The sequence below is a fragment of the Falco biarmicus genome, chromosome 6, assembly GCF_023638135.1.
Source record: "Falco biarmicus isolate bFalBia1 chromosome 6, bFalBia1.pri, whole genome shotgun sequence".
Taxonomy (NCBI): Eukaryota; Metazoa; Chordata; class Aves; order Falconiformes; family Falconidae; genus Falco; species Falco biarmicus.
In genome coordinates, this window is record NC_079293.1 from 26,112,378 (window position 1) to 26,184,466 (window position 72,089).

The following is a 72,089-nucleotide window of genomic DNA, read 5'->3' on the forward strand; positions in this document are numbered from 1 at the left end:
GAGCTGAAAGTATCTTCAGTATCATGATGTCCTGCCTACATATTCCCCCACATGTATGGTGTCCTGGGCTGATCCCATTTCCCCTTCTACTCTTCTTCTTCTTAAGTAGTATTGGGGCAGCTAAAGCAATTACACAAGCACAATAATTTATACTGTGTCCTAAACCAAGAGCATTCACAACATAATAGTTCTGGGCTTTCCCTGACTAGTGCTTGATGTTGGCTCATAGGCCAAAGAAAGCTTTCCAACACCTCACTGTATGTATCTGCATGCAGGGGTGGACAACAAAGGTTAAAGGTTATGAGAAGGGTAGAAGAAAAGCAGATGTTTCAAGGAGAAGTGAAATTAGGAGAGAGTGAAAATAACGAATACATCTAAGCTGAGGCAAGGTGTACACAGTAAATATTTGAGGCAGAGTGGGGAAATATAAATATAGGTGGATGATGTACTGCTGCTCTCCCTGGATCCTGACAGCAGCACAGGATGGTTTCACCCATCCACACAAACCTCCCTTCCAGTCACTCCATTAATTGCTGCTGCTGCTGCTGTGTGTGAAGTGCAGAGAGCAGTGCTCTTGTTAGCATGTAACCGTCCTTCATTTCAGTTCCCAGCACCACATGCAACAGTCTGAACAAGAAGCGATCTAAACTTCAAGGAAAAAAACCAGACAAAAAGAAAGAAAAAGATTTCTGAGGATAATGGAGGAAGATAATAGAAGAGATATTGCTTGCAGAAAGGACCTAAAGCAAGGAGGAACACCAAATTTCTCTGCAAAATGGAGCAATTGATTCAGACCTTTTCTGACAGAGTCACAGTTAAAATGTATCAATCTGGGAGTCTGCATTTTACCAAATTTGGACTTTTCTTAAATACTCGATAAAGGCTAAGAGTACTTTATGTGCAGGACACTGTCTTTTCGTATATGTGACTGAGTCTTGCAGGTGCCTTCAACTGAAATGTGCGTTTCCTGTGTTAGTGGGAGAAGTCCAATTACTTCACATCATTAAGAGCTGCAAAGAGAAAAACTAGTTATGGCAGCCTATGAGTTACACCGGTCTTGCACTGTTTCACAAATCAATTCTCATTGTCTTAATATCGTCTGCATTAAAATTTGTAAAACTGCTGTGTTGTGTATGGCATGGACGACTGTGCCCTGTTATAGCTGTGTCCACGTAAACAAAGTAATACAGTTGATCTCTCCGTTATGAAGAAAAGATTGCATCCAAGAAACTGGAGCAATAGATTTCCATTTGGAAAAAAATATTATGGTTTAAAAAATAGATTAATTTTATGACCATTTTATTCTCCCAGTAAGAATTCTGAAATACATGAAATCTGAATTACTTTTTCTGCACATTCATTTCTTGGTGTTCATGTCACCAGTCCCATATTATTTATCCTGCACTTGGCTCTTAACTAAGTGTCTGATAGAGCTGACTGACTGAGCCAAATCAGGTACCTCATATCACCCAGAAAAATCTGTGCTTTTCCCCTTGATTAGTGTGACTTGTACTCTACTAACATATGAGCCTGTGAGTTGAAACATGCCAGAGGAGTTTGAGTGACTACAGGTAGTTAATATTTTTTCAGTTAAAATAAAATAAAAAAAAAAATTAAAAATTGCTTTTTCTAAGAGCCTGAATTTTCTTTTCACTGAGGCCATTTTATATCATTTTGGCAGTCTAAAGTGGTTTTATGTTGAATTCAATTCAATTTACATCTACTTGAAAGACAAGCACCACTCTGCTTGAATGCGAATGAGAATCATATCCAATACATGTGTATATCTTGAATTTTGAACTTACAAATGAATGCGGTGAGAAGAATGAAGTCTTAGGTGATCATGATTCAATGACTTCTTAGTTTGTCTTAACATTTTATTATAACTGTCTCTGAACTACAGGTACCAGTCATCTGTCAATACCTCACCAAGCAAAGTGATGTTAAAACAGAACAAAAAATACTGAAAATGTCACAAAGGCCTTCCACAATGGTTGGACACAAAGTCCTGAAAAGAAAACTCATAATTTCCTTGTAATTTTAACAAAATATTGTAACATACCCAAAGATCCCTTTGAGTCCGCGGTAGTTTCAGCTTTTGTTGCAAGTATTTCATGCATTCCGTAAGGACTGTCACATTTTGCTTATGTTTTTTTGGCCCCTGAGTTTATAGTTTCATGATCTTCATCCACTGATATGGTAGCAGAAGTTAAAATTTTTCATTCTTTCTATCACCTTGTTAATAAAAGATTAAGCAGTTTACAAACAGATAAATATTCTAATTGACTTCAGAGTGATTTATGGCTTTGTAAAGAGGTAGTGAAGTTCACTTTCTAAATTCTAACAAGCTCCAAAACTGACCAAAATTAGGGTGGGTTTTTTTTCAGCACAGTTAATGATAGAGCCATGGTGTGGGATATAAAAATAGCAGTGAAGTGGGGTTTGTGTTTACATGACTCAGTGTGACTGTATTCATGTTTACAATTCAGCAAACTTGAGAAAATACCTCTTTTCTGACCCTGACACAACACATTAGCAGCTTTAGTATGAAACGTGTGTTCCTGAGCCTGCAGGTGATTCTCGCTCCAGATCACATATTCACAACTAACCAGTAAAACCCGAGAACTGGTAAAATGGAGGATAAAATATAACTTCAGAAGAATATTCAAAGGAAGCCACTCTAAAGTCAAAATCCTGAAACTAAATTTCAGGTTTGAAGTGAGTCAATTCACCTCAAATAGGAGCAAATAAAAGATACTTTAAAAGCATAGGATTAAAAACTAGACATAAAAGAACAGTGATACCCTCTTTTCAAGTAATAGAACAAACTATATTACGAGCAGAATTTTGAAGTGTACATCAAACTGATTTTCTCCTCTTTATCCTTTTTAATCTCCACCAGATGCACTTTCTTTAAATTCAAGTTTTACATTCCTAGCCATAACTTGTCTGAACACACGAAAAACGCATTGAGAGACATTAGTGGCATTCTTTTTCTTTCTTTCTCTTTCTCTGTCACTCTACTTTTCACAGCTGTTGAAGGCTTATCTTCTTAAGTCTTTCAGTTTATAGACTTGGTTTGCTTTAATTTCACCCATGTTTTAGGCTCCAAGCAATTCCATGCCATTCTTCTGTGGAATGTTTGCAGTGAAAATGATGTGCATTTGTGCACACACACATATATATGTATGTATAAAAATGTATGTGTGTGTGTGTGTGTGTATAGGCATGTATATAAATGACCCCAAGTAGATTCTACATGATTGTTACCAGCATGGCAGAAAAAAAGCTTTACAATGATATTTTAAAGCTTAAATGACAGAACATATCATGATTGAAATCTCAGAAAGAAAACGCTGCAGGAGGAAAGAAGGGTTTTCATTAAGACACACCAATACTCGGTAGCATTTTTTCTCAGTTGATCCCTTGGGGTCATAATTTTCTCAGGAATGATGAAATACAGTTTCCTTTCCCATAAACATTTTAGGCTTTTTTGCTTTCTTAAGAGATTGTCACTAATGAGTTTCTCCTTTATTCTTTCTCTCTCCTCCCTTCCACCTCATTTAATTGTGGATCAGGGTGGATTTGCTATTTTCACTGTTTCTTTTAATTAGAATGTATGTGAAGGAAACTGATGTGTTACTAGGTGGTGGGTTTTTTTCATTTAGAGGGAATACCCATGACTAACATCCTGCAGCAGTGGAGTCTCTAGAATAGCTTTTATTCATTAAGGCAGCATGATGTGTTTTAATGATGTTTAACAGAACCTGCACAATTTCAGCAAGTCTGTTTGCTGACCTTGCGCTGTAAATGTGGGGCATATTCAAGGATTACAAAAGGCAGCAAAAAAATTGTCTTTATTTTATTTTTTTTCATGCAAGTAACAAACTTGGCTGCTTGTTATTTATTGTGGACCTGTTCAGCTGGGTGGGCAAGAATAATTGCATTTTTAAACATCGCCAAATCCACAAACATAAAAGGTACAATGCATATAATGCTGGAAATAACTCTCAGTGAGGAAACTCCAGGATAAATGGTACAAAATAAACCTCTCATACATTTGATTAATCAACTCTATTCCCCTTTCCCCCTCATCTTTCAAATTCATGGGCAAATGACATTTGCCTTTCCCCAGCATGCACCTCTCCATTAAACCAGGGAGTTTGCCTGGGGCCATACCTATATATCTGATCCATGCATAATGAAGCATGAAGCTGCCAATTGTAGGGAGCGTCTGCTGTGTCAGAGACTGATAGGCATTTCATTTGCTGAACTCCCAAGGGCCCTCACACATCTCAGGTTTCATGTAGTATTTATTTTAGGCACTCACATTTCTCATCTGTGAACTTCACACCATATGTAGAATGAGTAACACAAGCTCTGCGTGAAAAAGCTCTCCAGGTAGTTCTAAATGTAACTCAGTGGAGTGGGGACATTGTGGGCTTGAAAAATAGGCTTGCATGGAAAATGAAGGAATATTAAGCTCTGTCCATACAACAGCTGTCTGAGTCTTTCACTGAGTAAGAATGGCCTTATTCTAAAAAGATCACTGCGCTACACTTCGACCGCATACATTGTTTTGTAGTGTGCACTGTGCAGATCTACACTTTTCACAAATTATTGCTACTCTGCCGTACTCTTTGCAAGGAAATGCTCATGTGCTGTTTCTAAAGTGCAGTCTTGTTAGGTTTGAGGCTCACAGTCAGGCTGAGCTGGTGGAGAGCAAGCCCATATGCCATACATCTTTGAAATCCGAAGGCTGAATAACAATCCTGAAAGGATAGTTTTAGTTCCCAAATCTGACCATACAGAATTAGTGAGGCAAATGTATGTCTCCAGTTTATTTCTGCTGGGAGGAATCTAGAAATTATTCCATGCACAATGTTCTCTTGTAGCATTACCATGAAGGAGAATAATAGAGAGAGTGGTAAAAGAAATGTCTATTCACCATCGGTATCTTTTCCAAATGGGTGTTTTTAAGCATAATGAAACCTTTGACATTTGCTTCTCTGAGGTGATTATGACAACCCTGTGAAAAATCCTCACATGTAAGCATTCATAGGGGACAGATTTCTAGGACCTGCAGCCATATGTTGTAGACTAAACAGTAAAACTGACATTCAGAAAACAGATCTGTTTGAATGCTTGGGAATTAAGCTTGTGTCTGGGAGGAGATAAATACTGTGCTCCTCATCAGAAGTATTTAAATATGTGCGCAATACGAAGCTTTTCAGTATTTCACTGGTTCCATACCAGATTACTCTTGTAGAATTAAATGCCTTCATAGGTACAGGCTGTGATGAGGGACAGGACCCTCTGCTAGTTTGAAGTGCTTTTAATGGAGCAATGTCCACTTAAAACAGAAGCATTGCTGCCCTGCACTTCCATCTTCATCTATTTGTAACAGTCTGCTTTCATTGGTGCTCAGTGTCCACGCTTCTTTTGGGGACCACCTTTCTCTATTTTGGCCCTTATTCAAGGGGATTCTGGGGTTTTTACTATTAAAAAAAAATCTTCAAAGACCTTTTCTGTGGGTTTTATGTCGTGTACAATTCATAATAGGCAATGCTGTGAATGAGACAGTTCACTACTATTAAGCTAATGAAATACAAAGTGTAAGTGGTTTCATTATGCCAGCAGCAATTCTTTCCTACATTTCATTGCCATACTTATTCCATAGTATGTTGTACAGTAGGAAATTCTATTGAAAATTTTTTCTTATTATTAACTTTGAGCTCCAAAAACACATTGCAGAATCCTACTCCATGTACATATAATCTTGAAAACATGCTGAATTAATAGATTTGCCTGCACGGAATTAGGGTATTACAATAATGAATGCAATCAGAGTCACACGAGAGTGCAGAAAGATTTGTTTGGCAAGTAGCATTTTGGCATTCTCTGGCTTTCAAATTCCTAATTACAACTTTATCTTAACGTAAAGGTTTTATTTCTAATACATTATTTGTGTGCACATATATACAGATGCCAAAGGTTTTTCAGAATGTGTACCGTTCATTAGCGTGGCTGAAATCAAGTAGATGTTACTGACAAAAGAACAATTGTACAATGGTGAATTCACTTCCCTTCGCTACAGCTGCTATGGCAAAGCCGTAAGCTGTTTTTAAGCTGCTTTATTGGTACAAATACATGCATGTGCAGGTGCCCTCATTTGTGTGCATACATAATATATACATGAAGACAGGTACTGCATATATGTTTGTGCGTATTCAGCCTGTGGCCATATACACTTATTTTCTTTAATTGCTGCATTTAGAGGGGAGCGTAAGGCGTGAGAAGGAAGGACGCAGCCATCTCCTGATTCATATGTCATCTACGACGCAGCTGACTGCATTGCAGGTCTTCTCCTGCTGCCAGTGCAATTGAACCATGATGAGGAGGGACCACCCTCTAATGGAGAAAAATAGTATTTCGGTTTCGGGCCTCATTTGAATATTGGCTTTCAGCATTGCCTTTGTAGCATGGCTGCAGCATGACGCAGTGAAGCAGAGACCACACAGAACCTTAGCACAGAAGGGGCAATTTACAGACAGCTGTCCCCAAAATGTGTCAGATGCTTTCCATTCTGATTGCTCCCATTACTTTAATCCTGTGGCATAGAACATCATCTCTGAGTTTAGTTTTTAGACTGTATTTTGTACACGTCAACAAGCATTTTAGACATATAAATCCTAGTGGCATAAATGGACAGTTCCACCCTGAATGTCACTAAGAAAAGCAGTGTTCTTAGTAGAGAGAATTCATAGTCAGGCAGTGGTAGCGCTCTCTGTGAGCGGTCTATTTATTTTTGAAGCCTACATGCATTTCTGATTAGTTTTGCAGATGAAAAGAAAGACAATTCATCCTTCTTGAAAGCTGACTTAAGCGTCATGCATGTAAAAGCTCTCACTCCACAAAGACATCCTCAAATGCACATATATTTCCCTCAACAGTTCCAAAAGTTCATTTCCACAAGGGATCCATTGGTTGTTTTTTGGTGAGTTGATATACTAATTTAGAAATATCTGTTCATGCTGTTCAAAGGGGTATACAACAGGAAATACCCAAATTCTCTGTCAGAGAAACCACGTGAATAGCACACTGTATGCACATACAGCCTCCTGAGTTTTCATTGCTATTAGGTGTCCCTTTAATGAACACTGGAAATACTTCTTAGCCAATAGAACTAATTCACTTATTCAAAACTGAAAGACTCAAACCCTTCCAAGTCTATAAATGTAAGCTTATAAGTATTGATCTTTATAGTTTAGATTAACCTTAAAAGGTTATAAATTATGTTTTCCAGGCAGTGGGTAATTCAAAATCTACACCTGCAGAAGTCTGCAGAGCTGTTGTAATGAAAGATAATATTCAAATGAAACTAATGAAAACATCGTTATCCATTTTGTAAGAGGTAATTACATTTCACCTCTCTAAAATCCCCCAATTGCTTCAACAGCAAATGAAGACTCTCTTGCTAAACTGCTCTGTGTTACACCTAGACATTATTGATAGCGGACTTTAATAGAAAATTCTCTGGTTTGTTTTTGGGTTTTGGTTTGGTTTTTTGGTCTGGTTGTTTGGGGTTTTTTTAATTTTAAATTATGCTTAGAGGAAAGTACACACATCTACACGTACATATACACATACACACACATATATATAAACAGACATATATGTGACTTGTTTGGGTTGTGAGCTGATTACAAGGGAAATAATACTATTCTACAACAACAAAAAAAATTGTTTATACACTCCTCTGTGCAGGAAGGACTCACTTGATATCAAATAAAGCAGCATACAATGACATTTCCTCTTTCTGGACACTTCTTTGTCCAGGTGGTATTTGTGTACAATACTCTTTGCAGTCAAAAGATTGCATGGTTTGCAGCTGGGAGGAGAGATGCTCAGGGGGAAAGTCTGGCCCTGCATGTGTAAGAAAAGCCAGCTGCAATCTGGCTCAGAATTTGTTCTTAAATTTGTGAAGTACTCTGGAATGATGAAGCATACTATGTAAATGAAAGATACTGAAATTCATATCTAAATGTCTAAAATATTTTGAAGAAATTGAGAAGAGAATACAAGGAATAGAGAAGAAGGAACCACAGTCTGAGCAATACATATTCACAAATCAAGAGCTGCAATAAATAATGTATGCTCTTTGATTCATTCAGCTGAGTGAACCTCTAAAATGCCATTGACATTTATTTTTTTCTCCATTGCCTTATAAACTTGGTAAAAATGGTCACCTTACAGAAGTGAGATTGCAGGATTTGCCAACTCAGTCTCATGCAACTTTGCATTTCAGCTGCTACTTTTTTGTTTAATGATTTGCATGGCTTTTATCCAGAACTAGTTTTGTGTGGATGGAGGTGCCAGTACCTGTGCTAAACCACTAATACATATTCAGCTTGTAGCACACTGCTCTGTAGCGTTCTGCAGTCAGTCTTACCACTGTAACCATTTGATCTTAAAACCACTCTGCTATTTATAAAACAGAACTCCTAGTGCTCCTGAGGTATTGGACTTTGAGATTATTTTTTCCCATTTTGCCAGGGAAGCAGAGCTGTGCGATTCGATCACAGGATGCTGGAAATCAATGACTAAAATGCAATATGAAGTTGAAGGTTTACATTATGAGATTCATTCCCAGATTTAGGAAAGGGGCATCATGAGTTTTAGGATGATGTTTGCCTCAGTCATATTTATGTGTACTGCAAATCTAAACAGGCTTTCTAAGACTCCATCTGTAGTCAAAGGATAAAATTTTAATCTCCTAGGGGCAATTCACTCTACAACTCTTAGATACCTGATACATATCTAAGATTGGGGGAATCGTTCCTTTGAAAGTGTGCCTCTCTTCCTTGACCACAAGGGGAGCATGAATAATAAATTTGTCTTAAATGCCTAATTTTCAGGTGTCTAAAGCATGATGAAGCCAAGATTACACAACTAGATTAGCATTTATGTCCAGATTAGCCCCAGAGAAAACTAGGTAAAAGCAGAGCCATTGAGAAACACCATTCTGATATTTTAATGTATAGGCTACAGCCCAAACTTTATGTGTCTTTATGGGGCTTTAAAACATTGTTAATAAAATGGCTAATTTTGAAAGCTATTGTGTCTCTTCACAGACCTGTCATAGAAAGTGGCTTTGAGATGTTATGGGTAAAAACTTTCCAGAAATGCAAATGAAGGTTTCATTGGGTGGCAGCTTGCTGCTCTGTACAGTCCATGTCCCGGTTTCTTGGTCAATTTCTTTCTTCTTTAAAACAGTTTTGAGTTGCTATAATGGGAAAAGGCTGCAGAAAGAAAGAGAGAGAAAGAAAGAAAGAAAGAAAGAAAGAAAGAAAGAAAGAAAGAAAGAGTGAAAGAAAAGAAGGAAGGGAGGAAGAAAGAAGAAAGAAAGAGAGAAAGAAAGAGAGAAAGAGAAAGAAAGAGAGAAAGAGAGAAAGAAAGAGAGAAAGAAAGAAAGAGAGAGAGAAAGAGAGAAAGAAAGAAAGAAAGAGAGAGAGAAAGAGAGAAAGAAAGAAAGAAAGAAAGAAAGAAAGAAAGAAAGAAAGAAAGAAAGAAAGAAAGAAAGAAAGAAAGAAAGAAAGAAAGAAAGAAAGAAAGAAAGAAAGAAAGAAAGAAAGAAAGAAAGAAAGAAAGAAAGAAAGAAAGAAAGAAAGAAAGAAAGAAAGAAAAAGAGGTAGAGGGGAGAGCGAGAAGAAAGAAGAGATTGCATCTGGAGCACAACCTTCGCATATTTCCACTGAGGATGTTATCCCAACCTTCTCCAAGTCCAGGCATCATCTTCTCCTTCCTTTAAAAAGTTGCTGCCAGCAGTCCTATGGGGTTTAAAACTGTTCATATCTCTTGGCTCCTATGGAGCTTTGTGGATTTACTCCATCTGAGATATTTAGCCATTACCTGAAAATTCCTATTTGATTTATATACAATGGGCTAAATTTGGTGGGAGTAACATCCCACAGTCCTCCTGGCTTCCAAGCAACTGCAAGAGTATAACTGTTGGCAGAGGCTACCCCATTTTGTTTTAGCAGAGCATAGCTCATTTAATCCTTTTAAGACTTAGAATCACTGTTATACTTGGTCTTACCTACTTGAACTATCATACTAGGTGCTTTTGTCACTTGATTAATTAAGAAGCAAAGCAGAAGCAAGCTTTCTAATGAATTCTATATCCTACTTTTTTTCCTGTCAATAAAGGTCTACCCAGCTCTACATTTGAACTAGCACAGCAGTGACTTGTTGACTCCTTAGAAGACAAAAGGTCCATCTGGGAGAAATATTGCACATGCTCACTGGGATAACTTCCAAAGATAGACTCTAGGTAATTCACTTGTCTATTTATAAAGGATTTTGGGGCACAGAGGACTTTGCATGTGACAGGGTCTTGGACGCAGTGGTCAGTCAGAACATCCCTGCAATGCAGATCAGAAAGTTCAGATTTTGCTGTTCTGAAAGCACCAATCTGCCAGGAAAAGCTTTCCCAGGTTCATTAACAATGCTGCTCCTCCTGGTTAGCCCTATCTCTCTTGACACAGCATTAGTAACTTACCCTTTCTCATCACAGAAGAAGTATCTTTCAAATCACCACCGTGCACTGAAAGCAAGGAGACAGCTTCAGCCACAGCCCTGCTGCTGGTTCTCCTCTGCTACTGCGCTGCACCACAAATCTGTTCCCACACTCACAGCTGAAGGGAGGGCCCACAACTGGACCTCACCGCTCACAAAAAGCTTGTGTTTGTCTTTGTTCCTTTACCCAAGGAAGGCTGTTCTTGCTAAGCCATAATGAAATTGTAAAAGAACAGTTCCAGCTCTGTCCAGCAGTTTGCAGTAGTATGCATATACACACACACATAAAAAAACATATACCCTTAAAGCATTACAAAGTGAAACCATCATTTTTTTTACTCACTTTTGCATTTACAGTTTGTCCTTTCCCTGTGAAGCCATGAATTTCATAGCCATGGATTTATTTCAAATTACTCAGCTTTTTAGCAATCTACATGAAAGATTGGCAAATAATTGGCAAATACCGAAAACAGCCTATTTCCTGTCTTATACAAGTATTTAGATGGAGATATTAACCACACAGACCCCAGAGCCAACAGTTTTATCACCAAAAGAAAAAATAACTTCAGTGAGGTGTGGTGGTCAATAATATCACATTACTAGGGTGTTTTTTTTCCATGCGACACACTAATACATCAATATACATGCAAAGCAATGTTAGTATCCCAAAAACTCTTATACCATTTCTAAACTACAGGCCTATTCTTCATATGTTACTACCCAGTGTAACTGTGGGAGTAAAAGGTCAAAAATACCATTCATTTTTTACCGTTCTGAAATGTAACAGAGCCTCTACTCTTAAAAGTTTGTCCAGGTATGAATGAGGGTCAGAGGAATGCAACACTCCTACCCATTAGGTTAGAAAAAGTAGATAATCGAACAGTGGAAACGTGGCACTGTCTGTGCAGTGCCAGCTAGAGGAAACCACAGCCAGAGAGCTTGTGCTGCCGTACCAAAGGCCCCTATGGGTGGTTATACCAAGGATGAAATTGTCAGTAGTGAAAGTAAAGACCAAATCAGACAAATAATAAATCTATCTTGAGGAATGTTATGGTGACTGTCTGTCTGTCTGTTGACAACGGGACAGACAGAACTGTTCTGTTGAAAACAATTTTTGGTGAACAGTAGCCTTCATAGAATTGTATTTATTTACCTAAATTACCTTTATGAAACAGAAAAACAGAGGATTTAAGTTCAAGGGGAAGAAAGGATTAAAATATATATATATATGCAAATGTTCTTAGGAAGCTCTTTAAGTAATTTGTCCCTAAACATTTGTTTTTCTTTCTTTTCTATCCTGAAATGAAGCAGCACTTCCCAACAACTTGTGATTTATGCAGAGATCAAATTTTGAGTTAATTCTGAAACAATAGCTCAAAAAATTTTGCCTTTTAATCTGGAAGCCATGAATAGGCTCAAGTACTTATCTCACAAAACAGTTTTTCAGGCAAAAGGTCTGATGGTTATGTAATATGCAAATATTTTTGCAGACATGTTTATATTCCTTTCAAGAACGTGCATTTGCCAGCATTTACATCCAAACAATGACATAGACACAGATGTTTTATAAAGCAAAAGTTGTGTCCCTAAAAATAAAAAAGCAACCTTTAGGAGCTTAAACATTTGATTAGGTTTTAAGGAAAATCTTAAAAACAATTATTTGTTCTTTTGTCCATGTACAAGGTACTTGAATATATTTGCCACTACAATGGCAACTTGTCACTGTATGTAGAATTCCCAGTGCCCCTGATGGTAGTCAGCAACATACCTGGAAAGTGTTTAATGGATCAGGTCTCCCAGAAATCCTGTTACCTATATTGGCTGGCTACATCTAATAGTAAAATGCTTCATTTTTCAGTAGCAGACAGAGATCCTGATATACCAATAGAAGAGATTAGAAGTTTGATGCTACTGTTTGGTCCCATGTAAGTTAATTAGACATCAATGTACGTTTAATAATTTAAAAAAAATGTCGTACTGTTTTGGAGTGATTTAGAGTTTCCTACTCTCTCACTAGGGAGCATTTTACATCATTTACAGTGAGGCAGTGATCCAAGCTGAAGATCAGCAGAACCTAATTTGCTCCACTACACACATATACAACTTGTTAAACCAAACTGAATTCACATACGCTCTACAGCTCCTTACTGACAGCTCAGGAGTTAATAGGATCCACCATGTCTGCTTCATTTCATTCCTTTTGCTTTGCCTCCTTCCTTTCACCTTACTAACAATTTAATAATATACTTTTTGCTAAAAAAGCACATTTTTGTGGCAATCCTTAATGAGTAATTTTGTCCAAAGTTATTTGGGCATACATCCAATATATCTGGAGCATGCCATAAAAAAAAGAATCTTTAAAAAAAAGAAACAAACCAAATAAAAAAACCAGTAAAGATATAGTAGGATTTTCACCTTAGTATACAGTTCCCTCCACCACTCTCCATGGAGTCACTTGGGCAATACAAACTGTAGTTCAGGATCTGTTTCAGTTATCAGAATACTAGGAGTGAGAATAGTGGCTTTTGTGTTCATAACTCGTAGGATTCATGACAACAGAATAAGTCTGCTGCTTATAAAGTGTATATTGGCATGATGCAGCCATTATTTTGACATGAAAATTAAAAGGTAGATTAGATTGAAGGCAGTTACAAAATCAATTAGCTTCAAGAAAATTTCATCCTTAGAATGAAACAGCTTTGTGGGACAGTAAGGTGAGGAATGTAACTTTCAAAACAAAAGTTGGTTTTTTATGTGCTTGGGTTTGGGGTTATTTTTCTAGAAACTGGTCTTTTTATCTGCAGGAGGTGTGATGTAGTCTGTCATGGTCTTCCTGGTTTCCTTTGGTACGTTCCAGACACAATCCCTTCTCAACCTTCCTTATGTTTTGATTAAAGAGCAGCTAGGCTACTTGTTACCCTTTCACTTCTCAACATCAATGTTTTTGTACTCCTTTGGATAAATTATATCACTAATAAAGAACTCTAAAATAATGTTGACTTCCCTATAAATTAATTGTGTGTAACATTAACATTTAGCTATCAGTCCTTCTAGGCTCATGTGTTTGATCTCTTTATGACTAGCCAAAAAGGAATGCACTTGAAGTCTTACTCAGTCTAAATGTGTTGCCATAATCAACCTTACACTCTATTATTACTTGCAAAGTTTTGACTGATCTAAGCATGTTTTCAACTATTGATTCATGTTTAATAACAGCCATATCAGTCAAAAACAGTCAAAGCTTTATTATTTTGGAGATTTTGCCCTTAAATCACTTGTATTAATCATGCTTGATGACTGAATATTCAATACTCATGATTTTCCTTTCCTTTTTCCTCTCCACCTCCTTCATTTCACACTTCTATAACTTCTTTGATCTCTTATTGTCAAGTCTAGAGCCAGAGCAAAAATCACGGCAGTCTGCTTTTGCCTTGTTCATTTAAATGTCAAAAGATCAAACAGTCAGTATCTTCTGCACAGTCCCTAGCACAGGCAAAATAACAGATATTTCTGGGCTTGATGCTTTACAAAGGCAAGGAAAAGAAGAGGAATAATCACTCCTGTATAACTGGAATACTATATTTGTGATTTCTACTCACATCTCAATATTCCATCAAAACTGGATGGATAAAATCAGTTGCACCATAATTCTTTCAATTTTAATTAAATCTAGGACCCAAGGTTAGAAGAAATAGGGCTCAAAAGCTCACACCTCCAAAAGTGGGATGCTCTTCTGTGTGCCTGTTTGCTCCTTTTTCTTCCCAAGACCATTGCCTGTTTGGATTTTCACAGTATACAAAAATGGACAAAAGTCTTACGTGAAAGGTTTTTTTAATTGTGTTTGCTACTGTTAGTGCTTCAAATATTGCCTTAGGAATAGTAAGACACAAAGTTTTTTGAAATAGTGAGTTTTGTCTTTGTCTTCATGCAAAGACAGGGAACACAGGGGTTAACACTTTTGGTCATAGCAGACTCTCAGGGAGAAATCTGCTGGCTCTCAGCATAAGAAATGGGAGAAGCTACTGAAAAGGAGCTTCTATGCCTGAAATGATTTACCTGTCTGTAGCTTCTGTCTTTTCATTAAAAGTGAGAGCTGTCTTCCTTTCAATTCAACTACCACTAGCTTCAGGGATCCCACCAGCCTCATAACTTCTGATTCCCTTTCACTGTGCTGGTATTGAGCTGGAGAGTTTATGGCATGGATGCAGTGATGTTAAAATTCCTCTCAATCAGCATATCCTCTGGTTACTTATATTTTCTTGGGTGAGTCATACATACAAAAACATTTTGCACTGCTCCCTGAACCTGTTCTGCCAGGTACTGAGCGCTCTACTTTTCAGTGAAAGTCATCAAGATCGTCTAAAGTAATAAGCTGTCCTACAAATTCAACACATTCAATACAAAGGAAATTGCACTTTAAACCTGAATGGAATCTCTTTAATCCTGCTTAAAATATTTCATCTGCTATACATTTTGTTTAAGGAATGCTGAGCCGTAATGTTACTGTGTTATGCGGAGCTGCAAGAGCCTCAGATGCAACTCACTTGATGGGGATCCTTTTGAAGAAACATTTCTCCCAGTAAAACTGTTATTCCAGCTGCCTTCTTGATACATCTTAAGTACTTGAAGACAGCTAATTATAACAAAAACGAAGCTTGCATGCAGGAATATGACTTTAGTATAATATAAAAACGTAATATTATCATTATTTGCACCCCTGAAAGTAAATATCTCAGTTCCAGCACTTGAGAGCAATAATTATTTCCACGAAATAAAATTTATCCTCTCAATAGTTGCAGTCAGTATTTATTGTGCACTATAAACAGTGAAGACAAATTACCTCCTTTGGAAATGTTGTAGAGGTTTTTTTCCCCTTAGGTTGACTTCTCTACGAAAAGGAAAAATACAGTCCTATCACTGAAATTATCCAAACGGTCAATGACAGTGAGATGGAGAGAAACACATTGTATCACAGAATGTCTGCAAAGGATGAACTTGTCTGTACATGGAAATATTAAGAGTAAGCTCAAATCTATAAACTGATAAGCACACCCTTGTTACAGAAGGGAAGGGTCCCCAATGTTTTACAACCTCAGCTACAGGAACTAGAAACCCAGCTATGATGGGATCTCTAGTCCAGTCAGAATGAAGATACACTTGGTTGTACTCTAACCTAAAAGAAAAATCTTCTGTTGCCAAAATTCATAAAAGTGAAATCAAAATTCATAAAAGAAAGAGGAAATACACTACTGAAGAAGGAAGTTACCAGTGATATTGACATTATCTTAGCAAAGAGGAAGCTATCAAGCTCCATTAGTCATTGATATTATTCTACTGCGTTCAAAATTAATTTATATAAACTGGATAAGTTTATAAAGTAAAGCAGAATTATGGTAACATGGGAGCTAATACATTTTGCAAGAGATTCTTGAAAGTGTGATAAGCATGCAAATAACACATTTTTCTCCTTAAGTTCCCCTGAAAGTTTGGCATTAGCGCTGCAGGCCCTGCTGCATTAGGTGCACATACTTGCTTAAAATTTTTACTGTGGTCCCCTAAGTCCTTTTGGAATTTTTAGTCTGACAGAGGGTGATCCCCAGTCCTTCCAAGTGTACGTTACCCTTTCTATTATTATCTGCACAAAATTGTGTTTGGGTATATATGCACTTTGCTTGTTACCAGGTCTCCAGGTGATCCAGATTATTTGGACCTGGTTACCTGTCTTCAATCATTGCATCGTCTGTAATAATAGATAACTTTCATGTTTTCTTCCAAGCCATTAAATGTAGTGTAGGACTACCAACAGAACCCAATTATAAATGCAACAGCTTTGTGATGACTCCTTATTTATAGTCTCAGCCGGTTAATTTCTACTCCATTCAGTATATGCTCTATTGCTATTAGATTACTACTGACATAAAAGGTATTTAATTTAATATGTCCACAAATCTGTTCCCTAGAGAACTTTCCTGCACTTGTAAAGTTAGAAATTCTGCCATTTCTTCACCTACTAAAGATTCCTTTATTATTATTGTTATTGCTGTTGATGGTGTTGTTATATTATTATTATTATTATTATTATTATTATTATTATTATTATTATTATTATTATTATTATTATTATTATTATTATTATTATTTGCTTAAAGTTATATTCTTTCACTCTGCTGGTGATAGGTATTTTCTTATGTGCTATAACTTTATCAATTGAACTGAGTTACTTTCTCCTTCTATCAACACTTAACATTTTTCTTAGTTTTGTTCCTTAACTACATTATGTTTTGTAACCATTGACGTTGTAATTATGGGCTTATGACTTATGAGGCATCTAGTAAGACATTTTGACACACTTCTTAATTATCAAACATATTTTTCTATTAAATTGTCTCTTTCATCTGGCTTTGACCACTTTATCCCCTCTTAGTTGAACTGGCTCTTTATAGAAGATGTCTTCAGAGTATTGATGGACACAGAGCTTCTGACTCAGAGCTTCTGACTCAATCTCAATACCTTCTGAGGTGTGATACAAAACCTCTTAAAGACTGAGCTGAATCCTCACCTTATTCTTAGAGCTCCTGAAGGTCCCACCTGCCAGAACTGCAGGCGTGGCTCTGATGGTATGTAATGTAATTCCTTTCCTGAGTTCATACCCTCCTAACCAGTTCCCCAAAGGATTACATTGCCAAGCCCTGAATTTATGTTTCCTTTGTGTTTAAACCTTATAATACAGATCTGATAGTTCCATCGCCTGACGATGATACAATGGCAACCCTTAAGATCAGCCCTTTCCCTGCCTCAAAATCCTTTACAAAAAATATACCAATACACTGAGTTCATATATCTTTTTATCACCCACTCATAACACAAACAGCGATTTTACCTTCAAATCTTATCGCATGTCAACCAACTGTAAGAGAAGTTGGGATGAATGGCTTGATAGATCCTGATCTTCTAAATCCCTGTAAGTAATCCCTGATTTTCAAGACCAAACACTGGTCTCTTGAAGTGACAAATGCCCTTAATACAACCTGAGACAAATGCTTGGCTCACTAGATGGGGCGGCTGAGAGCACAGACAATACTTTGTGACTCAGGCACAGTTCCCTTGAAGCTGCAAAGCACCGTCTTTCCCTGGAACCCTCTCTTCTTCCTAACTTCACAGCTAAACTTTACACAAGCAAACTGAACAGTAGTACCCTGATCACCCTGAAGACCAACCCACTTCTTATTTCAGAGTGTCTGAAAATAATACAATAGCTTTTATGTCTTAAGGTTAGGGAATGGAATCCTAATCCTAATCAATATCTTCTGAAAATCTGATAACTGATAGACCTGCTGACTATCCTTGTGGTGAACTGAAGGTTAGTAACCCCTAAATCACTCTTAGAACCATCACAAACATCAGTTTCTGATCTAGTCATGGGAGAGGCAGCTTCCCAAACCTTGACCCAAATCCACCTCTGTCTTATGTGGTCAGAGGGAACTTCCACATCACATTCAAGAGGAGATGTGGCCATAACAAGTCAAATTCCTTCTTCTCAAGTTAGCATGCTACCTAACACAGCCAGGAATCAATTGCCCATACCCAAACCATGCCCCTATCTCGTCTCCAGGGCACTGTCTGGTCTATCACACGAGAAGAAAATGTGGCGGTCAAGATCAGCTCCCTTCACATCTTGCCTCTGCAAAACATCCCACCACCCTCAACTTACAAGGACCTTGACTCCAACCTTGCACTGAGGAGGACACTTCCACGGTGGATGCAGATTAAGGAGAGGAAGGAGCACCAGTCCTACCTGTGATGTGGGACAGCAGCAGGAGAGCCATGGGGTTCTCCCCCTACATCGTCATTTTCCCTGCATACTGCACTTCTATCGCTTACCCTCAACGTCAGATACCACCACTGCCAGCACTCCTGTCCAGCTTGAAAAGGAGACCACCATCTTCACCACTACTTTCACCACCAGAATGAGTCCTGATGATGGTCACTGACAATACTAGGGCTGTAAAAGAATGGCCACCATGATCTTTCTCGATGTGCTTTCTCCACTACTATAAGCACCCAGACTGAAGGCTGGCACAACTCTCACCTTAACCCTAAGCTCACGGTGAAGGTAGCTATCCATAGTCTTAAAGAAAGAAGAGGCCATGGTGGTTATGAACATTAACCCTATTTTTCACTCTGCAAATTCTGGCTGGTATGTTCATTAAGCAGACCAATGAAGCTTATAATTCCCAAACCCAAACCCTGCAAGCTTGTGCAGAGCCCTCACCTCCTGTGAGTGGGAAGGCCCATAAGGAAGAGGATAGATCTGATAAAAAATTAGCTTCCTAATCCATTGAACTCTGCAGCATACACCAAAATAAAAGCTCCCAAATGAATTAGATAATCAAGCTGTAATCATAAGTCCTTTAACCACTCTCACCGTTCATGTAAACACCCATGTCTGTGAAGAAACCAGCTTCCTGCATGACTCTGCAGTCCTTTCAAATCTCACTAGTAAGCTGGAAAATACAGATTTTTCAAGCCCTGTTTTTTTCCTATACCCTATTCCTTACTAGAATGGTAATTAGATCCAGGAAATAAATCCCAGAGCTAAATGAGATCCTATTATTTCTATCCTATTAACACCATGCCCTCTTCCTAGCCCTGGGCACTTTTGAATCCAGAAGTAATCACGTCTCTGAATGTGTGCATTCTCAAATTCTAACCTCAACAACAACCCTGAATTCTAACCCTAATTAAACTTAACTTTAATTATTGAAGGACCAATTGTACCTTAAAAGAGAACGTGACTCATCAGACCTTTCCCTGATTCTGTGAGCCTGTTGGTTAATAACATGGAATTTTGAAGGTTCATTCTTGCGACCCTCCCCAAACTCACAATCTATTCTAGTCTCTGCTTACAACCTACAGTGAATGAAACATGATACTGTCTTCTGTGGATAACATTCCCGCTCCCTAACTTCTAATTCTGCAGTAATGAACTGAACTTTTGAAGCTTTATATTCCCAAATACCACATGAAATCTCAGCCTGAGTTCTAAAGTTAATTGTAGCAGAGTGATTGGCTCTTACCAAGCCTTAATCCCAAATCTAATCCAAACATTATGATGCCAGATGGTTTGGTAACTGTTCCAAAAAGAAAGAAATAGAACAAAAAGAAAGGAAAAGAAAAACCAACAAACAAAAAGACCTTTGATACTCATCAACCCTACTGATCGCTCAGTAACCTATTCCTGTTCTCAAGGGCCTGTAAAAGTTAAGAATAGATTACAGGAAGCCAGAAGGTTTTAGAAATTCTGAATACCTCTTCCTAGCTAGTTCTAGGGCCTTGGAGAACCCAGTAATAAATTCAATTAATTAGGCACTAGTTTCCCAAACTGTAGCCTAATCTGGAGACTTTTTATTATAAGAACTAATCTCCATATAAAAAGAGAATCTAATGAAATTTTAGCACCAGCTTCCTCTTTTACTCCTCGAACCCCGCAAAATCCAGCTATAGATTTGCTCTCAAATCAGTAGACACCAGACTCTAAATCCCCAGCTTTAGTTATCACCAAAAGACCAATCTATGCAATAAAGGATAATGAAAAGACATCAGCCTAACACATGCAGCTGAAGAAATCAGTATTAAAGTAGCTTCTTGGAATTTCCCCAGATGTAATCTTGATTTGAAATATTGCTCCTCTAAATGTAATTGAAGATATAGCTGAGACACATTCCTACATTAAATGCAAATACAAAGGAGTGGACATGCTGCTGAGACCTCTTTCCTTTCCACTTTTACTGTTGTTGTAACATGAAACTACCAGTATGTGTGACATACTCCAGGTTATAACATGACAATGTTTGGAAATTTTGGGGAGTGGAATGGTTCTAGAGAACTGTGTAGGGTGAAGGGAACCAAAACAGGTATTTTATTTTCCATAAACCTAATGCAAAATGTTTCCAGGAATAAAAATCAGGGATTTTTTTTTTTTTTAGAAGAAATTAGACTGTTCATTACAATATTGGATATAGGAATAAACTAACTTTAGGCAACATGGACAAGTGGAGAACCAGAACTTGGGAATAAATTTCATGGTTAAATTCTAACAGCTTTATAAAGTTTGGTTGTTAGGTACATCAAAGCAGATAGATCTTCCTCCTTTGCTTGGCACCTAGCAGAGTCTTACTGCAGTGTCCATTTTCAGATGCAACCCTCTATTTGCCAGAAGGTAGAAGGAAACTACACCTAGCATGATTTTATACTCTTTCCCTAAGCATCTGTTCTTGATCAGTACTTAAAACAGGACTGCATAATCCCTGGTGTCTGATGCAGAAGCAAAAACCATCCCTATGTTTAATTTAGGGGCCAGACCCTCAACTACTGTTAATCTGCTGATTCACTAAAGTCAGATCATAACCTGAGGATATGGATCAGTGAATACCAAGAACTGCAGGATCTAGTCTATTATTGTACAGGTTTTGAACACTTCCTGATTATTTTAAAAAATCATTCACAAATCCTTAACCCTGCACAATTATTATACATGTCTAATTGATGTACAATTTTAGGGGATCATTTGTTTCACTCTGTACCTGACACATCATTTCTCAAACAGAGATTACTATTAATCATCTCTCTTCCATGCTTTGCATAGGTCACTAAAGTAGCATCAGTCTACTTTAGCATCAGTGCTAAAATGAATTTTAATCTGAGTCGTATTCTGATCACAGCTACAATAGTGTAAATACTTGAGTTCAGTGGAAAATCATCTGTAAAATAGTTTTATTAAACTCTTCCTTTTCCTTTGTTCTTTTTTATTTCCAGCAAAAGATAGAGCAATCTACTTCCAAAAATAAGACAACAGTTCACCAAAATATCATGTTTATTATGTATTGTAATTTGACTGCTGAAAGATTGTAATTAAAGAGGTGCAGTTAAAAAAAAAATGTCGCACTTCTGAATCTTTCAAAATCTCAAAGCATTTTGCACACTGTAAATTAAGCCATATGGCACATTAAATGTAATATGTTAAAAAAAGATATGGGTTATATTTTAGCAGTGGATAATCTGAGTCATATACACCCTTCATCCTGTAGGAGAGACTATATTTGCAAATGTCAGCAGTACACCTGTGGGATCCAGGAAACAGGATTAAACTCCCCATTCAGTTGATGGCTTCTTGTAGGCATTTGGGACTGTATTAGCAAAACAATTCGATTTTCACCACAACAAAGCTGTTTATTTTCAAGATTATCCAAAAGTCCAGAGGTTGGGGTTTTTTTTTCCTTTATATTCCTGTCTCGTGATATTTACCGATGAGCTTTGAGAAGGTCTGTACATCTTCTAAGCTTAACTCTGTAAAAGTCAAGCTATCTATTTTGATGCATCTAATTGGTTTTCAAAACATGTCAGTCACTCATCTCGCAGTTCCTTATTAGTTATAAGGAGCTATTACTGCTTCCTTCCTTTTTCACAACAATCTCCTTTAGAAATAACTGTCTATTGCTTTGTATAGCATATCAGCCAGTACACAAGCTATATCTTTACTAGTAGATGTAATATACCTGGGACCTCTCTATCAGTTCACTGGTGTTGCAGCCAGCTGCATGACACGTAGTACAGACATACTACTTATTACCTTCTATTACCCTCCAGAAGACAGTAGAGTCATGCAGACTGTCATCAGGAAGGGATCCCAAACTGCACAACAGAATTGCCTGGTGGCTTCAGTCCAGACACAGTGACTGCTCTACCATCTCAACACCTCCACATTACAGACCTTGGATGAACAGCACCAGGAAACTTTCGTGGTACTTTTTACACATATAAAGAAACATGAGACACTTGTGTAAATCAGGCTCTGTAATGCGTTACTACTGATAATAACAACACTAACACATGACCTTGTGCTGATTTTGACTGGGATGGAGTTACTTTTCCTCACAGTAGCTAGTATGGGACTATATTTTGGACTTGTGCTGAAAACAATATTGACAATACAGAGATGCTTTCATTACTGCTGAGCAGCGCTTACACAGAGCCAAGGACTTTTCTGCTTCTCACACCACTGCACCAGTGAGTAGGTTTTGGGGGCACAAGAAGCTGGGAAGAAGCAGAGCCAGGACAGCCAAGCCCAACTAACTAAAGGGATATCCCATACCATATGACATCAGGCTCAGCAATAAAAGCTGGGGGAAGATGAAGGAGGAGGGGGGATGTTTGGAGCGATTACGTTTGTCTTCCCAAGTAACCATTACTTGTGCTGGAATCCTTCTTTCCTGGACATGGCTGAACACCTGCCTGCCAGTTGGGAGTGGGTGAATGAATTTCTTGTTTTGCTTTGCTTGCCTGCATGCCTTTTGCTTTACCTATTAAACTGTCTTTACCTCAGCCCATGAGTTTTCTCACTTTTGTTCTTCCAATTGTCTCCCCTATCCCACCATGGTGGGCATGAGCAAGCAGCTGTGTGGTGGTTGTGTGACTGGCAGGAAAAATGGTTTGGCCCTAAAGACATTTATGAAAAAGCTTGCTAATATGTATTAAACTGTGGAAGGCACTTTCATAACCCGTGAGAATGAAATTTCCTCATGGACATTTGCATCACAGATTCCCCAAGTGGTTAGTCTGATTACTTAGGAAGGAATACTTGGTGGCTGTAAATAATACAACATATATCTCAGTGGTAGTTCTGCATCCAAAATACTGTGTTCAGTCCTGGTCAAAAACAAGACAGAAGAATAAAAGATAATTTAGGGAAAGGCAGCAAGAATGATTAAAGCTGTGCAAAGAAATTCATAAAGAGCATAGAAAGAATGAGATTGTTTATTTTAGATGGGAATTAATAGAAGTGGGAATGATAAAATTATACAGAATAGTTAGTGATATTAAAATACATTACAACCTGCTGTTTAGTGTATCTCATGAGATGATAATAAGATAATATGGTCCTCTTGCAAAATGATACTGAGACCCAGACACACTTCTGTTAATCAGTATGTAAGTAATCTGTATGGTAAGAATATCCAGAGTTTTGGCCTGAAATTTCAAGATCTATGCAGGTTGTTTGGTATCAGACATGAGGAAATCTGTAGTTTTTGTGACTTTGAAGCGAAACTTCCTCTGACACCGGGTGATTCCTGACTGCCCACTCCTTCTTTGAACTCTGCCACAGTAGCCCAACACCATGTAAAACTGTTGGATATACAAGTGGCAATTCCTGTCAGGATATCTTCCAATATATAGCCATCTACAGCCCTGAAGAAATGGGGAAGAAATAGGGAGAATATAGCATATGTATCTGTGCTGTGGAATTCCTGATACCAGCTAAGCATTAGAGAAGTGACTGTAACATCTGCAATTGTGTTTTTTCAGAGATTCTCTTGAGTATAATGCCAAGTTTATGTTCCTCTGAATGACAAAGCAGATTATTTTTTTCATGTAACTAATAATATTCTTCTTGCTACCTGAACTTTTCTGCATCTTTGGTATGGATTTACAGCCTGCCCTCTTTCATTTCCCTTCTTATACCTCACTCGAGCTACCTCATTTTCTCTATATGTTTCCTTTTCAATTTCCAATTATAGTTCCAGGTCTCTTCTTTTCCCCCACCTAGTTTTCACCAAGCATTTCCAAATTCTAAATTATAAACGTTGTCTCTCTCTGGTTTCTTTTTCTCTCTTGCCAGGCTATTTTGCACCCTTATTTCCCCCATATCCCTCAAATGTTGTTACATCTGTTGCTAAGTCTCTCTGTCCGCCATAGGTTTTTTATACAGTCTCCCTCCTAGACCTGTACCCTTCCCCCTGACTCCCCACCGCCCACCCCCTCGCTCCCAATTTTCCATTTGTTTCCTTTGCACAGTTCTGTGGCTCTGCATACACCAGCTACAACCTGTGTGAAGATGAAGGAAACAGATAGTGGCAATTGGCAGATGGTCTTTTTTTCTCTGATTTCTATCTGATAATGATACTAACATAGCAATGAAATATTAGAATTCTCATAAAAATTTACCATTCTTTAACAGCATGAAAATCAAGTCTTAACCAGGCTTAACAAAAAATCAGAATTCTACATCTTTCCAAGTAAATCTTCAAAGAAGAAAAGATAAAAAAACCCAAAACGTAAACCAAACCAAGTCAAACCAAAAAAAACCCCAGCAAAATAACTCACTCCAACTTGTGTTTTTTGCCAGGATAGAAAAAGAGGAGGTTACTAAGTGGCACAGATTGTGAACTGGTGGCTGAAGCTAAAGCTTAACAGATGTCCAGTGTTTGATGGGCCTCTAGCATTCAAATTACTCTCAGATTAGCCAGCACATCTCCAGTAATAAAGGAGAATAATGATTTCAGCTCTGTTATTTATTCATTTTACACTGAGTCTGAAAGCCATAAAACACTGTGCTGATGGATGTAAATTGTCTCAGACAATTAGCTCCGATTGTACAAAAGCAAATTTGAAGTCTCTCCAGTTTAATAAGCAAGATGCCTTGGTTTGCATTTCAAATATTAGTGAAGTAAACAAAAAGAGAAGAAAAAAAAAAAAGGCTTATAGTGGGCAGACAGATGTGTAATGTCCAGGGTGTGACTGGAAAGCACTGTTAGGAATATAAATCTGCTATGAATATACTTCAGCACAAATTAATACTACTGCCCAAATGCAGATTTGCCCATCCTGTGTGTATTCCTGAGTTATAATATTTTTTTTAAATTAGTAACACTGTTATTCTGCTTTATATAGTATTTCTTCATTTGATTGCTAGATCTAGACAGATTCATGACATTTACAATTCCTTCACCTTCACTGAACAGTTACTCAGTCTCCTCAACAACTCAGAAAATCTCTCTGAAATATTCATGGCAGGTTTTTCAGTAAAAGAAACCTGAAGAAGACTTCTACCTCTGATCGGTCAGCAAAGTCATTCAAACAAATTTTGACAATTTACCTTTGATTGTGTCAAAGAACCACAATTCAGTTTGGACACTTTCAACTTTGTTTGTAGATATTTCTCTATGTCTGCTTTTAGAGTTTAAGATTATCTGGGAATGCACCATGGATTTGAACCTGTATTGGGTTTGGTGTCAAGGTTTTGGTAGCAGGGGGAGCTACAGGGGTGGCTTCTGTGAGAAGCTGCCAGAAACTTCCCCCATGTCTGACAAAGCCAGCACCAGCCAGCTCCAAGATGGGTCCATCTGGACCCATCCATCAGAGGGGGACCCACGCTGGAGCAGTCTGTGCCTGAAGGACTGCACCCCATGGAAGGGACCCACACTGGAGCAGTTCATGAAGAACTGCAGCCCGTGGGAAGGACTCATGTTGGAACAGTTCATGGAGGACTGTCTCCCATGGGAGGGACCCCACGCTGGGGCAGGGGAATACTGTGAGGATCCTCCACCAAGGAGGAAGAAGCAGCAGAGACAGTGTGTGATGGACTGACCACAGCCCCATTCCCCGTCCCCCTGTGATGCTCAGGGGGAAGAGGTAGAGAAAATCGGAAGTGAAGTTAAGACCAAGAAGGCAGCAGGGGTGGGTGGAAGGTGTTTCAAGATTTGGTTTTATTTCTTATTATCCTACTCAGATTTGAATGGTAATAAATTAAACTAATTTCCCCAAGTCAAGTCTGCTTTGCCCATGACAGTAATGGGCGAGCGATCTTTGTGTCCTTATCTTGAACCATGAGCCAGCCTCTCATTGTATTTTCTCTCCCGTGTCCAGCTGAGGAGGAGAGTGACAGAGAGGCTTTGGTGGGCACCCTGTGTCCAGCCAGGGTCAACCTACCACAGAACCAAAAGTTCAAGACCTAGTAAAGTGGACTCAATTTCTTAAGCATCATTGATTATTAATTTCATTCTTGCTTTGCTGAAATTTATTTCTCTTGTTCATCCTGAGAGGTTTGAAATTTAAGGAGGATTGAGCCCTGGTCATTCAGAAGGGAATTTAAAGGAAGTGTAGGAAGTGATGGCTTAATCAGTTTCAGATTTAAGATGTCCTTTACCCTTCTGGATATTAAAAACTTTGTGGTTGTATTTGTATAAATGAAAACCATGACATATGCACAGCAAATCTAAGGAATCCCACAAGCATCAGATTTATCGCCCTTTTGCTGGACTTGAGCAGCAGGTACATTGTGTTTCCAGCATACCAGGATGATGGCAGATTTCCTGAACAATGCTGTAGAAGCCTTAGCACAACCTCCTGTGCTACATGTCTAGTCACAGCAGCTCAATAGATCCTCCTTCAGTTTGCTCAGGGCTGTCTGTCCCATTTGACTGTTTCAGCTTTGAAGTTATGACAAATGGCTTCAGTGAAGTTGACATCAAAGCTGGAACAGTGGCAAAGGCTGAAATTGGATGAACTCTTCGGAAGGTATTAGTTTCCACAAAACTGATGGGAAAGTAGTGGGGATCTACATATCACCAATTCACAGCAGTACTGCTAGCTATTATCTGGTACTCCAACTATGAGTGCTGTCATTTCATATAATTGGTCCCAAATTAGTGGGTAGATTTTTCAGTGTTGTGAGGGAGGAAAATATTGTGTGCAAGATGAAAATAAAGAATATGCTTAATATAACACAAGTAATCAATAGAAGAGAAAGAAAATCATCTTAGGGTCACTTTTGGTGAACCTGACTTTTGATACCTAGACCACATTTACTTCACCAGCAAAAGAGAGCTGCAAGGGATAGCAAGTAGTTTTTGCAAAGAGACAGCAGTACCTGAAGCAAAAGACCTGGTTTCTCATTTAGCCTAAGGCCTTTTCCACTGCACTAACAGTGTAAATGAACTTACAGTGTGTGAAAATTGCATTTGCAGTTGTAGAAGAGCAAAATGGGCTTTTGTGTTTATGTCAGTTGGATTCTCTTTCTCCATTTCCTGCTTTCCAACACATCTGCTATTGACATAAGAATGGTCCTGAAGGACACCCTCAGTATGTATTGACAGCCCCAGTGTGTTCTGTTTTTTCCACAATGATTGCTTCAGCTTCAAGTTGGGTCCAAAACAATAGCTGTCTAAGAGGAGGCCTCTTCTGAGTTTCATTCATGGAGGTCAAGGTAATTAAATATATGGTTTGCTCAGCCAGTGAAAACTGAGAACAATGGATATGATTTTGTGCAAACAAGTTCAAATTGTGTGTTTAGAAGATACAGATTTTAAACACTATGCTTCTTCAAATTCCTAACTGCTTATGAATGGGCTATGGTCCTAGTTAGCTTTCTTGGTAAACCAAGTAACAACAACAAGAGGGTTTATGTGTAAATTCAGATTCAGCAATTGCCATTTTCCTGCCATTAGTAACATCTTATTTAAAAAGTCATTAAGACTGATACCAAGAATAATTGTTGACCATCTCTGTAAAAAATTCCTTCCAACCTGATAGTCTTACCTTTTGTCTTTTCTCCTTTCATCCACGACTGGCCAATACCACATTCCAGTTGTTCAGAAAATGAGATTAAGCAATTATGAGTTTGTTTAGGGAAAGACTGCATTTCTCCTCTTTTGTTTACCCTGTATTCTTAATTACTTTCGATTTCAAAATACAAGCTTTATATGGCATTACTAAGCTCCTACAGAATCTTCCTGAAGAGTGAAACAAACCATGCTTTTTCTTTTAGAGGAAGAAAGAAATGCCAAACTCTTTATAAAAAGTCTTGATTGCAGCAATGTCTCCTTTTCCTCTCTGTTCTGCTTTTATTCATAGAATTCAGGTTCTTTTTAAGATATGTTTTAATTTCCTTTGCAAAATCTGAGTCAGCTTCATCAGCTCAGTCAACTTTTGGCAGCCCTCACTTTATTACTATATCTCCTACCCTTCAATGTAGAACTTTCTTGCTGATCAACCCCTTTCTTCATTCCCCGTAGGCACTCTACTTACTCCAAATATCCTCTTTAAGCTGTTATTAATTGAGCATAAGATTACATATTTTTCATGTCTTGTGCAAAAAAAAAAATTGAAATCACAGAATTTAACACATTTATTTAAAGCCAATATTATAGTTTAGCAAATATGGATATCTATCAGCATATCTGCACAATCCATAGTGCATACCAGTTGGTGTCAAAGCAGTAATTAAATACAGTGCAAAAGCAAATCAGGTCCTCCAAATGTTAATCTCATTATCACCTTCTCAGCACTGCTTGCCAGAAAGTTAACAGCCGTTAAAGCTCTGCTGCTCATCCAATCAGAATATTAAATTAATCAGTATGGCCTGACACAAATATTGCCAGTGGTGTTAATCCTTTGCTTTGTACATAGCAAATGGGGAAATAGGTGCCTGTCTGTGGAGCTCGATGCATTCTTATTAATATTTCAAATGTGCATCCCACTTTGGAATGTTTTATGTCATGGTGTGCGATGAAAAGTTTCTCAGAGACTGGAAAATGCATCCCATGTCTGGTTCCCAAGCTCTTTCCCTCGCCTGTGTTTTTCTAGCACTGGACATAGCTTGCTCTATTCTCTCTCTCTGTGCTGTCATATGATTTCCTGGCAAATTTTTAAAAAATGTGGCAACAGCCTATGAAATCAGATATGATTAGATAGATGTACCCAGACAGGCTCCAGCATTCAACAGGCATCTGTTGTACGGAGCCATCTGAGTCACAATATAACATTGTTCCTTTAAATACATTTTGGGTATCACAAAATCTATATAGGTTTTTTTTTTTCTTTAAGCAGACAAACGTGTGAAAACAGCGGCTGAAAGAACTCTCCTGTGTTGTAAATCTTGGCTAATGAAAGACGTCATGTTCTCAGAGACTTGGATACTGTTCGACTGAGGCCTTTGCCCTGCCTTTGTTATGATAGTTGCAGCTAAGCCATGATCCTGTCAGAATTAATCATAGATAATAAAAAAATATTAAATGTACATAATTCCACCTTTCATGTTGATGCTTTTATTTATAAATAATGCACATCTATAAAGAGCATGTTTACAGCCTTCCAGAATTACAACTCTGTGTGCACATTCAGATGTGCATATGGGTATACATGGATGTATATATACATGAGACTACACATATATGGGAGAATATATATACATGTATATCCATGTGTATAGAGCTACCTAAATATCTTTGTATGTGCATATCTATATAAACACAGAATATGCATACAGGCATATACTCATGCTCCAAGAGGAATAAATATTCATTGCTTATTTTAATAATTCATCATAATAAATATTTATATAACATACACAATGATGTGTTGTGGTATAAATGTTTCAGTGGCATGAGTTGGGGCTGAATACATTATTTATGAGTGACAAAGCCACAAGTAAGTCATGCAGGTCAGCGATAAAATCCTTCCACTTCTTTCTCATAAATTTCTCACATATTATCAACAGAAGAATTACTTCTCAAATGTGTAGAACTATTAAAAAACTATTTATGTTAATTTCCTTTATTAATGCCACTCCTTCTGACCTGAAAGCATTTAAATTGACTACAAAGACATACATAAATTTAACATTTTAAAATTTGGGGATTTTAGTAAAATCAAACTCAGTTGTCATTCATTAACAGAGAGTAAAGACAGCATTGAAACGAAGATGTTATTACACCCAAATTACCTATAACATTTTGAAAGTAGACCTGTGATGCTAAGAACAAGAGGAAGAACACAGCCCAATGCAGAGCAAAATGTAACACAATAATAACAAGATTTCCAGGACCCAGAGTCAAACATTTTGGGTTTTTTTGTCAGGTATAAGTACTGGAAAAGCTCCATATGGAACAATCTCTTCTTTGGTAGTAGGATTTTCTTTTTTCTTACTTAACAGACCATTGTGTGAAGCTGTTCAGAGGTGCGGAATATTCAATGCAGTCTTAGAGGAGATGGAATAGCGGCAGGAAAAAGATGAGACAGTCAAAGGTAACTGATAAATTGAAGAAGCATGAGATGAATTTTATTTATAGCATGGTTATCATATGACTACACAATTTATCTCATTGCTATTGCCATTACTCGTGTAATAATGTGCATTTGTTTGCTTATTTTTACCTCTGTCTTTTCACTAGTTTGGGTACAAGGTGCTTTTGTTTAGGTCCATAATATATTATTAAAAAATGCACACAATGTATCTTTTCCTATATCATATAATGCCATGGTGATGACAGAAAATGACTGGTATTAATATGGATAATTCTGGATAAAAAAGGCATATTTATCAAGAAGTGCTCAACCTGGACAAATAAGCAAGTACAATTTTGGAAAATATGACTGTATGTGGATAGTTTTCATATAGATCTTTTATTGTGATGGCTTGGAAAAAAATCTACTTTAGAATAGTATGGTACTAAAAAATTCACTGTGAATAATGCTTCTGTATATTTTTCCATGTATATATACACACATATACTTTGTCTTTAAAAAAATATATATTTTTATTACATGATCTTTTACATCTGTTGTTTGGAAGAGGGAAAAGAGAAGGCACCAGGCAAAACAATGTTTTTCCTCTGTCACATTAGCAAACAACTGCTGATACCAATACCTTGCAACCCCCTGCAACATAATACCAGTATCTCTTCTTCCAAGCCCCTAAGCCTAACTGTGCATATTTTCATTAATTATAATTTGGAGGAGATGGAGAGTTTCTTTGAGGTGACAGACAAACAGCAGGGTATCATGAATATGTATTGCATGTCTGAGAAAATAAATTAACAGGGGCCATCCACTCTGGTGACCCACTTAGGCTGTCATTGATGAGTGTGACAGGAAGGTTCTGTAAGAACTGAATTTGCATGACAGAATTTTCTCCTGATCAACTAATTTACCCTATGCATTTAGATTATTTTAAGCACTACATGGCAGTCAGATAATTAATCACTAAATCACCAATAGTGACATTAAGGTACAAGCAATACATTATTGCTGATTACCACTTAAAACTCTAGCTTGTCGGGCTTCGGCTCAAAAATTGGTGTAATCTTACACTCAGTAATGAAATATATCATCTGATACATTCATAAGGTTAGATGTTTAGGGAGAGAGCTTGATATGCCAGAAATAAATGCGTTTTCTTGTTCTTTATGACAAATACGCACAAATGATGGAAATCCCCACAGAAGTACTTGGTTGTCGCCAGTTATTAGATTATTATATTAAAAAGAAGTTCTATTAAGTTTAAGTGTCTAAAATTCCTAGAGTGAAAATGCTTGTGTGCATGCACATACATCTGTATATGTATAAGCATATAATTATGTGAATAAAACAACGTTTTCTGTGGCTTAGGTACCTTCAAACAACTTGTGCATTTTCAGCCAAATACACCTAAACATTAAGATAATATAAATAATTATTGAATTATAATAAAATACATCTCTAAAAATATGATAACATTACAATGTGTGCTTACATTATGCAGCAGGAACACAAAGGTGGCACCTTCCTGTGATGTAGACTTTTACTGATTCATGTTAGATTGATTCAATGCCTGAGCAACTTATAAGAGTCTCTCAGTCACTTTCTTAATGAGAAGAGATTGTCCTTAAAGTTATGCTTTGAAGACCAGATATAAACTGTCATGTATTTTAAGAAATGCATCAATAAAGGCATGTAAAAAGTAAAGTAAAAAAGGCTACCTGGTCTCTTAACAACTCAAAAGTGAAGAACAGAATTTTTTTTCCTAACAGACATACAAAAAGTCCTCTACTCTAAAAACTCACCAGGCATTCCAAATCCTGTTAATCACATAGGGAATGCACACAAAGAGCCTATAAAACCTTGTTTTGAAAAGTGGCAGAAAACTCTTAGAGTTTACATGTTTTTAACTGACTTTACACTACATGCTTTTAACGACAGCAGAAAGATCCAGCACAAAGTTCTTTAACCCAAGAGGCCTCTGACACTTTTAGAAACTTAAGCTTCTAAGTTGGAGAATAATACATTAGTGTTTGAGATCTGCTGTCTTTAAATATCTATGCTTGCTTGTAGTCAAAGAAACAAGTCAGGTCTAAACCTATTTATCCTGAGGTGCACTTGGCAAATCACTTGTTTGCAGCTCCCTCACAATGACCAGGAATTCATCAGTCCATGAATGTGTCTTGGGCCCCTTTTGGAGACATCCACTTATTGGGACATAATGGACTGGGAAAAATATAATCCATCTCGTAGCCAAGGTATTTCCTTCTACATATAATTAATTAGGATTTTTTTCCCCAAACAACAGCCACTTCTGACTCTGTTTGGGCTTTTTGAACAGTACTGAGAATGTCTCAGAAAGCAAAGTTCTGCCACTAATATTCTTTATAAATCCCCCTTGACTCCTATCACTGAGCAATTTCTTGTAAGGTGAGCTGCAATTCTATCTTAAAAGCTTATTTTAGTTCCCAACCAGCAGCTAGTTTAAGTGACTAGAGGAGCACAGTAAGGTGAGGCCATTCAAGTCATCAACTGAAATACTCTGGAAACTTCGAAAGTTGTGTAGGGTTATTTTGTTCAGAAACTCTGGAAGGACTGCTATTCACAATACACTCTGCAGGCAACAAAACTTTTCCTAGAAGTCTCTTAAAATCTAGGTTTAATAAATAAAGTGGTAGCTTTCTTGTGCCACCAGCAGAGAACAGGAAAGTCTGATGTCCTAGGAAACTGAGACAGATGCTTCAGGCTCTCCACAGTGTAAACCCTTGTACCCTGGGCTATGGAGGTAAGCACACAAACAGTAATCAAAGTACGTCTGCTGATCTTGCAGGAAGTTCTCTACCTGTACCTACTTTTAGAGACTGGTTTATCTCAACATGTGTCAGCAAGGCAAAGCTGTTTCTATGCTGTTACTGTCTGCAACTAATTTTCACATGTTTAGAGGAAGACTCTCCATGTCCTAAAACCCAAATTGTACCTATTGTCCTATCATTAAAGTCCAAGGATGCCTTATCCCAGGTTCAGATCAAAGCTGTTCTTCATACATAGCTATGAAGATCAGAGACTGTGAAACAGAAGCAGGTTTCCCAGGCAGTGCTAAAGCCCAAAAGGAGACAGAAATCATGTGATCCTTAGCCCATTCTGACCTAATATATATTAGACCAAAAGCAACTTAAAATCCATCGTTGAATAAACTGAAGTTTGTGATCTTGCAAAATATTTGTTCACATCATGTATGTTACTGTGGCAATAACAAAAACGGTTGAAACTGATATAACTTGCAGAAAGGAATCCAGATTGGTTTCAATAGAAAAGTGAGAAAGAACGTGTGAATCCAGAAATATAATCACAGGCTCATATGTAAGGGCTCCAAGAGAGGTGATGGCTTTATCCCCTGCTCCAAGTCCTGTATACACAGTGCACGTTAAATATACAGGCATTGTATCAGCAAATTTTACTGGGAGGGTAGAATCCAGGATTCATGTCCCACATCTAAGTCCATGCTTAAGCTAGTGGTCTCTCCCTGAACCTTCACAGCAGGTATGGAGGGTTTAGTTCTGTGACACCCTGCTCCCCTTTGCATTGCACAGAGTCATGTGCAGGGTCCACAGCAGCAATGGCAAATTCAGTCCCCCTCATACCAGATAGGATAACACCAGCTATTGCTGAGAGCACGTATCTATCCTGGCTCTACACCTTTTCCCCAACAGTAATACCATACTAATTCCCACTAAATTACGAATCCAATATCTGCCACTCTATCAGTCAAAAAAAGGAATTCCACATTTCCTGGAAAGCAGGAAAGAAAAAAGAATTCCCTGACAGCCTTGCTTACTTAGATAAAATGAAGATATTGACATTTGTTTGAAGTTTGGAATGCTAGCATAAATCCTCCTATTTTAGCAGGATTAGTGGGCAGAGTACTCATGTAATTCAAGAAATTGAATGTGTACAATTCACTACGTTTCAAAGTGAGGAAACGGGATATGAGTCATTTTTAGAGAAGACTGGTTTGTGAGCAGAGATATAAGAAAAGAGCATGTAGCATGAGATATAAAAAGCAAGGAAGTCCTTTCATAATTTTTTTTTTTGCTTCTCTTTATGCCTTGATGATGCCTTGATGCCTTAAAAAAGTAGTCTGCTCCTGGAAGGATATTAATTTTGACCAAGTAATTTTGAACAATGTCATCTTGGTAGAACATATTTTTTTTTATTATTCTGTTCAAATGTATTTTTCTTGATTTATATATATCCTTGAGGGTTGTCTGGATTTTCAAGACTCATCTAGAAGGAAAAAGGCTATGGCCAGTAAACAACTTAATGAATTTCTTCCTGCAGCTAAACTTGTGTGGGGACAAAGGCCCTTTGTAACCACTGTTTCTCATATTTAGGATTTAAAAAAAACACATAACAAAAAATGGGCTGTTTTCTGCTCATGAGTCAATATTTTTCATTTACAATCAATGGAAAGAGTGGATTTTTTACACCAAGGGTTTCAGGGGGAAAAGCAACTTTTCTATTTTCCAAACATTCATAATGTACAAACTACAAGTGAAAAGAGTTATTTGCATGCTTAACTTAATCATGTGAATAGGACTGTTCAGTAGATGTACACGTGTTTGCAGAATGGAACCCCAAAAGACCAATCTTAGTCCCAGCGGAATTAGGAAAGGCTTTACCAATTATTTCAGTAGAAGCAAGATCATGACATGACATATGAATGAGAATTGATGGTTTAGAAACACGATTGTTTTCAGAGCAACTGTTTTGTACGCTGCCAATTTGTCCAGCTCCCTAAGGTCTGAGTCCCGTGATTCCCTGTCTTCACCGCAAAACCTACATATTGCTTCACCCTTACAAAAAGCAGTGAGATTAGCCATTTAGTTTGGGAAGCAGAGTTTTTTCTTAATTCTTAGCAGAATAATTTAGCTCAATAATTGTTTAAAACGGATAATAATAACTCTTCATATTAAGCAAGAACAGAACAAGAAACAAAGTGAGATTAACTTATAGTTGACTGCAAAGATGTCATGAACTAGTAGATAAATACACAGTCTGTGGGACAACTCAATCCCCAAAGAATTATTTAGCATTTAGTAAGCAATGATATTTAAAGGACAGTTTGTGGATGTAAGAAAAGGTACTATTTAACAAAATGCAGCCATCCATTTATTTGGACTCTTAATTTTTTCATAAGATAGAGTCAGAAATACAATTCATTTACATCTGCAGTGCGAAGTACTCTAGTTGAACTTCCAGTTTTGCAAACACTCACCAACTCCTTTGCTGAGCTCATTCTCCACCCTCCTTTCTCATCTCCTGCTGTTGGTTCCTTTTCCTTTCCCTGAATAAAAAAAAAAAAAAAGAGAGACTGCAGAAAAGAATGACCATGTGATTATATAATGATATTAATGTTGGGCCAAGCTTTCAGACAAAGCATGTAGACTCCAAATATTCCATTTGCCACAGTAAATAAGTTTATTTTTGGGTGTTAATAGGTTGCTTTGCCACCTAGGATCAAGCCACATCTTTGCATTTCAAGCTCTGTTCATGTCTCCCTGAAGTCCTTTGCCATTTATGTTATCAGAGCAGTAACAAAGTGAAAAGCTTGATGACTGTGAATTCAGATGAATTCTTTGGAAAATACAAGATGGCTGAAGGGCTGTGAAGGTGCTTAAGGAAAAGATTGAGGAATGATCTGTAAGCTTTTCTTAAGATGACCCATTAAGGGAAAATCTAACTGGCATCTCCCATCTTCATAAAATATCCAGTAGGTGAATTCTTAATGAATTATGGAGACATAGATGACTACTTTAGGTGCAAAACCAGCCATCAGCCTCTTCGCCACCCTTTGCTTTTTTAGCACTTCATGATAGGGAAATACTTTGAAATATTCCTCACGCTCATGTAATTCTTCACTTTGTTCCCCTCCTTTTCTTTCCCTTCCTTTGCATCTACCATAATGGAAGTTTCCACTTTTGCTGCTTCCTCATCTGGATTTTCCCTGTTCTGCTTTTAAAGGTATCTTCTCTGTTTCTCCACCCCTGCAGTCTGCATGTCCTCAGTCTCCCTTTCTTCGTGCTGCCAGCACTCCCCACCATCCATCCTGCTTGCTGCCCTCTTTGCAATCCTGCAAGCAAATCCCCGGTTTTGGCAGCAGCTTCCTGTCTCAGCTCTTTCTCTCCATCTAGCAGCAAGGCACTGCCACCTGCAGCGAGCAGCTTTGACAGTGACAACTGCACAGGAAACGGGAAGCAGCAAAATCTGGCTGCTGAGGGAGCAGCAGCTCTATAGATTTTGGAGATTTTTACTTTGGATTAGGAATCAGCTGTCCTACATTTTCTTAAATCCGTTCTTATTTGATACAACATAAAAGAAAGTGTGACTTTTGCAATGTTTAAACAGGAGATGGTAGTGGAATATCCCTTGTGATACAAGCTTAAGTTTTGTTACATTAAAATTACAAAGTTATGTCAAAGTCTCACCAGGCTATGGATGGTTCATTGGACACTTAGTTTGCTGTCTGATCTGAACACAAGTTTATCATCTCCTTGTGTGCTGCTGTCTTTTGCAAGTGGCAGTGCCTACCTATGTCTGCCTGATTTAACATCTTCGCTTCTTCACAGGCACTGGAAAAGGATCCAGACAAGTTTGTACCCTGGTTTTAGGTGCTGCCTTACCAGTGAAAATCTGCATTAAGACGTACTCAGAGGTGTTGCTCTGTTGCTTGCAGGAGACAATAACAAGCACTTCAAGTTTGAAGAAATTCTCTTCTGACCTTTTGGGGACCATTGGCGACTACAGGAGCATTCAACTTTGGAGCCTGGAAATCTGTATTGATAAATTAAATGTGCTCTCTGGAACTGAAATCAACTGCCTGACATGTCCTATTTACACTATTAAACTTTCTTGGTCTTCAGAGTAAAATGGTTGTATTCATGTCTCATAGTGAGAAGATGTCCATGGCTAATGCCGACTCCTGAACTGCACCCAAGCATTGTTTCTGAAAGTATTCCTTATCCTGGGCCAAGTCTGTGCCAAAGCTGTTCTAAAAACAGAAGTTTTGACAATGGAATTGTAGTCTTGGAAGGATCCTTTGCCAATTTTTACTATACATGATGCAGTCTTTTATTATTTAACTGTTTGGAGCAAAATCTGGGTGCCTCAGACATGTTTGTTTCAGACTGATTTATTTCCTCTCTGGTGATACAATGCTTTTCTCAGGACCAGCTTGTTCTGCTCAAATGTGCAGACAGCTCAGCACCTCCACCATGGCTCCCCTCTAATAGAAATTCGGCTTCTCTCTGAGACAGAAAGCACATCACCCATCAATAGCTTTCAAAGAATAATAACCACTCACTCCCCTTCCATCCTGTACTTTTGCAGATTCAGTGCATCACAGATGCCAACTACTGCAGCTGAAGAGCTGAAAAGCTTGTTTAAGTGGGTGGACAACATGCCATCTGTATTGTGCACAGCTCCTTTGCCATGTCACAGCTTAGACCTGGACCTGCAGCTGACTTTACATTAATCACATCTCTAAGAACTGATTAGGCACATCTGGATATGGAATTATTTGAAGACAAGGTAGGAGAGCAGATATTGCCAGGGATGGACAATTAATGGACAGGGTAAGGGTCAATGACAGCACTGAAGAAGCAGGCAGCTCTGTCTTTTCTTTTCCAAACAGTGGATGTCATAGTATAACAGCTGTGGAGGGAAAAGAAGATAACTTGTGGGGACTCAAACCACAAAATTCATCAACTAGACTTACAGAAATTTCACAGCAGACTTTAACCAGATGAAAATAACTTGGTATCTGACATATCTGTGAAACACCAACATCTGTCAAAATTTTCTTTCACTGTTTCTGGATTGCTAAGAAATATTGAAAAAAAAGCTGTAGCTGAATTATTGCCCTAGCTTAATTCAGTCTAAGTTCATTTTTCCCTATATCTTGCTTGTGAAATCTAGAGAAGTCCCCAGGTCAAAACTGTTCTTGGTTTTACTGACCTTAAGCCTGACAGCCAGATTCACAAACAGAAACAGGAACATTCCTAAAACTCAAACACATGCAATCACAGAAGTTAGATTGCTTCCTTAATGGAATGGCCTAAGTTACTCCAGCAGACAAACTAGTCCTGTGTGTGTCTGAGAAATTATTTCAGCTCCTGCAGAGACCTCTGCACTTCAGGAAATGTGGAGTTAGTCAAGCAATTATCGTTCAAGGAGAAAAGAAAATGTTTATAAAATTTAGAAGCCTATTAAATAAATGCATATTAATTTCATTTTAAATTCAATTAAAAATGGAGAAACCTAAAAACTTTCACTTGACTATAGAGCTGAGAAAAAGACAGGGAGGAGAATCTTTATTTCCAGTGCAAAACTGGCCTGGCAGCACAGTTATACATAGCATTTGTGTTGCCCTATGGGAACTCTGCTATATGTTACATGCACAGTATTTTTCTCTCGCTCTCCTTCTCCAGATAAGCTAAGTCTGAAGCAGTGTATAAATGCATACCTGGCAGGAGGCCAGGGCAGAGTCATTAACTGTGTTCTGGAAAAAGAAGTGTCATGTAATGTCTGACCAAGAATTATGCAGCTGCTGAAGATAAGAAGATTTTCCCCTTAAAAATCATGAGAAATTACTACAGAGTCCCAGAAACTGGATGACCTAACCTGTCCATCAGCGAAGAGACAAACCCCAGTCTGCTGTTACTGCTGCTGCTGCACTATCTCCTAAGCCCTTCCACTTTTAAAGCCATCGGGCTGTAGTTCAGCTCACACTCATCCAAGTAGCCCAGCTCATCCAAGCAGCCATTTGACATGACATGTTCCTTTACAGGTGCACTGCTATAAATCAGGAGCGAGACCACAAAGGTTGGAGGGTTAGTATCAATATATAAGCAACATAAGCAAAACCAGGCTCAAACAAGAGTAAAAACTTTGGCCAGCTTTCTGAATTCATACCAAATGACAGATTTATGGAGTAGATTATAAACTATTCAAGGCAGGGACCATCCCTTTTTTCTCCAGTATTCCACATACTAAGATTGGAGCCTCCAAAGTATGAATAATTACATGTCTATTATAGGGGACATTTTTATTTTTAATCATAAAACCCAAAATTGACAGCAAAGTAGAAATATATCTTTGGAGAAAAATGGCTCACCCACCCGATCTTTAGTAATGACAGAGGGGAAAGGTTCAGTTCCTAGAGCTATACCGAACACGTATCTCCAAACCTAGCATATCCAGTATAGCACTGGCATGTAACGATTGTGTTTTCTTTCACTTTTTTCCATTCCTGTTCCGTGTTTTAGGGCTTTTCATTTCAGAGTTTTACTGCTATCTGTCTTTGTGTGTGGATGATACAGGGACTTTCCATATGCTCAGAATAACTTAAATAAACTCTTCAGCCATTTGAAATGTGGGTGTTACTGTTTAAAGGGAGAAAAAGAAGATGGAGGGGAAATGACAGATGTTTTTACTCAGCAGTGTGCTCCCATGATTTTAATAAAGATTTTTGATATATAAATAGTGCTTGCAAGGCTAAATATTTTTCATGTGGTATTCAGCTGTAGCTTTGTTGTTTTTTTTCAGAATGAAATTCAGCTGGAAAAAAATACATGTTACAGTATTAATATACATGTATATATGTCTTCATGGTTCTATAAAAGTATATGGTTCTTTAAAATGAAAATAAATCCAGAGCAGGAATTAAATAACATTAAAGTATTAGAAACTTATACTATCTGAGTGTGTAAGCAACCATGTTTGCAAATATACTTACAAACTCCATATGGTCCCAGCAGTGAGATCTCTCACACACACACACACACGCACACGCACACACGCACACGCACGCACACGCACACACTTTGACACACAAGTTTGATTTTATGTAGTACATATCTAACCATAATGTCAGTCATGCTGAAGCCCAACATAATCAGGTGTACATTGAAATGTGTGCCCTGAGAATGATTCTTTTGTACAAGAAGACTGAATGTAGTCACAAAAATTGGGATAGATTCACAGTTTATAAACAGCTTACTGGCAATATGTCATTTTCCTGAGCTCTAAATATATGATAGTTAAAAATGGGTCCAAGTGCTGGAAAACTGAGCTGGTTTGAACCAAGTCTTACAGAAATTAACAGGTCTTTTCTGGCTTTATTAATTCCTTTAACTTTGTATCAAGGATGAAGATCTTGATTTAGCAGATCCAGTGGCCACAGACTTAAGACCATCCTTCTTCAGCACGTTTAATTTTAAACACATGTCAAAAGTGCTTTGCCTGAGTGAAACCTCATTAGCCTCCAACTCTATATGGAGATGTCATCTTGATACCTCCCAACAAGCAGGTGTGCATAGGACACATTGGAGATCACTGAGAGCAGAAGGGTGTCCTAAAACAGAGAAGACAAGGTTTCATCTCCAGGTTCCAAGTCTTGCTCTAAAGGGAATCTTCACTATCTCTGGCCAAATCGCTAGGTGTTTCTCCAGTACTACACCCATGTTAATATACTATGGGTGTGGTTCATGTCTTTTTTTATGTATCCTTAACCATTCGTGCTACCAAAAGAGGTAGCCCAGCCCTCTCCACCTTTCTATGGCTGCAAGTCCCCATTACTTGCCTTGCACTGGTGCTAGGAAACATGTCATTGCACAGTGAGCTGGAGAAGGAACTTGACCTGATGGAAAATGACCATTTTTCTTTGCTGGGCAAATGTTTATCTGGGTAACATCTCTGAATTCTTTTCACACAGCTGAGCTAACTTCAGGCCAGGCAAAAGGGAGTTGTTAGGAACACCCAGGCAGAAAAGGGGGAGGTCTGAACTACCCTGTCAGCTACATCCTCTGCTGTGAAAGCCAGCCCCCAGACTTTCAGCACAGTATGTTAGCTCTGCTGCAGCATGTGGCTAAAACTGTGTCTGGACCAAAAATTTCGATGCAGACGCCTACATTGGTGTCTTTTCCCATCATATTTCCAATTTCAATACTAGCATGGGAAGACTGAGCTCAGTTCTGCCTGTACCTGCTAATGTACACCTACACATAGCTTCTGTGCATCTGCTCTTTGTCTGGTAATGGGGAAAACTGTATTACCTTACATGACAGGGAAACATGTTCCGAGGGAAAATTCTTTCACAGGTTGCGAGGCTTCCAAACACTGAAGTAAGATGTGCCAGTCAAGCATCTTGAAAATAACTATGCCAAAAATATGCATATAGTTCCCAATTAGAAAATTATTAAGATGCTGAGAAAGGGATACTTACATTTTAGTATCCTGCTCTGCTCAAAGCCTGTGCATGTTTTAAAGTGCTTCATTGAGGCATGGTTCTCTGTCTTGTTTTCATATAGTGAGCTGGTTTTAATCCTTCATCAGAGAATACTGTACAATTATTGAATACACACATAGCAAGAATGGCTTAGGGAAATTGATCTTTCAACAGTTTGGTTTAGTAACATGATTTAACGTGTTTATTTTAGGCTTGCTGATGCAATGTGTGGTTTATAATAAAGACTGCTAAGGAATCCTAGTCTAAATAAAATTCAATCACACAAAAAAAGAAAACACACTACTACTATTTTTGCTCAATTTGTGGACTGCTGCAACCAGTACACTGCTAATGGTTCTGATTCATGTCAAGAATATTGAATGGACCTTTATTCTCTAACCTTACTAGGTTTTTTTTGATATTTCTTCGAATAATTTAATTTTAGATGGGAGTTTATATATCTTAAACAACTTTGTTACTAAAATGCCACATTCAATGAAGGGATCAAATGTCATCTTTTTCATTTACAAATGTGATATTGTTTCTGTTTAGAAAGGAAAACACATTGAAGTAATTATTGGAACCAGATTTCCCAAGTGCTTTTTAAGTAAACTGTATGAGAGACTTTGATCTAGTTAGCTGACTGATATCGCAGTTCCATGCATATGTCCTTCCCAATTCTATTGAAAGCCTATTACCATTTCAGATCATGTGTTGCACTGCCAATGGGCTTGATTGCTAGAAGTTAAGGCCAATAGTAAAGAGTTTGTAAGCTAAAAAAAAAATAAAAGAAAAAGCTATCTAACTGTAACTGAAATATTTTATACAAATTTGACTCAAACCCAACAGGAATGATTTTTCCTTCCCTTTTCTCTAGCTTCTGTATAGAGCTATTGTTTCATTTGGATAAGTGAGGTCAGTGGAATCATCATCCTTTTAAAATATCACAATTTTGAGTCCAAGCTCTTGGAATTTGTCCTATGTTTTCAACCCCCAAATTACTGGCTTTAGGCTGTGACTGAGAGGCAATTGACGTGTATGTTACTTCTATGTGCATGAAGGCTGGTGCAACATTTAGCCTGGTGATTTATCATTTGTGCACAATATCATGTCATGAAACACTCACCAACCTCCTGAAGAGAGTCAGAACAATATCTACTATAATGAAGTACAGTTCCAGTGGGCACCAAATTACATCTTAGATATTTTGTTACTTGTCCTTTATCAAGCAAATGTAAAATTGTAGTGGGGTTACTGACAGACTCTATAATTCAGCTGTCTGCTGCTTTATCACAGCTCTCAGTAGGTCTCTAATGAATATTTCTGTATGCATGTTTCTGACTGATAATCAAACTAAGAACAAGTCCTAATTGGGTTTTCCAGTGCACAGAAAAGTGCCTATATTACATTGGCAGACATCCCAACCAGTGTTAAATTAAAAGTACAAACATAACAGACTTTCTTTTACAATTTATTTTTCTTTTTTACAAATTGAATCTTTTTTTTTTTTCAAGTTTTGGTTTTGGTTGGGTTTTTTTTTTTTTGTAGTTTTAAATGTGTATGCAGTACAAACAGACACTTATGCAGAAAGCTACACAGTGCCCTAGAATAAAAAGAGCAGTGAAGGGGTATGTTGCACCCCATGAATGTACACAAATTAGTGACTATGGGTTGGATTCTCCAGATTCACACCAAAACAAGATGAAATATCTTCAGTAGAAATGGTGGAAATGGGATGAAAACTTGCATCTTTATCAGACATATAGTGTAATAATGACTAATATTCAGGATCCAAATCTGCACACCATTACTATACAGGTAATTTTAATGCCATTAAGGATAGATCTGAATTGCAGGCAAAACATGTCTCTCTGAAAAATGTACACAGCATTAGAGCCAATGGAAGTTACACCAAAATACAAATGTGAAAACCGGTTAACCAGTTTTCCCATACATGATTTAAGCAAATCCCTCTAGCTTGCAGTGGAGAATTAGGTGAGTAACACAAGAAAAATCCACCTTATATCATATTACAGGTTAGCATGAATATACCAGTATGCAAGTAGGCCAAGATAGTTATATTGCTAGACAGGATGTTCCTCCTTAATCAGTGCAAGAGATGGGATCAAGATATGAGTGTGGTAGCCAGTGACATATATACAATAGGTAACAGCCTTACATATTTTATATATGTTCATCCAGAACCTAATCTCTGCTGCAAAAAGTGCAGCTGGACTACTGTATATGGCTTCAGTTGCTTTAACTTGACAATTTACAACCCAGTAGATTTCAGTTACTAGAATCATCAATAAAAGATTTCTCAATTTATTAGAATTATTTTTCAGTAGTTTGTGGAGTCTAGTTTGCTATGAATCAAAATATATGTGGGAAAAAAAATGTAAATTCAAGAGAGGCTGAAGAAGGATCCAGCTGACATAAACAATTGGACAGTGTTATGGGAAAGTTATTTCATAGGTAAGGCTAAAGTCATTTTTCGTAAGAAGAGAGTTCAACAGGCTATACACACTTACAGTCCTAAATTATCTATAGGCATAGACTGAAGACAGCAAAGTATAGCAGAGAATAACATTAGTTAATATTATACAAAGTACAGTTATAATAAAACAGATAGACAAGATGCAATATAACACAACAAAATAGAAATAATTTAACACTGCAGTTGGGTCTTAAACATCAGTTGCTTCTATCTTCCAATAATTGTGATACACAGTCCACTTCAATTGCAATTGTTCCATTTGTGTAAACAATATTCCATGCCTTACAGAGCCTTATTCATCACTTTCCTAAAACTCTTTCCATAACACCTAACATCAAAGCGCGAAGAACAGGTAGTTACAAAAGGGGAGATAGGCATGAGTAGTATCAATATCAAAATAACAAGAAAGATCATAAGAAAAGGTAGGGTGTGGAAGCAGAATGGCTACCGTCTCTTTACAGAGACACCCTTTCCAGCATCTTTATGGTCTTTTGCCGAAGACTCTCTCCCCATCTCACCACCTTCCCCCCTACTCCACTGTCAGTGAGTCAATTTAGCTGGGGCAGTGAGAGGTAATGTCAGCTGCATGATTCCTGTGCATGCTGCTAGCCCCTGTGAGCCTTAAAATGCCTAGACTGTTTGAGCTTAGGTGAACTCCTGACCTTTCTCAAAGAGACAAACAGAAATTTCTCATTATATCCTCCTATTCTGAACAAGGTGGAATTAATATACTGAGACAATTAATTTTAAAAGCTGTTTTTCAAGGCTAAATCATGCCTCCAGCAAAATGTGACAAGAAATAGATACAGAAGAATAGGTACTACCTTTCATTCAGAGCAGAAATGAAAGTTTCATTTAGTTCTCAAGACATTTTTTCCTCTTCGTGTGAATTATCTTTACCGGCCATGGCTGGAGGCAAGATACTGGCTAAGGTGGGGTATTCATGTGGTAAATTTGAGCATTCTTAATTCCATATGCCTGACTTCAGATGAAAGAGTTTTCTTAGAAAGATTGTTTTCTAGACTTCCTAGACATGGGTTACGTTTCAAACATATTAAAAGTCAGAATGATGATGAAAAAGATCAGGAACTAAGAAATTTATTAAAGGTGCTGTGGATGGTGGAAATCTTGAATGTCTTTTCTGCTTACATGTTCATAAATATATTTTTGATCCTAATACTGAGAGTTAGGAAAGATACTGCAGCTTTAGACTGTCTCACATACTAAGACAACCAATACCTTGATGTTCAAAACATGCCTTGCCAGGCTTGAGGAGATGTATAACTTTGATTGGCACAGGCCAGAACTCCTCGCATCCACTTCATAAAAGTAGTTCTTGAAGAGCAGATATCTAATTATTGTCAAATCCACTAAGCAAGTTTTGCAGTATCTGATCTTATGATTACAGACAGGTGCACTTAGAATACAGAAAATGTTTCTAATTCAGTTTCACTGATGAGATAATCAGGACTGACTTTCTACTAAGGACATGTACTCTACAGCCTTGAACTCTTTTGTCTGTGCCATTAATGGCCGTTCCTACTTTTTTTTTAAAGCAAACCAAGAAGTCGGTACTGGAATTGAAAGTGTGTTACCATTATCTTCAGAAAAAGCAGACTGGGAGGAGAAAATAAATAACTAACTATAGGTAACTGGTGAAAGTGTGTCCTGGTAGGAAGATGAAGAACTTAAATGCTAGTTCATGCTAATAAAATGAAAACCAGCCCTGATATCTAAGGTGCAGCCAGACACTTCTAAGCTCCAGAAGAGAATTATTAATTTTACAACCTTGTAGAGCAAATACAGTTTGATTGACAGCTTTGTGCTCCTCCAAAAATTTTTCAGTGAAGAGTCAACAATAGATAATCTCTTAGGACAATGACTTAAGGAAACTTTAATCTGTATTGCCCTCTAATATTATCCACTTATTTGAAATAATGCTGTCACTATTTAAAACAGATGTAAACAGTCCAGGGTTGATGTGGGAATTTAATCAAAAAGCTCCAAGTAAGATTATTCTCCCGAACAGTGAAATCACTGGAGCACTTATTAATTATAAAGATAATACAATCTTCTTATGTTTTGAACAGCTACACTGAAATTTGATATGAAATAACCCATTTGTATGAAATACAGCTGAATAGTCCTCATCCAATTGATGAATTTGTCCATTTTTCTGGATCTAGGGACCACAACACACACAGAGAAAGCCATTTATTACAAATGAAATATCTCTTACTGGTATTACTTATTTGACAATAGCTCTAACAGAATCCAGATGAGAGAGAGTTGTTCTTGAGATGGTAGGCATGTGAAACAAGTCTTCTCACCTGCTCTCTCCATAAGATGTAACCATTGCTACTCTGTCAAAACACTCCGTACACATATGTACATCTGTAATGTAAAATTAATGGTTTATAAAATGTATGGCTATCCTTTTCTTACACAGCACATTGCACTGTGAGCATGAAGCAAGCATAGCCAGAAAAACCTTGCTTGAGAATATTCTGATTTTTAAGCCACAAAACCAGCCAGGTTTTCATTTATTCATCTAAAGCATTCCCAACACTTGAAGGTCATCACCCAGTCCCACAGTGCAGATTACTACAGTCACAGTGATCTCCCCATCCCTATGTTATGCCAGTAACCCAGACACTTCCACTCTCATCTCTGATGTTTTTCTTTCCTTCCTGGGATAAGCGTGTGGCTGACAATTTAACTTTGCTGTTAGAGCAGAATTTCACAGCAAGCTGAGCCACCTCTCCTTGAGGGTATCCTGGGAACAATGGATTGATTCATAGCTCTATGTTTCTTTGAGATGAATAAGGAATAGGTAAGTAGTAGGTTCAACCCAAGGTATTGTAAATTTTCTACAAGTTTGGCAATTTTTCTCTCTTTGATAGGGACATTTTTGTTAAGCATGCAAGCAGTAAAATGACATTGGAGTTCATGAGATCTGAGGAAAGTGATAAAAAACAGAAAGAAGAGAGAAAATGAGTGTGCAGCAGAGTCCTGAGGGTCTTTTTTTTGCTCTAAGGTTTATGTCATCCAGTGCTGTCACTGCTTTCACCCTGTTCCTTGCCTGTAGGATGAAAAGCACCCCAAAATCCTGCAGCTTTTGCTGAAGTGAAATTTTAGCAAAGCTGAGATTCATCCTGACCTGGAGAAGGAAACAGGGAGCCTTTCTCCCCTCAAGTACTTTATGCAATACCTTGACCTTCTAGTGGAGTGCTTGTGACTTAGTGAGGCTGAACTAAAGAATAATACTAGTTGAAGAATGTACCAAGACCCCTGAAGCAATCATTCCTTGCCTTCATAATTCTCTTCTATTTGTTTACTGTGTCACAGGGACAGCGGGTTTAGTTTGGTAAGACAGGACAATTTCTTGCTGCCCTTAGGAACAGGGCAATCCGTTTTATTGCAGGCTACACAATCTAACCCGCAAGGCTTCAGTGCACCAGTGAACTCAGCTGGTCCAAGAGATTTTTTCTAGAGGTTTCACAATTTGTTGCCAGGCTGTGGCACCTCTGATATAGCTGGTTCTTCCTACTCAAGCTGACTTCAACAAACATGTGCCTTTTAATAATACAGCTGTAAAATTTTCACATTTCACTCGATGTTTTCATGAGTTCTGAGAGGTGGCAGCTTCTCATAAAAAAAAAATAGCATAAATTGTAGTTTATAGAGTAAAAATAATTTCAGCTAGTAATAAAGAAATAATAAACTTCTCTCAGCCAGAAGCACATCTCTACATGGTTTATACGATTTTAAAAACTGATTCCTGGCCAAAAAAATCTGACCCTGCATGGATCCCAGGAAATTCCTTTTCAATTCTCGTTGTCACTATTGAAAGTACTTCAAAGTGTAACAAAATTACCTGAGTTCAAATGCACCCCAACATATCTTTGAAGCAACAATCAGAGATGCTTATGTTTCAATACTAAGTAGAAACTTAATATAGGTGTTGTATTATGCTATGTCTTTGTAGAAGTGATAGATAATATCAAAAGAACTTATTTTTTATGAATAATACTGTAATTTACAGGCAAAACTGGGTTTTTCAGGGGATTTTCAATAAAATTAATTCATAATATTCATAATTTCTTTGTGAAATTAAAATAAGTTTATGTAGCCAACATGACAGAGCATATAATACGTAAGGACAACTCCCATTTGTAGGCAGATTATGGCACCTTTACCTTTATTGATTTGAACAAGAATACTCAAGCATCAAGAACAATACTTGGTATGAATGAGGCCAGTCAATACATCAAAGATAACTATATTAGATGCCTCAGAGAAGCAAGGGAAAATATTTTAAATATTAACAAGGGACGAAGGTTGATCTGTATTCCTTCAACTGAGATGGGGAGAGAAAGCTGAACCCTGCAATTGTGTGATTGAGTGTAGACTGTACAGAGACTCACTGAAGGCTTTGCACTTACTCTTTCTCTTAGTTTGATATAACTCTAATCCTAAATCTGCAGAAGATCTGTGAAAAGTATGGAAGTGCTTTTCTAGCAAAAAATCAAAAGGATCTTCAGCCATCTGCACACCAGGGTCTACAGTGATTTTCATGTTACGCAATTTTAGACATCAGCTAAATTAATGTTTTAATGCCCATCAATACCTCCTGCAGTCAGTGGAGAGAAAGAGATGTTTTTTTGTCTCTGCACTAGATTATTCCACAGAAGTATCTAACTTTCTTTCTCCTTTGGCTAAGGAGGAAAAAAAAAAAAAAGGTTAAAATAAATGTGAAATACTCCTAGGGCATCAAAAATAGGCAACTAAAATAAGTAGCATCATCAAATATTGCAGTAGATATTTGTATTAATATATATATGTATACTTTATGATGATTTTATGAAAACATCAGATCAATGCTCAGCAAAGGCTAATTGAACTCTAACCAAATGTTAGAAATTATTAGGGGAGAAATAGCAAAACAGAGAGTAAGTCTAGAGTATGGCTACATCTACAAGTACTTTTTGAACTATTGATTCCTTTGACTCAAAAAGCATGTAGTTTAACTGGAAAAGGTTCCGAGAAGGACTAAAAAAAGTCAAAATTATGCACTGGTTTCTGTATAAGGAAAGACTAAGTGGACTAAGACCTATGAGGAAAAGGAAGAAATGGCTAAAGAAGGAATGTAATAGAAGAAATATAAAATCATGCATGGCCTGGAGACATTCAATATAGAATAATTGCTTTCCTTTTTCTCAAAGGAAAAAAAAAAAAAAGAAAACTAGGTAGCATCAAGTAAAACTTCTAGATGTTACACTCAAAACTAACAAACAAAAAAGGTCGTTCAATCTCACCTTGTATAGGCTTCCATGCCACACTACTCTGTAGCTGCTAGAACACGAAAAAAAGGGATAGAATACTACCTGCATAAAGTAAAGAAAGCAATGGCTATCGGAAATTATTAATTGCAAAGACAAGTTTTTCCTCAGGAGCTTCCCTCACTCTAGATCACTGCAGAAGCACTGCTACAAGTTTGCCCTGTTCTTAATCCCTTCCCTTCTTCCCCTCTCCAAGGCAGGATTTGAAGACATTTACTCTGACCTAACAGGGCTTTTCTAAGTCTAATACTTCAGAATTGCCTAGAAGGAAAGGAATAATTTGTCTGGAATTGTTACACATGGATTTCTCTTTAAATAATACCAAGGGTATTCCTAAAGTCTAGGTAGGTGCTTTTGTACCATTTCTCTAAATGATATCAAATAGATAATTTTAGGAGGCTTGATTCTTCCTCAGATGTCAATAGCTCCTGTTAAATTCAGTCTTGCTGGAGCAAGCCCATTGCGAATTAAGTTACTATTCTTGTTCATTTCATGGCATCATATGCTTGGAGCTGTATGGGTTTCCTGCCAGTTTAACAACACAATTTTCAGTGATTTTCTTTTTCCTTCTTTGTTTTGTAACCTTGCTTAACTGTGAGACTAATGGATGTGCTTAACATTGGAATAAATTAGAATTTAAAATCCTAGCTAGCAAGAGAACGATGAGTTTGCATGAGGTGGAGGCATTTGAAATCAGAGATTAGGTGCTTTGCTGAAGTTCAAGACGCATGGAGTTCCAGCTGCAACCTGACGTAATGCTTGGCTTAAATGATGGTGGGGCCAGGAAATCTAAGTAGTTGGGAATTTCTGTAGGAAGGTACTAGCACTTGAGAAGCAAGACAGGCACTTTTCAATGTATTTCTGCTTCTAACACTAAAAAAAAATGGAAGGTTATTTTTCTTCGTGTGCAAAGGTAATTCAAAGTACTCACTTTTAAAGGGAAATTTACCAATGATTTAAACAGAACTATCAGTATGGGTAGTAGTGGTGAGATTCATATCATTAAGCACGGTTGCTCACACCATAACAAATAAAACATGAGTTAGTCACCTGAGGCTGCTGAAACGGTAACTGGAGATTGAGTCAATACAATAAATGGATCCCAAGACATGGTACCCTAACATAGACACCTATACTTGATGAATTGAATGCGGTCCAAACCCATTGCCTGTAAAAGAATCATCAGGTGACTTAACTACCTCTGGTGTATACTCCCACATTATAAACATAAAATAAGGTGACCATAAATCCCGCCTCAGGTTTCCAGGTTTACACATTGCAATTACTGTATCAATTACTTGTATAAGGGTATTTTCATTGAAGTCAGATGTGCCATTTACACTGTCAAACCCACCAGGTTTTAAAGATGCTTAAAATCCTGTGATTCCTTCCAGGGTATGACTGTTTAATTAATCTAATTATATTTCTTAGAAATAATTCTGAGATAGTTGTTCTTTCACAACAATTAGCTATATGTTTTAGAGCCCAGTAAAACTGCTTTAAAATTCTGCTGCAAACATACTTGAATTTCATTAAAAAAATATTAAAAGTTAGCAGCCAAATTCCGAGCTTGCATGACTAGCAATTCTTGATCAATTTCATAAGGACATACTGAATTGACAGCAGTGACTCTGAAGGAAAGCATGTGAGCATGGCAAAGTCTCACATAGGTAGATGTTGTTAAACTAATTGCAAATTTTTTGACCACGTTACACCTTTTCTGTTTGTACTTAGCTTAAGGCAACACAAATACTTCAAAATCTTTCCAGTGACTGAGTTATAACAATATCTCACTTATAGATAGTTAAAAATAATATATCCTGTGACCTCAAATTTATTCAGAACTGGCACACAGCCTCTTTCTGTAAAAAAGATTATGTAAAAAAAAATTCTTATTAGCACCCTGTAAACTTAACTAGACACGAGTGATTATTTCATTTTGTAAGCTCCTATGCTTTCTGCATCCTTATGGTAATGTTACACACTTGCAATGGAAAAAATAATCATTTTCAAATCGGTTCTTTGAGTTCATTTTCATAATCTTACTGGCAGAAATAAGTGGTCTAGAGAAAGAAAGGTTGAAACATGATTCTCTCTTGAGTGATTGTACAACTACTGCTCTCTAAAACTTACAGGTGTGGATGCATTTCAGTCAGGATCTCAGACGAAATTATACAGCATTTCTGCACTGCTTGTTCTTTTTGAGTTTCATAACCACTTTACCAATTCAAGACAAAATGAAGATAGACTAGGGTATTTTTACAAATAATTCATTTTATATCAGTTCTTTTCTTTTTCCCCACAGCAGTGATTTAATGCTGCCTGAAATATCACAAATGCATGTTTATTATCTTATTTTTATTACTCTCTTTGTAAAAGTTAAGGCAGGCAGAATCATAGCATCACAGACTCATGTGCCATCACCTCCCCAGTAGAATCCCCCACTGCAGTAATGTGACAATTCTTTTGATGACTTTATGGTATGATTCAGTGAAATTGCAATACTGAAATATTTATCTATTCATTTAATGAATCCACTAAATACCCAATTGTGATGAATTCATGTCTATAAGCTATTTTCTAATGTTTTGTCCACTCTTTTTAAAATTATAAAGGCCTTGTTTTAAAAGTCTTCAAAACTATGAATTTCACTGCTTTCTTTGGAAAATTATTAGAATGAACAGAAGAAAAGGGAGAGTACATTCACCATTCAGGAGCTGCTACCTTACAGCTTTTCTTTACGCTTGTCATGCAGGATTTAGACCTTTTTTATTCTCCATTTTTATTCATTCAATAGTAAACTCATTCACTGCATCCCCTAATGGGGCAGTGAGATGTACTAAAAGGGCTTTTAACGTAAGAGTAAATCAGGAAACAGTTGAGGACAAGCCTTTAAAACATGAATTAGGGCTTTTGTGTGTCTTCAGTAGCTGTAGAATGCAACCTTGAACCATGTGAGAATGAGCATAAGAAAGGATAATTCACCAAACACTTGAGAGGCGATGCTACCAATTGTTCATTTTTTTCATTCAAAGTAATTTTTAACTTATCATTTGACCCAAAGCTTACCGTAAAATTGTATTTCCTCCAGCACTGACACCTAAAGCATCACTTACACCAACATCTGTACTACATGTAGGTATGTTATGTGAAAGTTTTTGTAAGTAAATATCTTACCTGCTCATTCACTTTCTTTGTTATTTTTGAGTAATTAGGACAGTTACATCCCCTGCCCAATAAAGTAGCTTGTGCTAGAAAATAATTATGTACCTTTTTAAAAAATTGATAACTTTTTCTTGGCTGTGGCTGGGGTAAGTTTCCAGGTAAATTGGAATTGGGGTGTCCTCATTCAGGCCAAACAGAATCTGTTAGTGATGGAATAGGCTAGAACTACAGCAGTCAGATGATAGGTGCCAGGCCAGCCTCAACCTCAATTCAACCCTGGGACTAAATTTTGCCTGAAATTAACCACTGTGTCAATGAAGAAGACAGTGAACTATCAAAATATCTCCCATGTGTGACTATACACAAACACTTCCAGAACCACCATATTCCTACAGGAGGAAACCAGGCATTTAGGAGTAAGAGTGGTTTGCATTTAAGTGCAGACTGCAATGGATTGCAGACAGTGACATCCTCTCCATCCACTGAGCTCTCCATGTAGATCAGGAATTTAGTGTAGAAAATTCAGTACAGTGTGCATTTCATCTGCCATAAGCAAATACAGATATTTGAACTGATTGTAAAAAGTAGGTGTAAATTCTTAAATTACTGTCACTAATAATCTCATAACTTCCTTAAAAGATTCCCCATGGTTTCTGGTACAATCTTGCAATGTAGAACCATTGAAAGTTTTATCTCCCTAAAGTGCTGGGATACTCCTATATGATTTGAACATTCAGGGTGGTGACAATTTAGTGTGCATGATCATCTCAGATACAAGAGGAAGAAACTTTGTCTCTCATTAGACCATCTGGTAAAGTTGAGAGAAGAACCAAATACTGCCTCGTGTGGGGTTTCTGTTGATGTACTTGTATTCTTACTTAATTGATGAAGTGGAACTGATACAATACCACAATAGCATCAAACATAAGAATTACGCAAGGTGTAGGGCCTATGACTTCCTAACTATTACTTCAGTGCTTGTGAAGTACAAAAAAGGAGGGAAACATCTTTACCGAGTCCACCTTGAAAGCGAATGTTTCTCACACAGCAGTTAAATGGACTGCAAATTTGCACAGGTGTGTAACACGTGATGAGGGTCGACTGAGCTAGTGAAGGGTGTGATGGGCATATTGCATGCATGTTACTGTTAGCCCAAGCTAAGGAATGTCAACAATATACAAGATATTGCAGAGGCTGCAAGTTAATAAAGAGATACAAGGTGGCCTTGTATAAAACAAGTGCCTTATCTTTTTTTTTTTATATATATATAACTTGCTGCAGATTGCGGTTATTCATTTGCATATCATCTGTATCAATTAACTACTAAGTTATCTTTTATCTATTGATAATGGAAACAATAGCTTCAGCCCCCAAAGAAAGGGGCTACTAGATTCACAGAGATTTTTTTCTTGAGAATATTTTTAAATGAAAGAGCTCTTTTGTATTGTAACCAGAAATATGCACTAAAATGGATGAACAGTCTTTTAAAAATTAGCAGTGTGATCCAGCCCAAACTAAGGGATTAGCAGAATTAAACTCCAGTGTAATGATATGTGATTATACACATGAATGGTGCCAAATGAAATGGTTCTCATGTGTAAAGTTACTCACCTGCTTAATGTTGAAAGTATCTTTTCATTTTAAATCTGACTTTAACCTTTGCAGAGATCTCAGCTTCTGTTCTGCCTGAAACTGCAGATCCGGTATAATTAGTGAATAGAGAACTTCCCCAATATATTTAAAATTATTGCAAAGCACAGTTTCAAAAGTTTGATTTCAGAATAGATTGAAAAATAATTATCAAACAATTTGTTGCCATTTTTAAGAATATCATTCAAAATAATTCAAGTGTCTTTCAGCATTTCACTGAAATATAGAGCAGGGGTTATTGCTTGGAGATAAAGAAGGGATTTCTTGTTCAGTTTTTATCTGGTCTAGATAACTGCATCCAAAGCCACTCAATAGGCTTTACATTTTAGAATTATTTATTTTAATCATTAAGTTACTTTTGTTAAAATAATTTTATTCATCTCTTGATGAGATATAGGTTGATGTCCATATAAATAAATGCAAATATTCACTTCTCTTTAAAAGCCTTGCATCTCTCTCTCCTTATTTTGACCTGCTTGCCCTTCAAAATACAACGGCTGATTCTATGATTAGGATGTCTGAAAGCAACCTGGAAGAACTGAAGTTCTTCTCCTGTTTTGCACATGTTGCATGTGCGACCACGGGCACTTCCTTTATTCTGTTTATCAAGTCTCCACCTGAAAAACCCAAACAGAAGGTGCTCTCTCACCCCATCATCTCTGGGGTTTTTCCACCTGCTTGGAGTATAAGCACTTTGTGGAGTTTTTGAGAAAAGGAACAGTGGCTGGTCACAGTTTGCACAGCCAAGTAGAATAATCCATAGAAATACAAAAATCAAGCAAGAAGGGATCATCTACTCTGTATACATCACTGATTTCAGATCATTGAGCATTTACCAGCTGTAGCTATGGTTTTGACAGACTGAGCTGAATTCTAAACATACTTGAGAAGAGAGGATGCTTTCTTGTCCTGCCATCCTCCAAAAAAAACCCACTGCACCAAAAAAACATTTTTCTTTCCCCATAGACAAACAACAAAAGCTTTAATACAATAAAGTATCAAACTGGTTTGATTACATTTATTAATTTAATGAATAAGGAAAATTGAGTAAGTCAATCAAACCTTTGCAGCACAAACTCTAAACAGTATCAGCTCATTAAGCCCTCTTTCCACTGTTGAATTCAGCTTGAGGAATTTTTCTTTATATTATTAAAAAAAAAAATCACAAACCCCAAATTAATAGTAACAAAAAAAAAAAAAATCAAACCAAAAAAGACTTTGTGTTGTCCTAATACTGTAGTCAATTGGAAACTCTATTAACAATCACAGATTAAGTTTTCTTTCAATTCTCCCACCCCCTTGGGGGCATTAGCCAACCAGATACACAACAGTTCATATCTCAAGCTTAAATTTTAACTCTAGATAGGGGCCTCAAGACAGCATTATAATATAAGTAACCAAATATATAGTAATTAATAATGCCGCTGGGGTTTTGTCTGCTTCAATTTTTCCTTTCCTTTTCCTTTTCTGTTTTGTAGGCTTTCATTTGTGACAGATTGCTCTAATTTTTTGTGGCCAGATTCTGTTAGCTCTGTTTATGTTTTAGCCTGCCCAAATTTTTCTCTTCTATGAAAAAAAGATTTCCTTTATTCTGTATAGTTGAAAATGCTTTGTCTTTTGGATTGAAATCTCTGGTGGGCTGCTTGGGTCCTGAGAGGAAGAGACTTTTGTCCTAGCACTTGCAGAAAGACTAGTTTAAAGTCAGCATGAAAGTAATCCACTCCTTTCTTTGCTTTCCTCTTACTGCTTCTTTCTCAAAGAATTACTGATTTAGTTGACAAAGAATCCAAATGTGTTTCCTTCTTTGATTTATACCTTCTACCTGCCAACACCTTTTCTTCAACATCAAACAATCTCCATTTGCTCAATTTCTAGACTATTCTGCACTTGTGTTTTCAAGTTTGCTGCTGCTGAAATAGGAATAGAACTTCTTCTGATGGGATCCCATCATCCCTTTTGTGTATTCCTTCCCACCTCCTTATGGAGCATTAGTATTACACCTCAGAGAACTACACTTCTGGTACTGCTGTGGCCCATGTGGTATCAATAAATTCAAGCACATATCTGACCAGATTATCAGTTTTTTACTGTGTTGTAAAAGGACTGAATTGTTCAGAAAGTCTGATTTGGTGCAGAGTGCTGTCAAGATGTGGCTGGTGCTAGCTGCATTCATTTTGATTGCTCCACACTGGGTACTTAGGTACAGTTTGAGGCATTCCTTTGGTGTCTGCAAAAGCAGGTTTAGGCTGGCAGTAAGGGAACCTAGAGAAGAACAAAGTGGTTCCCAACACCACAAACCACCTGGAAATGAAAGCAATGAAAGCCCTCCAGAAAGCACCTTGAGTCTTGCCTACATGAGATTGGGAAGGGTGCTATGACTCCAGTTTTTACCATGGAGTACATATAATCTAATCATGGAATAATCATGGAATCAGATTTCATCAGAGACAATAGGTTCTGTATTGAATTTATTTTAATGTGCTTTGCTCAGAAACAGAGCCTGTACAGTTCTAAGAGAAAGATTTCTCCAATTAAGAAGTTAACAATTGGGTAAAATTGGTTACGAGTAAAGTGTCTTGCAAAGTTTCCTCAGAAAAAAGGTTTAATGTAAAATGTCTTCTGGGTTGAACATCCTACTAAAACATGCTTCAATTAAGTAATAAATAAACAAAATCTTGAATTCAAAAAGCTGAAGGTAAGGGTTAATGGAGAACAGAGAAATGATGCCTTTATAGATATGATACTTCCCCATTATACGTTGCAACTAACTGACAACTATGTGTTGGGATTTCGGGGGTGTTTTTCCTTTTTATTTTTGGCTTTTTTTTCTTTTTTTTTTTTTTTTTTTTTTGAAGAGGGAAGAAAAGATTTGAGTTGGCTCTGATCCCATTGCCACAAGGTGGCTGGAGCCTGGCCATCTGTCACAGCTGCTGCTCGCCAACACTGCCACTCTAATTGACAATGAACCCAGTGCCCCGCAATAATTGGGGCTCTGCTGCAGCTTGGGCAGGTAATGCACCCTTCCAGCATCCAGCCCTCCCCATCTGTGCACCAGCCCTGCCTCCCAGGTGGGCAGGGACAGCCAGCCGGGAAGTGTTAGGAAGGCCTAAGGGAAGCCATGCCCACGTTGAAATTGAAAACCTCCCCAACCTCACTAGAAGATTTTAATCCTGCTGCCAAGGCACATACACAACATCTGCCATTCAGCCCTTGTTTTTATATTAAAAGAAAAAGAAAAGAAAAAAAAAAACCTACCCAACTTCCAATGTTGAGCAGTTTATAGACTGTCCCAGTTGGGGTTTCTTTGCTAAATTACCTCTCAACAATAATTTAAATTGAATACTCTGGTTTTTATCCCCATCACAAGCACTACAGACACCAAAAGCTTTGGCACACAGGGCACATAATTCAGTCATTTGGAAGAAATCTTTACAGCAAGATTTTCTTTAAGGCTTAGGCATTTTTGGGGCAGCAAAGTTAAATCTTCACCATTTTTCTTGACTGCAAGGGCTTGGAAAGCTCAGCCCTTCCCTGTTGTCATATGTACAGCTCCTGTCCCAGAAAATTTCATCTGGACATTTCTCTGTCCCCTACAGGTGCTAGCCTGCATGGTATGAACGGCTGATTTGCAAGTTTTCTGTTATTTGATAGTATTTTGGGAACTGCTGCTTTCTTAAGTGGCAGTAATTCAGGTTTCCACAGCAGGTGCACTCATGCTGTAAAATAAAGACCTACTCTTATATTTAAATTTTACAATCCTTTGGGCTTCATCTAGAATATAATGAAGTAAATAGAAATAAGTCAGTTTACTCCTGAGATATTCAATCTAAGATCATAGGGTAGTTTAGGGCTTAAGGTAACATTCTGGGCAAAATCTGTTTTCTTTCCTCAGTACCTTCACAGTCCTGTATGAATTCAGATACATATGGATGTCAGCACTAGGCCCAGTGATTCTGACTAGCTTAGAAAGGTTAATGACATCGTTTACTTCATAGAAAGGAACTTTTTGTTTTAAAAAGTACTATTCAAAGTTGTAGTGATTTCTAAATCCAGGTAAGTGCTTCCAGACTAGGCCAGGCCAACTGGTCAGCCAGCCTGGCTGCCTGCCTTTGACAGGAGTGCTGCCCTGTGCTGCAAGGCAGCCCTCACCCTCTGCATGTCTTGGGATTTTGTTTTACCTTACTTTAGCACGATTTTGACACTACAAAGTCTGTTACTTCTTTTTTCTTCACTATTAATTTTAAAATAACATGTCCAGTGTTTTTACTTTACTTTTTGCCCTTTTCTCCCTGAAACAGAAGCTCAATACGCTTTCAGTTCTCTTTGCAAAAATAACCTTTGCAGATAATTTAACCCACACAATTTTAAATATTATTGATAGGTTTATTATTGGGAAAAACCGTCTGAGCTAGTGCAAAACTGATTTACTAGCTCTTGTCTTCAGAAGTGTAATTTTTTTTCTTCAGTTTTTGACAAAGTGGCATGGAGTGATGCTATACTAACACTAAGTAAATTACTCCAAGGGAAGCCTGTAGCAGAGAAATACAGTGTAATGAATTTCAATGTTTTCAGTCCCTTAACCACATATCATCAAAATTTCACCTGAAAAATTAATGAAACTCTGAGCTGAGTGGTGGGAATTGTTGAAATGTGAAACACATTACACATGAGTTGTTAAGTAGCTGGAGATGTAGTTGCTGTACAGTTGTCTCTTAAATACAAGAAAAGTTGTTTAAGGCTTGGCATATAAGTAAAAACAGGAAGCCTTCCTAACAAAATACAAAGTTAGTCAAGACTCATTTGAGTAGAAAATGTTGCTAATGTATGAATTTTTCCTACAAAAAAATAAACGATCATGGAGACAAACTGAGAACACGTACACATCCACATGCATGCACCAGAAAGGCCATAAGGATGTTTCTGATCCTGACATGAGGAGCTTAAAACATTTTGTTGGGTCTCTGTCTAGTCAGTTTTCTACAGCACAATTGTAGACTTGCAGATATCAGTGGATTGATACATCATAGATGTTTCTCAAAGAATTAGTTGCAAAGCAGCAGATTCTGCAATAACTTAAGCAAATTTATTGCAGGTTACAAAATAATTTGGCAGGAAAATTACAATTCCAAAACCTTTTGTTTCTAGTACTTTTGTCAGCTTCATTCTGACCTGGCTTATTTTATTAACCTGGTTTGTAGTGTGGTTTCAAAAGCCGCGAACCTGATTAGTGAAAATCACGGCAGTGTCACTTCTCAGCACAAGTGAATGACTGCATGTAGCGCACAACTGCCCACCACGGCTTGCAAGGCCATCTAAAGCTCTAAACACTTGTGAAAATGGTGTTGACATGCATTTCTGAATTTTACTTAATGAAGTATATTAAAACCAGTAAAAGCAGGATACGTGAAAAGGGAAGAGCCGTGGGACCCTGCCTCCCTTTGCAAACCGGGGGCAGCCTCACATTCCAGCCAGTCTGCAAGCTGCAGAGCCTGTGCAGGCACGCCTGTCCGCTCTTCAGCTGTGCGCATGCGACACACAGCTACATACTTCTCCTGAAACTTATGGGCTAGACTTCAGATTTATGTGGCACAGACGTTAATTGCCCAGCATTTCCCTAAGTTTAGAGCAGTTTTTTCTAATGCCCCTCCTATGGATTACTTGTGAATAGAATCCCAGCATTGGAGGCAGTTATTCAAAGTAAAAAGCTTGGCCATGGTCCAGCATCTAAAAAAGAGAGAGACTGAGGCAGAACTCATCTCGGATTCCAAAGGTGTAACTCCAGATTTATATACGTGTAACTGAAAGCAGAAGGAAGTTCGTTGTCTATTATGTCAAAGATATAAGATCTTTCAGACAATGGGCTATAGATACCAGGCAAAATACATTCATATGTTTTACACCCTATTCGTTGAATTGCTTCGCTTGGAAAACTTTTTAACTTTAATGGAGTGCTCACATATTAGGAGGGGAGCTTAGAATATCTAAAAAAGAAAGTTGTATATCAATTTTCACCCAAAAATATGTCCAGGGATTGAGATAAGCAATCCATAGATGCACACAGGACTTCAGCACTATTTCTAGACCAACTTTAATTGATAATCAAAGCAGTTTCACTTTCTCTTTATATATATTATATATGTAAAATGAAATTTACCTCTGTCTTCTAGTTGGCATGACGACTTCATGCATCTTAACGAGTCACCCCATAACAAAGAATGAACACCTCTGTATTCGTGGCAAGAAACTTTACTGTTAAGTTTGAGGTATATGACATTTTATAGCTGACAATATGCATTCTCTGAGGGTGAAGCATAGCTTCTGCAAAGTCTTTATGTTTTGATATACAGTAACTTTTGAATATGAGATTTTTCAAGATAGGCTGTTGGGGTTTTGTGCTCCTTTCAATATTTCTTTGCTTTTAACATACTTTCCAGTTTTGGAATTGAAACTTTAGCTTTGTAAGGAAGGAGTGGGGGTGGGGGAGTGCCCTGAGACCCTCAAGTTACTGTATCTATCCTTGCTTACCACTACAGAAGCAACTATTCAGCTCACATGATTTACAGGGAAACATCTTTCACAATGAAACCTGAAGTTTTGTTAGCATATTGTTGCTTCTTCTAGATCGTTATTAAAGATAAATATCACTGTATCTAACACAGTCTTGCAATATCCTCATATCAAATGCCTCCTGGTTGATGACCAAGTATCATTACTTTTCTCTTGTATATTTTCCTAAGCTACACAGCTCGTTCCCATGTCAGTTACACAGTTTTCTCTGACTGTCAAAAGAAACAAAAAGGAACCAAGAGACCCAACTGTCTCAGGTTTTTGCCATGCAGAGGCAGTCCTTCAGCCATGCCTGCCAGGGGCTGGTACACCTTTGGGAGAGTGGCTGAAAAGAATAGTTAGGAGCAGGAACAGGCAGCTATGCTGGGTTAGCCGTGAGTGCCAGTCTCCAGAAGCAATTTTTCACAAGGACTATCCTCAAGAACTACTAGGGTGAAGTTTCCAAGAGCTACTCAGGTATTTAGCAATGCAAGTCTTATTAAAGTTTGCAGAACATTTATTGTTGATAAATGGAGAACACTTTTAAAATCTTTGTCATTTGAATGCTGTGTGGGTTGAACCCTGTCACAATATTTTCCTCCCAGAGATGTACCTTTTACTACTGATAAATGTCAAAATGGCAATATTCTTTCTTTACAAAGCAAATATAAAGTTGACTTCCTTGCAAAGCTCCTTCTGCTGTGGTCACAGAACTTTGAAGAACAATCTGCAAAGCATCTTTAATGTACTCGGCTACTGCAACTTGCAAACCTATTCTGCTTGAAGTGAAAAAACCCACACATCCTGGTCTAGAAAATACAAGGGCTAAAACATGTAAAAGTTGCCTTCAAAACTAACCAAAACCTTCCTTATGATTTTTCTATCCAGCAGTAAAAAGAGCTAAGCGGCTCCTGACCTGAGAGTGGGGGAGAGATATAGGGAAAGGGCTATATTAAGTGAGGCCCCAGGCACAGGTAATAAATCCTTCAGTCAGGTTTATTGTTCTGGTTGAAGAGGTGACTGTAGTGTGGGGTGGAAGACTTTCAACCCTGGGATTCAGCAGGGCTCTATCTTGCTAATAGTATCCACCACCTGCTGCACTTTGACTTTTGGCTCAGTGGCAGCTGCAGGAGCCAACCCAGTCAAGAAAAGTGAGGGAAAGCACACTTTTGTGTTGGTTGAAAGGTAGCTAAAAACTAACCAGAGGCATACGCCAGTATTACAGAGAAAAAAAAAATTGTCATTATATCATGAAGTGGTATAATGATGTGGTTCTGACTGATACAGACTCCTGCTCTCGGGCTCCCACAGTACCCTGCAAATGTGCTTGAGCAGTCATGGTTTGACCCCTCACACTTAATACTGCTACAGATACTCATCCAACTGAACAAGAAACCTGTCTGGGCAATGCCCATTTAGGGATTTTAGAATAAGAGTTGCTTTTTGGTTGATAGGCACCTAAGCTCCCTGTAGTGAGATGTGCTACGTTTCTAAAAGGAGAGTTCAGCTAGTCCACTGAAGAAATGCAGAGAAAAACACTGATGTCTGGGCCCCACCTCACTAGGAATAGGTGATGGCTAAGTGGGGTTATGATGGTTAAGTAAAGTTTTGCAGTTCTTAAGTTTGAACCCAGGAGGGAAAAGTAATGGTTAGGTAGTTAAATCTCTTTGTTCTTCCAGCTCTTTTTTTAAAGTCTTCAGACTGACTCCTGAAGTCTGTCTGTGTTTTGTCATGTAAGTATTTGCACTGTAAAATAAATGGGGACTGTTTAACATTCCCTTCTAAAAATGTGTGTGTGCATGTTCAGCTCCATTAACAATAGGGGTGTATGCTGGGCAAGAGAGACCCTGACCTCAGGAAATTATTGCCTAGCTGCCGTAATGGCAATTACTTATCTCTTATTTAAATAATCAAGTTAAACACCAAACAAATCTTCTAAAGTCTGTTTTTTGTTAAACTCAAAGAAATCGTGGGGAGAATGAAACACAAATCCTGCACAGGAACGATTACAAAAAAATCCCCCAAAACCTCCAATATCCTGCTGGCAAGCTATGTAGTCCTTCAAAAAAAGATTAGTATATTAAAAAACAGCAAACCAATTATAAGCATGAGATGTCCCTATCCTCCAAATGCCAACTGAAAGGCTAGACTGTATCTATGTAAGATTAGCAGGAAATTTAAATTATTATTTATTGTGGGCAAGAAATTAGTTTAGGATAAAAGCACTTCCATCTTGAAACAGCAGGGTGAAATCAGAATTTGTCTGTTAATTAAGCCACCAGAGTTTCATAGCAAAGATTTTAGTATCTTAATTTTGACCTTCTAGTAACTGGTTTTATCTGCGTCTGGGTGACCGTGTAATATACCACAGCACTGGTGTACCACCAGATCTTATTCACATGTGAATACAGCACATTCCCTATCATATAATAGCCTAAGACTGCACAACTGATATAATAAAAATATTTCATGCTGTTTGGCTTCTAAGACCAATAAAACAGTTAAACAGTACTAACAGTATCAGTAAAGTCAGCTGTTAGTACAGGTTTCCTTTTTATTAAAATTGTTTTATTAAAATTGATAAAATCCGTGTATACAGTAACCAGTGCTTCGATCAGTATCTCAAATGACTATAAAGTTCTTACAGCAGGGTAATTAGGGCTTTGAATGTGATCTGAATAGGGTAAGTTGACACCAGCTTACATTCTGATGGTCAAAGAGATGTGATGGTATCTCCTTTACAAAGAATTAAGTAACACTCCAATGTTTATGCGCCCATTTGAAGGAAGCCCCTTAAAGTGAAATAAACATTTTTAGATTCTTGACACCCTTAAGACTCTTTTTTCACTCAATGAAATAAAGCCTGATTGTCTCCTCAGTATTGTTATTTTATAATGATATTGTCAATACATTTTGAAAATACAAAATCAGTTTTGCAATCAAAACTGGAGAAACACAGTTGTGTAGGCAGAGGGCTTTTCAGTGGCTGCCATATCATTTTTGATCTCAAAAGTTCCTGGACCATTTCTTAATCTTTTATAGATTTCTTCTGGTGTACAGCCAAAATCAGAAGGTTTTTTAGCTGTCTAGTTGCTATTTGTCTAGTGCTCAGGAGAATCAGTGGGAAGAAGCCTGTAGGATCCTGGCTTTAGTGTTTAGCTTTAAGGTTAAGATATCCACCTGCAGAACCAGGGATGCTGCTCTAACTTTTCCTAATGGTCAGATCTGAGATATAACATTGCTGCAGCGGACAGCTGACTTTTAATAGGAAAAACAAATGGAGACTTGGAGGTAAAGTGAGTATTTAAATAAACCAGTAAAAGTTAGAATGAAAGAACATAGGGCAATCTACTGTCCCTCACTCTCACAGTGTGACTGAAACATCTCACTGAAGTCCCAGACAATAATAATACATGCCGCCTGGTGTCCGCAGCTACTCAACACTGTACACCCTAAACTTGCTGTGCATCTGGTGGTGTTGCCTACATTCTCCTAAGTGACCATCTTCATGCATTCACATCTATGTGGCAACCCTGCTCAGATAGGCATCCATCACACCCTCAGAGCTCCGTGGTGGCCCCGATTTCACCTTTTCTGGTTAAGATCATGGCTAATGTCACTGACTGCCTGCAGGAAAATTTCCTGCATCACAATCTAGCACACTGCTACAGAAAGCAGGCAACCCTGATACTATACTCTTTCCAGCCTGGAGATGTAGAAATCTAAGTGAGATTTACATGAAAATAATATTAACCAGTAAGTGATATTCCAAATCACGGAGTCATAGAATCATTCAGGTTGGAAAAGACCTTTGAGATCATCAAGTCCAACCATTACCCCAGGACTGCCAAGTCCACCATTAAACCATGTCCCTAAGCATCACATCTGTGTGTTTTTCAAGCATTTCCAGGGATCGTAATTCCACCACCTCCCTGGGCAGCCTGCTCCAATGCTTCACCACCTTTTCAGTAAAGAATTTTTTCCTAATACGCAATCTAAACCTCCCCTGTGCCATCTGAGGCCATTTCCTCTTTTCCTGCTACTAGTTACCTGGGAGAAGAGACCAACCCCCACCTGCCCACAGCCTCCTTTCAGGTAGGCAGAGAGGGATATGGTCCTCCCATAGCTTCTTTTTCTCCAGAGTAAACAGCACCGGTTCCCTCAGATGCTTCTCATCAGACTTGTGCTCCAGACCCTTCACCAGCCCTGTTGCCCTTCTCTGGACGTGCTCCAGTCCCTCTTGCAGTGAGGGGCCCAAAGCTGAACACAGGATTCCAGGTGCGGCCTCACCAGTGCTGAGTACAGGGGGACGGTCACTTCCCTGGTCCTGCTGGCCACACTGTGTCTGACACAAGTCAGGGTGCTGTTGGCCTTCTTGGCCACCTGGGCACACGTCTGGCTCATGGGGAGTGTGCTCTCTGGTTATCCATGATTGCAAGAATGAAAGAGTGAAAATAGGACTAGATAGGATAGAGGCTGAAACTACATTCTAAGGAAAGGAGGAATATTTGGAGCTCTTGATGTGACCTACGCGTACATTACAATACCTGAAATCCCTCTCTGCATGCTAAAAACCTTGTCATCTAATCATTCTCTCTTTCTGTCACTCATACTTCTAGTTGCAGACCTCTTCTAATCATGGGCTATTTGCAAGAGGATGATATTTCTATCATCTCCGTTTCTTATTAGACACTCAATGCAGAGATATACCTAAACTCCATGGCTCAGTTTACTTCTGTTGATCTAATGGTCATCACTGCAGGTGGTTTAAAACTAATAAAGAATTGGAAAAATGTGCCTAAAAAGGAGGAGGAGAGAAGGAGGTTTTCCTACGTTGTATTAATAGTAAGGATATGAATTTTGGTGAAATCTGTGTGAATGGGGCAGAAGAGAGAGAAGTATTTTGAAATTACAAATTTTTCAACAAAAGTTGCTAGCAAAGCAGGAAGAGGGGTGGAAGAAGATGAAAATAAGGTGTTCAAGTTTTGTCATGCATACTCTAATTTCAGTAAGAGGAGAGACAGTGGTGAGAAAATACTGAGGAGCTCAGAAGACTTTGTGGATGCTAAGCAATATATGAGAACCACTAGCATGAATGTCATGAGCAAGACCTCACTGTCTGAAAAGAACCAGCATAAACAAAAGGGTAAACCAGGATCACCTGAGGAGCAGTGGAGATGAAAAGAGGGAAGAAGATTCAATAAATGTGAAGTTATGTAGGACAAAAACTGAAAAGGTCCTTACTCCACAAAGAGCTAGTTAAAAGGAGCTGGGGAGTGAACCCAGGAGAGAAGCTGAAGATAATCATAGTGGAAAAGACTGTTTTACAGGTAAATAATAAGGAACTTTTTGCCTTTGTAAAGGTAAATTCGATGTAATGTATAGATTAGAGTAAAGGATAGAGGGGAATGAGGTAGAAGTCAGAGAGCATCATGTCGTGTCCTCCAGCAGAGAGAGCCCATTCACAGTGAGGACAGAAAGAGAGGGACAGGAGACAAGGAGAGATGGGTGAGCTGGGGCAATGACAAAGAGCCCAACAAGGTATAGATAAGGGAGGAAGAATGCATAGATAAAGGAAGTGGTTGACAATGTCTCAGGATCTCGGAAAAGAGAAGGATGTTTAAACTGAGATACATCCTTGAGCTGAGGCATTTGGAATGACACTGGAAACTGAATAGGCTGTAGTAAAGTGAAGTTGTGGTAAAGAGAAGTAAATAACAAAGGCACAGATAGGCTGTGCATGAGCCTGTCATTATTACTTTTTGAGATGCCAGCAAAATCTTAGATGAAAGTTTTAAAGAGCTTTTGAAAACAAGAGTTGGGAAAGGGCATAAATGAAACCTGAAGACCTACTTTGGATGACAGAAGAGTTGAAATTATAAAAGTTGTATTCATACAGAGTATTATAGTTCAGGAATTTTCCCCAGAGCATCCAGCAGATCAAGCATGGGAATAATCATTGCCTGCAGAGTTGTGAAAGAGAGCAGGTCAATGAATAGTGAGACAAATCAAAAGGCCCATGTGGTCAGATGAAGACTGGGGAAGAGCTCTGGGCAGTAGCACCTTAGCAGCTGGAGTGTTGGGTGGGCAGGAGTTAAGTTTAGAACAGGTTAAAGTCAGAATGATTGACAGACTGAAAAACAAATTTGACAAGTGAATAGAGAGGCAAAGCTTGTGAGAGTACCAGGATTAGGACTGGGCAAGGGAAAATGTAAAATGGAAAAAACAGTACATCAGAGACAAGGTCTTCATATGGAATAGGAAGTGGGCAAACTAAAAAACATTTTTAACCTGCAGGGAGACAAATCTTGTAAAATAGGGTTCAATTTTGAGAATTCGGTTGGCTTAATTTTGTGAATTCCATTTAAACTGGGTAGTTCTGCAGCACACGGATTTCACCACCTGCCTTCATGTTTCTCAGACTTCCCAGAAATCTCTTCTCCTTTTTGGAGACCTGTCATGACTGCCTTCCTAGTTGCCCTTCATGTATGTAATCACCCTGTAGTGCCTTTCATCTAACTTGGCATAATGTACATTTGAAAACCTGTCACAAATGGACCAGTTTGAAATGATGCTGCATTGCACAAAAATTAGTTCTCCTGCCCTTTGGCTGCTGAACAAGAAAATTGATTTTTGTGCATTATGCAATGAATTTAAATGACATATTTGAGACAGCTTTGTAAACATAGGACATTGTAAACAGAGAGACTGGAGGGAATCTAACATAACCAAAAGCAATAGAAACTATTCCGCCAACCTATTAAATCACTTTTTACTCACTGTTGCCCATCATGCTGTTGGACTAAGGTGCAGGGTTGTCTTTGTGTTTTATGTGTTCATTAGAAACTCCGGTTCAAATTGCAAGCAGTCACTGCTACAGCTTCCATTCCCCATGATGGCTTTTAAAGGTGCTTCTGGTTACAGTACATAGGTCATATATATAGCAAGCGCTTTTGAAAAGGCAAATTCCTGTGCTGTCATCCAAGCAATCAAAACACTCTTTGTTTGCAGAGCAGTGGAGGATGGAGGCAAGGGGAGAGGAAAGGGGGAGATGTTTGGAGAATAAGCGGTTGCCACTCATTGTCTCCCTGGCTGGCACATCTCCTCCTCACTCGGCTGCTTGCACAAAGCCCCCACCGACCATTTGCAGGGAGTGGTGGGACAGCAGGCACTGGTGCCACACCATAGAGGATGACAAATTAAACACTAATGTGTTTGCTAGAGGCTTAGTTTCTGGGCTGGGGTGGCAGATAGAGTAACCCCTCTGCTCTGTGACCTTTGCTTCTTTGACTGGGGATGGGTGCAGAGAGGTTAAAGAACAAATACTCTGCTTTTGATCAGCAGTCTGACACTGTGCTCCAGCCCAGCCACCTGAGCGGGAAAGAAAACCGAGTTTTCTGCCCTCTCCATGGTAATACGCTGAATGCCTCTGCAGCACAGGCATTGTTTTTTAAATAGGATTAAGGTCTTCTGCCACCAGAAGCAGCCTCTTTGCACTGCATGGTTTTATGTCTTGTAAAGATCAATCTATTTGAAGTCAGAGTAGATTATTTTTCTATGAAAATAAGCAAGAAATTATGTATTTATTAGCAATTTCTCTGACCGAATTATTCTCTTACAAGCACTATCTTCTCTCTCACTAAGCAAAGCAAATAAGCTATTAATTCTCTGTTTTTCCTCAGGGTATGTGCATGAACAGCAGTTGTAGAAGCTCATCAAGCTGCTGTTTGTTCCTGACAGAACCAGAATCTCTGATGAATGCTTCATTATTATTTTCATCCAAAAAAAGGGAAAACCCCAAAAAACCAAAGATCATATATAGGAGAGTTTACACTCCTTTAAATGACACCATTAGAGCTTTCCTGTTGCAGGTTTCTCTAGTTCTTCTTCAATATAACCTTTCTGAAGTCTGGTACCAAACATTGTGGGGAAGAGCAGATGACTGGCACAGACCCTCACGTCCCCACGTTAGGTACAGTTTTAGAGTACTACGGTGAAGTGTGCCAAAGGCCTCAGCTAGAACAACAAATCACTTCCCACATGAAGACAGGTCTCCATTACCCAGAACAGATCAATTGCTCTCAGTGTGACTGATGAAGCTGAGGTGAAAGTACAAAAAACAGAATGATGCTAGCTCAATATTTTATTTTTGGTAATGAAAGTGATCTATTGCTGTTTAACTAGTAATTCCAAGAACATCAACACAGAAGACAGGGTAAAAAATGTTGGTTACAACATTGTTTATGTAGCCAGATTTCAAGATGAAACTAACTGCATGTAGTTCACAAAACATTGGCATTTCATCATCTTTTATTTATGGAATTCATTAAAATGTGAGACGTTAATATACCACACACTAAAAAGAAATCCTATAAACTATTCTCCTCTGTATCATCAAACCCATCAACCATACGGTAGTAGATGGCTTGGAGGAACACCTCATATTCCAGTGATGAGCCCCTTCATCCCTTGCGGATGGTGCATGTGCCTTGGCAATTGTTTTTCAGAGAAGGCCCATTTGTTTCAGTGGCACATCAAGACAAGCCAAGTAGAGCTGCAAGTAAGCGGTGGAAAGAGAATTCACCACCTGCATTTTGGCTGTTACATTTTAGATGTAGTATTTATTTTTATAAGCCCCTGGGGGAACAACTCTCCCAGATGCACAGTATCTGCATAATCATCCAATTTTAGAGAGATTAAATATTCATATCAGGCTTCTTGAGTTGTGGTAATGTCCCTCTGGGGTTCTGAGGATCCAGGAAGAGTTTTGCCACAGCATAATGATTGGTGTCTGTTGTTCAGACTGTCAGGTTTAGTCTCTCCTCATCACAGCCTGGTTAAAGCAAGTTCTTCTTGTGAACTCTTGAGAATGGTGGGTTTTTTCCCCCCATAAATGAGGCAAGTTATTATGGATTCCATAATACAAGGTAGTTTGAGGATAACCAGAGCTGCACGAAGGCTTTTGGTACATCTCTACACTGAGTTTTATTATCTACCTGTTTAGTTTAGACCCACCTAGCAAAATAACTAGCTCAGATGAGGCTAAGGTGAATAACAGGTCAAGATCATGAATTCAATTAAATTAAATATAAATATATGTGGAAGGAGCAGGGAGAATTTACTAGGAGGTATGTGTGGGTTTGATAACATCTTTACAAAATTTCTTCTAGGACTTCTTTATTCCCTTTTTCTTTTCCTTCTTTGTTATAACATTATAGTAGTAAATATAATTTAATTTTTGGCAATTAGATTAATGATTAATATCTTTAATGAAAAGAGAAAAAACCCGTGTTCTATCCTAATGTTAAGTCCTGAAAGTTCTTTGTGTCAGTTAATCAATTACATGATGTAGTATGTCTACACATTGTCCTTGCTCTCCTGTAGTTGGCAACTTCCTTTAAAGTTCTCAGGGCCCAGACACCAGCATGCTTTTATCAACTGTCAAAGCAAAGCTTGCTGAAAAACTACTGCCATCTTTGTTTGCAGTTGTGACTATGACCCATTTACTGTGCTGGCTTCTTAGAATCCAAACATTTTGAAGGGCACGCATGGTTGTTTTTCCACTTGTTATCACTACTGGCAATGACAGAAGATTTAAGAGGTATCACCTTGCTTCTGGATGGGAAGTGTCTCTCCAAATTCAGATGCTTGAAAGACAGGTGTGTACATCTACAACCTCTCTACAAATAACGAAGAGAAGGTGACATTATTCAGAAAAATTCCATTTGTCTTTAAACAAGTATCTAAAATAGGTAAAATGAATTCTTCTCCAAAAGTCTTTTCCTTGCATTACATGTGAAGGGATGTAAGGTGACTATCTGAGATGTAGACATCTGTATTATAAACATTTATAGTTAGGTCAAATGAATTGCATCTTATATGTTACAGACTATTTTAAAAAAAATGTGGATAATTTAGAATCTGCTTTTATTCTTTATGAAATTAATGCAGAAAGGGAGGGGGAGAGGGGCATCCCACAGTGGCCAATTTATAGAGTAACTAATCTTGGCTGTATATGGATAGGCATCACATCCAATTGATATTCAGACATTCAAGTTTTATAGCTTCATCTAAAGAGAATACCTCTATCACTCAAATGTCTGCATACTGAGGATACTGCATAGTCCTAAAAGAGTGGATTTTTTACCATTAAAGAATAAGTTTGTAAACTTCTATAAAATAACATTCAAAATTGGTTAATCATATACATTGCCATGCAAAAGAAAATACCTCACATGGAAATGGTTCTGAACAGTCAACAAATAATTTCGATAAATAGTAGGGTTTCACTGAAACGTTGGTATGTTTGCACATTCAGGAAAATACTTTTTTGCAACTGTTAGAAAATGCTGCAATGTCTCAGACTTGGATGCCTAAAGCTAATCAACTAATTAATGTCTTAAAATATTTTTTTAAAAAATAATGCTGGCTATACTCAAATAGTACAAAAGCTTTTAAGCACATTTTTGAAAACCAAGCCACTTCATTAGGTTCCTGTATAGAGGTCCTTAGCTAACAAATTTGGGGAAACTGCGAAAAAAATGTCATGCTAAATTTTAGTAAACCTGTATTCTAGCAGCTTACAACGTAGTGTAATTGTCTTCACATTTTGCTATATGTTAACTTCATAGTGTGATAAAGTACAGCAGGTTATGATGCAAAATAGGAAACTGCTGTTTTCTTGTGAGATAGACTTTCACCAGTTCCACGTGATGATATGCTGCTTGTCTTACCAGTTCAACACAAAAGGAAACCAGCAGATGGAAGCAACGAAAAGCAGAATCTTTTCTGCACTCATTGGCAGCTAGTGCATTTTAATGATTTTGAAAATGTATAATATACATTACCGCATCTTCCATTCCTCCTGTGTCCATGGATGTTGGATGGAGTGTCCTTCATTTCAGGACAAGGAGGAAAGAAGTAAAACACTCAAGTGGACAACTGAAAATAGGACACTGATTCTATTTCTACAAGTCAAAATCAGATGTTTCTGTTCCCATACTTTATATGTAATTAAACTTGGTATAATTACAGACTACTAAGATAGCTACTTTGCTCTGACTATGCAGAGGCAAAACCTCCTTTGGGAGGAACTAGCTTAATTCCACTGAAGTGAAAGGACTTAAGTTCCTGGTCCACCATTAAAAACTATGATGGCATAGCAGGCGATTTTCTG